The sequence below is a fragment of the Salmo trutta genome, chromosome 21, assembly GCF_901001165.1.
Source record: "Salmo trutta chromosome 21, fSalTru1.1, whole genome shotgun sequence".
Lineage (NCBI taxonomy): Eukaryota > Metazoa > Chordata > Actinopteri > Salmoniformes > Salmonidae > Salmo > Salmo trutta.
In genome coordinates, this window is record NC_042977.1 from 3,629,493 (window position 1) to 3,688,092 (window position 58,600).

The 58,600-nt window shown below is 44.2% G+C and overlaps 1 protein-coding gene across 2 annotated transcripts; it reads left to right on the forward strand.

Annotated features, from left to right (window-relative positions):
- Positions 1 to 6,690: 6,690 nt before the first annotated feature.
- Positions 6,691 to 49,025, forward strand: slc39a6 (solute carrier family 39 member 6). Of its 2 annotated transcripts, XM_029703981.1 has the most exons (12): positions 6,691 to 6,825; positions 21,750 to 21,957; positions 24,413 to 25,007; positions 25,353 to 25,509; positions 27,447 to 27,551; positions 27,841 to 28,010; positions 28,396 to 28,587; positions 41,158 to 41,242; positions 41,794 to 42,192; positions 43,486 to 43,566; positions 44,086 to 44,276; positions 47,419 to 49,025. In XM_029703981.1, the coding sequence occupies exons 2-12, from the start codon at positions 21,755 to 21,757 to the stop codon at positions 47,569 to 47,571; spliced, it is 2,331 nt and encodes a 776-aa protein (XP_029559841.1). In that variant the 5' UTR covers positions 6,691 to 6,825; positions 21,750 to 21,754; the 3' UTR covers positions 47,572 to 49,025. The 2 variants fall into 2 exon arrangements, with proteins under 2 accessions (XP_029559841.1, XP_029559842.1); XM_029703982.1 differs by lacking the exon at positions 21,750 to 21,957.
- Positions 49,026 to 58,600: the final 9,575 nt, after the last annotated feature.

A 58,600-nucleotide genomic window follows, 5' to 3' on the forward strand; every position in this document is an offset into this window, starting at 1 on the left:
ATTCATTGCATTCCATGTGTATATTCATTATCTCTCTGTTTTTGTGCCTGTACAGAACCATACCCATGTTCATCTTCTTCTGTCTGTGAATAAAGTTCCTGTGTGTGTTAACTCTTGGGCTGCTTTATTCCCCTCTAACCGGGGGCAGTGTCAGTGAGTCACAAACCAGCAAAATACGTAGAGCCGCGATGCTCTCTTTCAAACAGATTGGAATAGTTTAGAAAAATGTATGTTGCTTAAATTTGAGTAGCATACAATTAATCAATCAATGTACATGCAAAAACATAGATATTAAACAAACAATTCAAAGATATCGACCTGCAATATAGCATGCTGGGAAATATGATAATGATGGGTGTGGTTCTGATTCAACTCTGGTTATTAAAGAGCGACTGCCTGCCCGTAAAAAAGCTACTTTTCGTTTTGAAAATGGCCTATGGGGCATCGATATGAGTCAGAAAAATGTATTCTAGTGTCAAAATGTATTAAATAGTATAATTCTGGTAATAAAGTCGGTCTCGTCCAAAACGGAGATTTGTAAAGATAGGAGAAAATGGTATGTCACGGAATGAAGGGTACCGTAACAGCATTCCTTGGGTTGGGTTTATTTTATTCCTTCCCAGTCTCAAAGTCAACAGTGAAAAGGTAACTCCAGGATGCTGTCCTAGGCAGAGTTGCAAAGAAAAGCCATATCTCAGACTGGCCAATAAAAAGAAAAGATTAAGATGGGCAAAAGAACAGACACTGGACAGAGGAACTCTGCCTAGAAGGCCAGCATCCTGGAGTCGCCTCTTCACTGTTGATGTTGAGACTGGTGTTTTGCGGGTACTATTTAATGAAGCTGCCAGTTGAGGACTTGTGAGGCATCTGTTTCTCAAACTAGACACTCTAATGTACTTGTCCTCTTGCTCAGTTGTGCCCTGGGGCCTCCAACTCCTCTTTCCATTCTGGTTAGAGCCAGTTTGCGCTGTTCTGTGAAGGGAGTAGTACACAGCGTTGTACGAGATCTTCAGTTTCTTGGCAATTTGTTGCATTTTCTCGCCTTAATTTCTCAGAACAAGAATAGACTGACGAGTTTCAGAAGAAAGATCTTTATTTCTGGCCATTTTGAGCCTGTAATCGAACCCACAAATGCTGATGCTCCAGATACTCAACTAGTCTAAAGGCCAGTTTTCTTGCTTCTTTAATCAGAACAACAGTTTTCAGAAGTACTAACATAATTGCAAAAGGGTTATCTAATGATCAATTAGCCTTTTAAAACGATAAACTTGGATTAGCTAACACAACATGCCATTGGAACACAGGAGTGATGGTTGCTGATAACGGGCCTCAATAGTCATTTACAACATTAACAATGTCTACACTGTATTTCTGATCAATTTGATGTTATTTTAATGGACAAAAAATGTGCTTTGCTTTCAAAAACAAGGACATTTCTAAGTGACAAACTTTTGAACGGTAGTGTACATGTAGGTAGGGGTAAAAGTGACTAGTCAATCAGGATAGATAATAAACAGAATAGCAGCAGCGTATGTGAAGAGTGTGAAAGTGTGTCTGTGTGTTTTGTCTGTGTGAGCGTATGTAGTCTGTGTGTTGAAGTGTCAGTGTAGTATGTGTGAGTGTATGGGTAGACTCCAGTGAGTATGCATTGAGCCGGTGCAAGAGAGAGTGCAAATAAAAAGGGGGGCAATGCAAATAGTCAGGGTAGCCATTTGATTAAATTGTTCAGCAGCCTTATGCCTTGGGGATAGAAGCTGTTCAAGAACCTTTTGGTCCCAGACTTGGACCTCCGGTACCGCTTGCCATGCGGTAGGATAGAGAACAGTCTATGGCTTGGGTGGCTGGAGTCTTTGACAATTCTTAGGGCCTTCCTCTGACATGTTTGTATTTGTATTTATTATGGATCCCCATTAGCTGCTGCCAAAGAAACAGCTACTCTTCGAACAACAAAACAGTCTTGTCAGGCTCACACAGGCAAAACAAGAAACAATCTCCCACAAACACTACACCAAACAATTACCCATATATAGGACTCTCAATCAGAGGCAACGAGAAACACCTGCCTCCAATTGAGAGTCCAGCACCCAAACCTAAACATAGAAAACCTAAACTAGACAGAATGCAGAAATACAACCTAGAACATACACCCAAAACCCAGGAACACATAAATCAAACACCCCTCTACAACAAACCACCACCCCGAACAACATAAAACAAATACCCTCTGCCACGTCCTGACCAAACTACAATAACAAATAACCCTTATACTGGTCAGGACGTGACACCCCTACTCCACTACCACATATCTACAACACAAAATCCATGTGTACATATGTGTACAGTGCATATTTTATCGTGTGTGTCTATGCATGTGTATGTGCCTATGTTTGTGTTACTTCACAGTCTCCGCTGTTCCATAAGCTGTATTTTTATCTGTCTTTTTAAATAAAATTGTACTGCTTGCATGTTTTACTTGATGTGGAATAGAGTACCATGTATTCATGCCTCTATGTAGTACTGTGCACCTCCCATAGTCTGTTCTGGACTTGGGGACTGTGAAGAGACCTCTTTTGACATGTCTTGTGGGGTATGCAGGGGTGTTCGAGTGTTGTCAATTTGTTTACTGTAAAATAGCCACCGGTGTAGAAAAAGGTGAACATTCCACTTTGCGTTTTCCACAGTTTCTTACTTAGGCTGGCGACCTGCGTGATCAAGGAAGCCACCTCAATCCTATAATCCTCGGCAAGCAAACAATTGCCTCATTGGAACTCTGAGTGATCCGGTTTGTCCCGAAACAAAGTGTAGTAGATACAGCTCCTACAGCACTGGAACCGTTAATTTACTTCTCCAGACAAAGATGGCTCCATTGCAAAACTCATCTGGGACTAACTTTGCTAGCTTGATGGCTAGCAGCTTAGCTAGGTTAGCGGCTCTGTTAAGCAGGCTTCAACATGTCTGTTAAGCGTGATTCCGGGACAAGAAACAGCGGTCCTAGCTGTTAAAAGCTAACCACGTTGCGGAATCCATGCAAAAACAAGTTCGGTATTTATATTTAACGAAGATTGGTTATGTTTAAGTCAAAAATAACAAACTGAGTGTTTCCAGCATTTAGTTTTCAGCTGCACACTCTGATGACATGACCTGGTATAGAGGTACTGGATGGTAGTGATGTACTGGAAGGTAGTGATGTGGCCCCAGTGATGTATTGGGCCGTACACACTACCCTCTGTAGCGCCTTACGGTCAAATGCAAAGCAGTTGCTATACCAGGCGGTGATTTGATTTGATGTAATCTTTTTGATGATCTGAGACCCCATGCCAAATTGTTTCAGCCTCCTGAGGGGGAAGAGGCGTTGTCATGACATCTTCACATGTTTGGACCATAAATAGGTCCTTAGTGGTGTGGATTCCGAGGAACTTGAAGCTCTCGACCTGCTCTACAACAGCCTCGTCGATGTTAATGGGAGCGTGCCGGCCCTCCGTTTCCTGTTGTCCACGATCAGGTCCTTTGTCTTGCTGACGTTGAGGGAGAGGTTGTTGCTAGCCTCGAAGTGAGCACAGAAGGCATTTAACTCATCTGGTAGGCTTGCGTCACTGGGTAGCTCATTTGTAGCTCATCACTGGGTCCCCATTTGTAATCAGTGATAGTTTGCAAGCCCTGCCACATTGGACGAGTGTCAGAGCTGGTGTAGTAGGATTCGATCTTATATCCTGTATTGATGCATTGCCTGTTTGACGGTTCGTCGGAGGGCATAGCGTGATCTCTTATAAGCGTCAAGAATAGTATCCCGCTCCTTGAAAGCGGCAGCTCTCATGGCTTCTGGTTGGGATATGTACTGGTCACTGTGGGGATGATGTCGTCGATGCACTTATTGATGAAGCTGGTGTTTGATGTGGTAAACTCCTCAATGCCATCGGATGACTCCTGGAACATATTCCAGTCTGTGCTAGTGAAACAGTCCTGTAGCTAAGCAGCCGCTTCATCCAACCACTTCCGTATTGAGAGCGTCACTTGTAATTTCAGTTTGAGTGTTTGCTTGTTAGCAGGAATCAGGAGGATAGAGTTATGGTCAGATGTGCCAAAAGGAGGGCGAGGGAGAATTTTGTATGCATCTCTGTGTGTATAGTAAAGGTGATCTAGAGTTTTGTTTTACTCTAGATGCACAGGTGACATGCTGGTAGAAATTAGGTAAGAAGGCTTTCAGTTTTCCTGCATTAAACTCATCGGCCACTAGGAGTGCCACCTCTGGGTGAGCATTTTTTTGTTTGCTTATGGCCCTATACAGCTCGTTGAGTGCATTCTTAGTGCTAGCATTGGTTTGTGGTAGTAAGTAGACAGCTACGAAAAAATATAGATAAACTCTCTTGGTAAATACTATGGTCTACAGCTTATCATGAGGTATTCTAACTCAGGCTAGCAGAACTGTGAGACCTCCTTAATATTAGATTGCACACCAGCTGTTGTTAACAAAGAGACACACATCACCCCCCTGAGTTTAGCCGACGCTGCCATTCTGTCCTGCCGATGTATAGAAAACCAGTTCAATTTATATTTTCCATGTCCTTGTTCAGCCACGACTCTGAGAAATATTGGATATTACTGTCACGGATCCCTCCGGTACTGTCATTACACACACCTGGTCCCTATTCCCATTTGATTAGTAACTGTATAAGTGTGCCTTTTGTTCACAATTGTCCTGTCGATTATTGTTCCAATGTGTGAGTACCTATGCTGTGTTTTAGCTTTCATGCCGCGTATATTGCACAGATGATTACGGGTCTCGTCCCGTGTGGTGTCATTGTGCGATTGTGTTATTTATTCGAGGTACTCCTCTCTCTTTTTTTGGGGTTTCAAGCCTGTGTTTTGTATACGTGTTTGTTTGGTCTTTGTCCCCGTGCCTTTATACGGCACACTGTAATTTGGGAAATAAAAAACCCTATTACAAATTCCTGCACCTGTGTCCCGACCATTTACGCCAACGTGACAATTACACCATGCCCAAACCGAGCGCCCACGTGCGCCATCGTGCGCAAATTGATTTTGTCCCCCCACACTAAATGCGATCACGACATGCAGGTTTAAATATCAAAACAAACATCCATAATGTGAAGCATGGTGGTGGCAGCATCATGCTTTGGGGATGTTTTTCAGCGGCAGGGACTGGGAGACTAGTCAGGATCGAGGGAAAGATGAATGGAGCAAAGTACAGCGAGATCCTTGATGAAAACCTGCTCCAGAGCGCTCAGGACCTCAGACTGGGGTGAAGGTTCACCTTCCAACAGAACAACAACGCTAAGCACACAGCCAAGACAACACTGCAAAGCCCATCCAACCTGACAGAGCTTGAGAGGATCTGCAGAGAAGACTGGTTGAAACATCCCCAAATACAGGTGCGCCAAGCTTGTAGCGTCATACCCAAGAAGATTCAAGGCTGTAATTGGTGTCAAAGGTGCTTCAACAAAGTACTGAGAAAAGGGTCTGAATACTTAATTAAATCTGGTAAATTTGTTACAATTTCTAAACCTGTTTTTGCTCTGTCATTATGGGGTATTGTGTGTATATTGATGAGGGGGAAAACAATTTAATCCATTTTAGAATAAGGATTTAACATAACAAAATGTGGAAAAAGTCAAGGGGTCTGAATACTTTCCGAATGCAATGTATATAAGCTGTACAGGGTTCTGTAGCATCAAACAGATACTAGACATTCAGATATCCAAAGAATGTTTGTTTATTTGTCAAAATCTAAAATACAGGGGAGTGTACACTATCTAATGCTAACTCAAGATAACTGGGTATTCAAAGAATGTTATATGGTGGAAGTAACATGGTAGAAGTAACATAGTACAGTTCAGTGTGTCCGAGTGTGTCTCAGGTGTAGAGACACACAAGTGCAGAGAACTGTAGCTACAGATTGTTACACCAGATAATGTTATTTAACCAAAGTTTTTGCCAACATCTTGTCTATTTCAAGTCTTCTCTCATTGATCAAGACAGGGGGGTGTCCACCCCAAAGTGCTAGATGTCAGGATGACGCAGCGGTCTAAGGAGTTCCAAATTCCTTCACCCCCCGCCTGTCGGGCACTGTTTTCCTGTGTGTTTTGTTAATGACGGTGAGGACAGGCGGGATCGAAGGATACCATCTACCGCTAGCTAGCAAAGAGGACTCCAGTAGGTGGGGGGGGGGGGGGGTAGGAACCAATGGGATGCTTGAGTTGGGGTGTTCATGAAGGAACCAATGCTTGGGGGGGGGGGGGGGGGGGGGGGAGATGCCCACATGCAGGAACGCCCCAAATTGCGGGCTGCAGTTGCACACAGGTTCATGTCCTAACTGTCCAGGAGCAGAAACTACAGATCATCCTCCTTCACTGTCAAATGTATGAACAAGCATTTCGCTACACTCGCATTAACATCTGCTAACCATGTGTATGGGACCAATAAAATTTGATTTGACATCAAAGGCAAACGCTCAGAAGAATGATCACATCCCTGGGAATAAGCTTCACCCTCTCCAATTTGCTCAAAACCCGCCCAGAACACACTGTAATCCATTTATCAATAACTTCCTTCTTCCAGTCATGTAGACTAGAATGCAGAATCTAGAACACCACCAGTCTCACCACACTCCATCCCGGTAGGTGGCGGTAATGCACCTAATACTGGTATGCACACCGCCAAGAAGTTGCACGCCATTGCACATTTTGGCCACCAGACGTCTCTCCTCCCGAGATAAATACTTTAGTCAGCACTATTCTGTACCACACACACGTCATTCGAACGAAGGTTTGGAAGAAACGTTTATCCTACAAGCGCTACGGTTTACAGGTAGGAGATACCTTGTGCTATGTTTAGCTAGATTTTAACACATGTATCAAGCGGCGGAGTATGTCGCCCGCCTTACGTTTTGTTCAATGGGTTTGTTTAGTTTCCGGTCTATGCTGCTTGACGTGTTCTCTGCACACGGCACGGTAGATTTTGCTAGTGCAGAGTGCATAAATTCAGCTCATGGCGCTCTCTTTTGATAGTAAACTCGGTGTATTTCGTCTCCGAGATTCCTGTGGTCGTTACAAAACAATCGTATTGTTTTTCATTTGCGCATGATTGCCTATCATTTACACCCTGACTAGGCCCTGGTAAGGGCCGCAAGCAACCACCATATGTTCTTCCTTCGAAATGCCGCATCTGTTGATTTAAAGGAGAAAGAAAAATCTAGCTATAAGTCTGGGTACTTGCATGTTGCCCTTTTTGTGATAAGTGATTTGTCGTGGTTATGCCAACACGACTCATTGTCCCCCTCGAACTAGTAGTATGGATCTGTTGACGTTCGTATTTACGCAACTAGTTATTCTCAGACACCACTGGCCCGATTTGGACCAAACACGGGAAATGATGCGTTTTGTCATGGTTGGTGCAATCCGATTTATGTGTGACGTCCCTACCCTAAATCCCTACCGAAACGATTTTAAATGTCAACTTGGATTGTGTAGTGACGTACCAAGGGTCCCGGATAGCAATATTGACCATATTGCCATAAAGATACAATGGTGTGTGATTGTGGCCTGCAATTTGTGGCGTTCTTGCATGTTTTCATTCCTGCATCTGCAGGAACACCCCCTGTCCAGCATGCCAGGCATGGAAGAAGGACATTGTCTACCGGTGTCTCTCCCACCTGCTGTTTAACGGAGTCCCAGCACAGTGTCCTTTGCTTACACCTGCCAAACACTTGCCCTCGACGTTAACAGAACCCCTGGAAAGCGGTGCCCGACAGGCAGGGGCAAAGGACACTGTCTACCGGTGTCCTAACTAGCTATCCAGCCTGCTGTGTACCGGAATCCTAGCTAACCAGCACACAGTTTATTTCGCTCCAGCCTGCCGGACACCTGTCCTCGCAGTCATTGACAGACCCGCAATAAAGCGGTGGCTGACAGGCAGGGGCGAAGGACACCATTGCCGCCCACACCAGTTCTTTATATAGGGTTTTTTGTTGGTTGGCGTCCAACATTATGTTCATTACCGCCACCTAGTTCACTGGAGCGCCCCCGCCTTAACTTGACCAGTAGAAGTATAATCAGCGGTTGCATCATTTCTGGGGGAAAAACATGTTTACTGTTGCCTTGCTTTCCTGTTGTTTTGAAATGGCAATGCATCACTTCACGCTAGTTAGCCAGCTAGCTAATTGGCTAATAGCGCAGATGAAATAATAATCTTTGTTAATGGCTTGTTGTAGCTAGCTAAGTCTGAACTAACACACCTGATTCACCTTGGCACAAAAAAGAGGATTTCAACACCCACCATCTCAGATGATTCTGAAATCCTTTCTGTAGTTAGAAACAGATAGGGTTAGCATTCCTGCAACATTGTTTAGTTGAGATGCATTTCTCACAGATCAAATTATATCTAATTGATTGCATCAAATTGGCCATTTTTTTTAATTTCTAATATTCAATAAATATAGTACCTAAAATCCGATTTGGACAAAACGTCTTCCTAACAATGAGTAAGACATGAGAAATTCCCCCCAAAAGCCACCCATGGACTGGCCACACCCGCAAGGCCGGCTCCAGACATAAGCGGTCGCTTAGTGTCCCCAGTCCTTCAGTCAGTCTCAATTTACTGTTGAGTTAGAATAGTAGAATGGACGAGGTGTAATTTAGATGTGCATCAGCAGTTTTTCCTCTTGTTACGTCAGTCACTGACAGTCACTCAATTAACCATGTCCACTATCAATTTTTAGATTGGTAAGTTAGTTTAGCCCATCTATCTAAACTTGTAGTAAGTGTGGCCGAATACCAACAGGCCACGCAGGGCATGTGCTCAGCACTGTGACCTTCAGGGGCCCCCATTTTTAATTGTATTAGTCACACTCACTCAGATCTCATTAAACTGGCATAAATCTTGGCCAAATGTGTACAATTGCAGGAAATTAACTTTAAAATGTACAATGTTATCTCTGTTGTCAAGAAGGGGGAAACTAAAATGTTTTGCCTGCGAGGTGGGGGCCTCCCCAACCATATCTCGCCCACTCCAACGGCCAGTATACAGTATCAGTTCTCTGTTTGACAAGCAGTATAAAGCTTGGTGTATTGTTTATTTGTTCTATGTAATGTATTCTCAGTGAATTTGGTGACGTTTCTTTCCCCTGTTTCACACTTATCTGTCCCCATAAATAAGTGTGAAAGTACCAGGTTTTGCGCACTAGGTGCCGCTGTTCCTGTCACACCATTTTATCTATTTTGCTGGTGTTTATTTATGGCAATTGTCTTTGCAACTTTGGGTAGAAAACCAATAGCTTTTGCTCACGATGACACTAAATTGTGTGGTCATCCTCACAAGTCAAGTTGGTCCTCCATGAAAGTAATTCAGTTTGTCCTTCTCTTAGACTTAGAGTGCATATTTAGACCCCTTGACTTTTTCCACGTTTTGTTACGTTACAGACTTATTCATGTAATACCCTTGAGGTACGGATACCCTGAGGAAAAAGGTTCATGGATGATGAGACCATCGAGCCCAGCTAACGTTAGCTAGCGAGTAGCGACCATAGAATATTTGTAATCTTTAAGGTACCTAGCTCGCTAGTCAAGGCAACCTTTCATGCCTGGATTTTGCACACACGGACCTCCTCAACCCCGTTATTTGCGCACTGCTGCATGACCTCAGTTATTTTGAGGGTGCTGCGCAGATGGGCAGATCTTGACATAATGCCTTATTTCCTGTTCTAAGTAAACAATTGCACCAATGCATCCCATCCAAAAGTGAGAGTGTTCATCAACAGTGAAACCCTTGTAAGGTTACATGATGGAGTTTGTCTTATGACCATTTAAAGTGCATTTATAAACCCTTATTCAACCAAGCTTTATAGGCTTATAATTTGGCAAGCACGAATGACTCTCACAATTTTAACTGATTATTCATGTCTGTTTAATTGATGGTTAAAGTAGTTGACCCATTGTCAAATGCAGCATTAAATATTTAACAATTTCAAGTAATTTGATGTGAAGCCATTTTTGCCACTGGGCCCAGGCATCAGACTCCAGATCTTTATTGCAGAGTTGTCAGTGAGGTGGTCGGTTTTCAGTTGGATAACACTTATCACGTGGTTTGTGCAGGCTGAACAATGGTGCTTTAGGATGCTATCGGAAACTTTAACATTTGGAACAAGCAGGGTACCAAGCATTCGTTGTTACACCCCTGTAATTAGACTATTTAACACCAGTTACATGTTATTACAGTGTAACTATGAATTGTTACAATTACAATACTGTAATTACATATGTACAGTGTATTCAGAAAGTACTCAGACACCTTGACTTTTTCCACATTTTGTTATGTTACAGCCTTATTCTAACATGGATTAAATAACTTGACTCTTCAATCTACACACACAACCCCATAATGACAAAGTAAATGCTGGTTTGCAAAAAAAAAAAATGACATCACATTTACATAAGTATTCAGACCCTTTACTCAGTCCTTTGTTGAAGCACCTTTGGCAGAGATTAGTCTCGGGTCTTCTTGGGTATGTCGCTACAAGCTTGGCACACCTGTATTTGGGGGAGTTTCTCCCACTCTTCTCTGTAGATCCTCTCAATCTCTGTCAGGTTTGATGAGAAGGGTTGCAGCACAGCTATTTTCAGGTCTCTCCAGAGATCTTCTATCGAGTTCAAGTCCAGGCTCTGGTTGGGCTACTCATGGACATTAAGACTTGTCCTGAAGCCACTCCTGCATTGTCTTGTGCATACGGTCGTTGTCCTGTTGGAAGCTGAACCTTGGCCCCAGTCTGAAGTCATGAGCATTCTGGAGCAGGTTTTCATCAAGGATCTCTACTTTTCTCTGTTAATCTTTCCCTTGACCCTGACTAGTCTCCCAGTCCCTGCTGCTGAAAGCATCCCCATAGCATGATGCTGCCACCATCATGCTTCACAGTAGGGATGGTGCCAGGTTTCCTCCAGATGTGACGCTTGGCATTCAGGCCAAAGAGTTAAATCTTGGAGTCCTTAGGTGCCTTTTGGCAAACTCCAAGTTGGCTGTCAGGTGCCTTTTACTGAGGAGTGGCTTCCGTCTGGCCACTACCATAAAGCCTGATTGGTGGAATGCTGCAGCGATGGTTGTCCTTCTGGAACTCTAGAGCTCTGTCAGAGTGACCATCGGGTTCTTGGTCACCTCCCTGACCAAGGCCCTTCTCCCCTGATTGCTCAGTTTGGCTGGGCGGCCAGCTCTAGGAAGTCTTTGTGGTTCCAATCTTCTTCCATTTAAGAATGGAGACCACTGTGTTCTTGGGGACCTTGAATGCTGCAGAAATGTTTTGATTACCCTTCCCCAGATCTGTGCCTCGACACAATCTTGTCTCGGAGCTCTACGGACAATTCCTTGAACCTCATGGCTTGGTTTTTGCTCTGATATGCACTGTCAACTGTGGGACATTTTATATAGACAAGGTATTCTCAAACTGGGGTATGCGTACTCCCAGGGGTCTGCGCAATGCCCTCGGGTGTACTCCAAATAAAATGATTCACATTTAAAAAAATGTATTTTTCTTCACATTTTCAAACAGTACATTTATATTTTCCAATGGACTATACATTTGGGTGAGTTTTTTTGTTTTTTTTCTTTTTTTTTGCCTGAGTGGCCTCGTTTAACTTCCAAAAATTTAATTATCTAGTTTTCAGCGAAATAACAACACAATGTCAAATACAGGTAGCCTAGTCAAATAATTAACATCCAATCATATTAACCTTTACTCTCTCGTGGGAAACCTTCACTCTTGAGCAGACACTTAGAAACTAAACATGACAATTTGAAAAATAAGCCACAGGAGTTTTTTGAGTGAGAATAAAGACGACTTTTGAGTAGTAAGACATGTATAAAGGCAACAGATGCCATTAATAAGAAGGGTGCTAGAGGCGTCTTATATGGTGAGCTACCAAGTGGCTAGGACAGGCAAGCCCAATACTATTGTGGAGGACTTAATTCTTTCTGCTGCCGCAGATATGGCTGAGACAATGCTGGGGCAAAGGCCCAAAAAACTATACAGACAATGCCTCCATCAAACAACACTGTTTAACGAAGCATCAGGGACATGGCAGGAGATGTTTTGAAACAATTACTGCTTCGCATACAAGCTAGTGAATTCTATGTGTTACAGCTGGATGAGTCAACAGATGTGGCGGGCTTGGCACAGCTCCTGGTATGTCTGTTACGTTTATGGGGTGTCAATTAAGGAAGACATCCTCTTCTGCAAACCACTGGAAACCAGGACAACAGGAGAGGATATTTTTAAAGTACTGGACAGCTTTGTGGCATCAAATGGACTTTGGTGGTTAAGATGTGTTGGTATCTGTACTGATGGCACAAAAGCCATGACAGGGAGACATAGTGGAGTGGTAACGCTCTTGCAAGCAGTTGCTCCCGTCGCCACTTGGGCACACTGCAGCATCCGCCAGTTCCGTACACTGCAGCATCCACCGAGAGGCTCTTGCTGCCAAGGGAATCCCTGACAGCTTGGAAGACGTTTTGGACACAACAGAGAAAATGGTTAACTTTGTTAAAGCAAGGGCCCTGAAATCTTGTGTGTTTTCTGCACTATGCAATGATATGGGCAGCGACCATGTAACGCTTTTACAACACAGAAGTGCGCTGGTTATCAAGGAGCACAGTATTGACATGTTTTTTTGAATTGAGAGACGAGCTTAAAGATTTCTTTACTGACCATCATTTTCACTTGTCTGACCGCTTGCATGATGACAAGTTTCTCACACGACTGGCCTATCTGGGTGATGTTTTTTTCTCACCTGAATGATCTGAATATAGGATTACAGTGACACTCTGCAACTATATTCAATGTGTGGGACAAAATTGAGGCTATATTAAGAAGTTGGAGCTCTTCTCTGTCTGCATTAACCTCCCTGGGCAAGGTGGGACGTTTGCGTCAACAGCCAGTGGAATCGTGTGGCGCAAAATACAAATACCTCATAAATGCTATGACTTCAATTTCTCAAACATATGACTATTTTACACCATTTTAAAGACAAGACTCTCGTTAATCTAACCACACTGTCCGATTTCAAAAAGGCTTTACAACGAAAGCAAAACATTAGATTATGTCAGGAGAGTACCCTGCCAAAAATAATCACACAGCCATTTTCAAAGCATGCATATATGTCACAAAAACCAAAACTACAGCTAAATGCAGCACTAACCTTTGATCTTCATCAGATGACACTCCTAGGACATGATGTTATACAATACATGCATGTTTTGTTCAATCAAGTTCATATTTATATCAAAAAACAGCTTTTCACATTAGCATGTGATATTCAGAACTAGCATACCCACCAATAATTTACTAAATTACTCACGATAAACGTTGACAAAAAACATAATTATTTTAAGAATTAAAGATACAGAACTCCTTTATGCAATCGCGGTGTCAGATTTTAAAATAGCTTTTCGGTGAACGCACATTTTGCAATATTCTGAGTAGATAGCTTGCCGTGATGGCCGGGCTAATTTGACACCCACCAAGTTTGGCCCTCACCAAACTCAGATTTACTATTAGAAAAATTGGATTACCTTTGCTGTTCTTCGTCAGAATGCACTCCCAGGACTTCTACTTCAACAACAAATGTTGTTTTGGTTCGAAATAATCCATAGTTATATCCAAATACCTCTGTTTTGTTCGTGCGTTGAGGTCAGTATCCGAAGGGTGACGCGTGGTCGCATTTCGTGACACAAATTCAAAATATTCCATTACCGTACTTCGAAGCATGTCAAACGCTGTTTAAAATCTATTTTTCTGCGATGATTCTCGTAAAATAGCGATAATATTCCAACCGGGCGACGTTGTATTCGTTCAAAGAGAGAAAGAAAAAAATGGAGTCCTCTCGTGCACGCGCGCTCCAGTGTCAGTGTTCCCTGCCTGACCACTCACAAACACTCCTGCTGTTTTTCGCCCAGAGACTGCAGAGCTCTCATTTCACTTTCTGGCGCCTTCTTAGAGCCAATGGAAGCCTTAGAAAATGTCACGTTACAGCAGAGATGCTGTATTTTTGATAGAGATGCCCTAGAAGGACAACAAATTGTCAGACAGGGCACTTCCTGCATGGAATCTTCTCAGGTTTTGGCCTGCCATATGAGTTCTGTTATACTCACAGACACCATTCAAACAGTTTTAGAAACGTTAGAGTGTTTTCTATCCAAATCTACTAATTATATGCATATTCGTTTCTGGGTAAGAGTAGTAACCAGTTTAAATCGGGTACGTTTTTTTATCTGGCTGTGAAAATACTGCCCCCTAGCCCCAACAGGTTAACAAGGACAACACACAGGTTTTTCCATCATTGTATGATTTGTTTTGTGTGTGCAAATGAACTCAAGCTTACAGACAATGTCAAATGTGATATAGCGACGCACCTGAGTGAATTGGACGCGCAATTACGCAGGTACTTCCCCGAAACGTATTACACACAACTGGATTCGTTATCCCTTTCATGCCCTGCCTCCAGTCCACTTACTGATATCTGAACAAGAGAGGCTCATTGAAATTGCAACAAGCAGTTCTGTGAAAATGTTATTTAATCAGAAGCCACTGCCAGATTTCTGGATTGGGCTGCGCTCAGAGTATCCTGCTTTGGCAAATCGTGCTGTTAAGACGCTGATGATCTTTGCAACCACGTACCTATGTGAGAGTGGATCCTCGGCCCTCACTAGCATGACCTAAATACAGGCACAAACTGTGTGAAATGATTTAATAAGACAACTCTGCAATGTCGGGTTGTATTGGAGAGAGTCTATGTGCATCCTTTCAAGCACACCCTTCTCATTAATTTTTGATGAACAAATAAGGTTTCATATGTAGGATGGCTAAATAAAGAGCAGCAACATTTATTATTTGTGCCCTGGTCCTAAGAGCTCTTTGTCACTTCCCACGAGCCGGGTTGTGACAAACTCACACTCGTTCTTATGTTTGTGTGGTAGGCTTACAATGATGACAAAACAACATTTTGAGAGTGCGCTGACCCTGGTGCTAGAGGGGGTACGCAGCTGGAGGTTGAATGTTTGAAGGGGACCAATCAATTGAATTTACCACAGGTGGACTCCAATCAAGTTGTAGAAACATCTCAAGGATGATCAATGGAAACAGGATGCACCTGAGCTCAATTTCAAGTGTCATAATAAAGGGTCTGAATAATATGTAAAATTGTTTTTTAAATTTCTTTATACATTTGCAAACATTACTAAACCTGTTTTCGCTTTGTCATTCTAGGGTATTGTGTGTGGGGGAAGATTTTTTTTTTTTATTGTTGTATTTAATCCATTTTAGAGTAAGGCTGTAATGTAACAAAATGTCAAGGGGTCTGAATACTTTCCAAAGGCACTGTAATCTTTGTCCTGGAAATGGCCTCTGTGTGGTTTATTCCCTTCAATAGAGGTCTGGATTAGTTAGACCAATCCCAGTCAACAAGCAAACCATTAGGCAGCAGCAGTTGAAATGGTTTCAGTTAGAGGTCGAACGATTATGATTTTTCACCGCCGATACCGATTTATTGGAGGACCAAAAAAAGGCGATACCGATTAATCGGCCTATTTTATTTGTAATAATGACAATTACAACTACTGAATTAACACTTTTAACTTAATATAATACATCAATACTATCAATTTAGCCTCAAATAAATAATGAAACATGGTTTAAATAATGCAAAAACAAAGTGTTGGAGAAGAAAGTAAAAGTGCAATATGTGCCATGTAAAAAAGCTAACGTTTAAGTTCCTTGCTCAGAACATGAGAACATATGAAAGCTGGTGGTTCCTTTTAACATGAGTCTTCAATATTCCCAGGTAAGAAGTTTTAGGTTGTAGTTATTATAGGACTATTTCTCTCTATACGATTTGTATTTCATATACCTTTGACTATTAGATGTTCTTATAGGCACTTTAGTATTGCCAGTGTAGCTTCCGTCCATCTCCTCGCCCCTACCTGGGCTCGAACCAGGAACACATCGACAACAGCCACCCTCGAAGCAGCGTTACCCATGTAGAGCAAGGGGAACAACCACTCCCAAGTCTCAGAGCGAGTGACGTTTGAAACGCTATTGGCGTGCACCCCGCTAACTAGCTAGCCATTTCACATGGGTTACACCAGCCTAATGTTGGGAGTTGATAGGCTTGAAGTCATAAACAGCGCGAATGCTTGAAGCATTGCGAAGAGCTGCTGGCAAAACGCACGAAGGTGCTGTTTGAATGAATGCTTACGAGCCTGCTGTTGCCTACCACCGCTCAGTCAGACTGCTCTATCAAATCATAGACTTAATTATAATAAACACACAAATACAAGCCTTAGGTCATTAATATGGTCGAATCCGGAAACTATCATCTCGAAAACAAAACGTTTTTCCTTTCAGTGAAATACGGAACCGTTCCGTATTTTTTCTAACGGGTGACATCCCTAAGTCTAAATATTCCTGTTATGTCATAATTACGTACAATTCTGGCAAATTAGTTCGCAACGAGCCAGGCGGCCCAAAGTGTTGCATATACCCTGACTCTGCGTGCAATGAACGCAAGAGAAGTGACACAATTTCACCTGGTTAATATTGCCTGCTAACCTGGATTTCCTTTAGCTAAATATGCAGGTTTAAAAATATCTACTTCTGTGTATTGATTTTAAGAAAGGCATTGATGTTTATGGTTGGGTACAGTCGTGCAACGATTGTGCTTTTTTCGCAAATGCGCTTTTTGTTAAATCATCCCCCGTTTGGCGAAGTCGGCTGTCTTTGTTAGGAAGAAATAGTCTTCACATTTCGCAACGAGCCAGGCGGCCCAAACTGCTGCATATACCCTGACTCTGTTGCAAGAGAAGTGACACATTTTCCCTAGTTAAAAGAAATTCATGTTAGCAGGCAATATTAACTAAATAGGCAGGTTTAAAAATCTATACTTGTGTATTGATTTTAAGAAAGGCATTGATGTTTATGGTTGGAGCAACGTTTACCTAAGCGATTATATGCAACGTAGGACAGGCTAGATAAACTAGTAATATCATCAACCATGTGTAGTTAACTAGTGATTGATTGATTGTTTTTTTATAAGATAAGTTTAATGCTAGCTAGCAACTTACCTTGGCTTCTTACTGCATTCGCGTAACGGGCAGGCTCCTCGTGGAGTGCAATGTAAAGCAGGTGGTTAGAGCGTTAGACTAGTTAACCGTAAGGTTGCAAGATTGAATCCCCGAACTGACAAGGTAAAAATCTGTCGTTCTGCCCCTGAACAAGGCAGTTAACCCACCGTTCCTAGGCCGTCATTGAAAATAAGAATGTGTTCTTAACTGACTTGCCTAGTTAAATAAAGGTAAACCAATTTTTTTTTTTAAATTATTTTTATAATAATAATAATTTGTCCAAATCGGCTTCCAAAAATACAGATTTCCGATTATGAAAACTTGAAATCGGCCCTAATTAATCGGCCATTCCGATTAATCGGTCGACCTCTAGCTCAGACCATTCAAAAGAGCCCCCGACGCGAACCTAACTGAGACCATTCCCCTTTTTGGACAATGTGAATGCAAAGCTCCCCAGGTTCGCTTGTCATTATTGCCGCACCACGCACTAGACTACTGCAACACCGTTTCCCCTGCCATAAACCCCCACATTAGTGCCACAAAAGCGAGAAGATGCATGGGAAAAAATGTATGCTGTTTTTGGATCTTGATTAGCGATGTTTTTAGTTTTTGCAATATGTGATCTATAGGCTAAGAGAGCTTCACAGGCTGTATATTGACTGTGGGGTTCAAGTAGTGTGAGGACAATATATTTAGTGAAAATCACACCATAGGGTACAAAATCTATTCTAGCTCTTAAAGGGGCAGTAGCCTACCTTAGGTGTAGATTTGTTTTTAATTACAGCATTATTTATTGGGCATTTATTCTGTTACCAATCAAATGTACATGTTAATAGTATCTTCTGATTAACGTTTTGTATCATATTTTAACTAAATTAAATCTATTAGCTTCCAAAATGTAAATAGTTATCTAGCTGTCCGATTACACATTTTGAATAGCTTGTCCTGCACTTTGTAAAAACCCAGTGCGCATGTTGGGAAAAGATCTTGGTTCCTTTCTAAACATAGCATTGTGAATGCGAAGAGGACTCAGTCCACAAAATAGGCGAGGTGAACTGGCAAAACGGTTGAATCCTCATTCAAAGGCAAGGGCAGTGTGAATACAAAGATAACTGAGTTATTTAGCTTATTTTTACCTGAGTTATTTTTAAAGAGTACTGAGATCAGTTATTTTAAAGAGCACTATATGTGAAAACACCCTAAGACATTATTCTGGTGAGCACTACTTTATTTAGTCTTCTGGGGCAACAAGTTATGACAAAAGAGAAGCTGCATCTATCCAACTATACTTGACAAACAAATGGCCTACCAAATGTTGGAAATTATATGCAGAAACTTGGCTAAATTAGGGGTGAAAGTAGACAGGCTATACTGTCCAGTATGGAGTATCAGCAAAATAAATAATGGAATTATGCTGGATGGAACTACGGTAGCCTACCTTTTTTGAAGGGATTTGTTTGACAATCAGATGAAAACATCACACAACACCCATGATATGCAAAACTGAGCCTGCCGAGAATGACAATAACAACAGTAAACAGGATAAGATGTTTCCATGCCACGGTATCCCGTCTAATATAAGCATATCCCAGGTATCTTATCCGGGTTTCTCATAACCGGGACACAAGCTTTTTGGGGTTATTGTAAACAGGATATGTTTATATAAGTCAACTCAAACAGAATACTCCGAATAATAACGGGATATTGGCGCGAATGTAAATGTGGTCAGGAGTGTTCAACTCTTAACCTACGAGATCCAGAGCCTGCTGGTTTTCTGTGCTACCTGATGAATTAATTGCACACACCTGGTGTCCCAGGTCTTAATCAGTCCCTGATTAGAGGGGGGGAAACTGAAGGAAAAAAAAGGAAGCAGTGGAACTGGCTTTGAGGTCCAGAGTTTATTTTATTATTATAATATATTTTTTAATGGAGTCTGTAATTAACTAGGCCAGTCAGTTATGAACAAATTCTTATTTACAATGACGGCCTACCGGGGAACACTGGGTTAACTGCCTTGTTCAGGGGCAGAACAACAGATTTTTACCTTGTCATCTCCGGGATTGGATTCAGCAACATTTCGGTTACTGGCCCAATGCTCTAACCACTTTGCTGCCCCAACGGTCTGAGGGGTATAGTGTATAGAAGGACACAATGAATTGCTTTTGAGGAGGACTGGGTTGACTTGTGAGGATGACCATAGAATTTATTTTCATCATGAGCAAAAGCTATTGGTTTTCTACTATTCTACTAAAGCTATTGGTTTCTATTAGTTGTCAACCAATGTAATTTGCCAGGTCATTGTTTCCAAATTCGCTGTATAAAATAGATTTACTGGAGTGGTATAGCCTAGCGGAGTGGACACACAACACATCCAACTACTGGGTTTTCAATCCTATACATTTTATTTAGATTGTTCAGGTTCACCATAAGAAATAGTTTTGCTTTAAGCAGTCCTTTTTGTATTTGTCATTTTTAGGGTCATTTCTTAAAGGACAGCAATCATCTTTGTGAACTGCGTATTGTCGCATTGGTCGGGGAGCTACATACGTTTCCAAACGGTCTAAACCGTTTGCTTTGGAGATGGTGTGTAAAGTACAAAGCTGCATTATATTAATTGGCTAAGTAAATGCCATGCTAATTTCTAAAGATAAATATTAAAAGTATTAGCTTAACTTTTTTTAATCAGTGGGCGATAGGGATTTCAAATAAAAAGTCGGGACAAAAAGCATCAATTGCCCCCACCCCTAATCTGATAGTGGGGTGGTAAATGCTGTTTGCTCTATGGCTCAGCTCAGGTGCCAACACACACATTGATACTCACTCATTGAGTTAACACACACACTAAGATTTATTGTGTGGGCTTTTGAATACAAAGTCTCAATAGTCTTCTGTATCATATCCTTTTCACACTGCTAAGCCGAACTGAACACGGCCAAATCAAGCTGTTTTGAGATAGCCGGCAAGCCTGGTTATGCATCCTCCATAGTTTCTCTATTAACCCTGCTGAAAAGGAAATAAACTCAGCAAAAAAAGGAACTTCCCTTTTTCAGGGCCCTGTCTTTGAAATATAATTAGTATAAATCCAAATATCTTCACTGAAAAGAATTTAAACACTGTTTCCCATGCTTGTTCAATGAACTGTAAACAATTAATGAACATGCACCTGTGGAACGGTCATTAAGACACTAACAGTTTACAGACTGTAGGAAATTAAGGTCACAGTTATGAAAACAGGACACTAAAGAGGACTTTCTACTGACTCTGGGGGAAAAACACCAAAAGAAAGATACCCAGGGTCCCTGCTCATCTGTGGGAACGGGCCTTAGGCATGCTGCAAGGAAGCATGAGGACTGCAGATGTGGCCAGGGCAATAAATTGAAATGTCCGTACTGTGAGACGCCTAAGACGGCACTACAGGGAGACAGGACGGACAGCTGATCATCTTCACAGTGGCAGACAACGTGTAACAACACCTGCACAGGATCGTAACATCCGAACATCACACCTGCGGGACAGGTACAGGATGGCAACAACAACTGCCTGAGTTACACCAGGAACGCACAATCCCTCCATCAGTGCTCAGACTGTCTGCAATAGGCTGAGAGAGGCTGGCCTGAGGGCTTGTAGGCCTGTTGTAAGGCAGGTCCTCACCAGACATCACCGGCAACAACGTCGCCTATGGGCACAAACCCACCGTCGCTGTACTTGACAGGACTGGCAAAAAGTGCTCTTCACTAACAAGTCGCGGTTTTGTCTCACTGGGGGTGATGGTCAGATTCACGTTGATCGTCGAAGGAATGAGCGTTACACCGAGGCCTGTACTCTGGAGCGGGATCGATTTTGGAGGTGGAGGGTCCGTCATGGTCTGGGGCGGTGTGTCACAGCATCATCGGAGTGAGCTTGTTGTCATTGCAGGCAATCTCAACGCTGTGCCTTACAGGGAAGACATCCTCCTCCCTCATGTGGCACTCTTCCTGCAGGCTCATCCTGACATGACCCTCCAGCATGACAGTGCCACCAGCCATACTGCTCGTTCTGTGCGTGATTTCCTGCAAGACAGGAATGTCAGTGTTCTGCCATGGCCAGCGAAGAGCGCGGATCTCAATCTCATTGAGCACGTCTGGGAGCTGTTGGATTGGAGGGTGAGGGCTAGGGCCATTCCCCCAGAAATGTCCGGGAACTTGCAGGTGCCTTGGTGGAAGAGTGGGGTAACATCTCACAGCAAGAACTGGCAAATCTGGTGCAGTTCATGAGGAGGAGATGCACTGCAGTACTTATTGCAGCTGGTGACTACACCAGATACTGACTGTTACTTTTGACTTTGACCCCCCCCCTTTGTTCAGGGACACATTGTTCCATTTCTGTTAGTCACATGTCTGTGGAACCTGTTGTTGAATCTTATGTTCATACAAATATTTACACATGTTAAGTTTGCTGAAAATAAACACAGTTGACAGTGAGAGGACGTTTTCTTTTTTTGCTGAGTTTATTTGAGCCTGCATAATTTGGGTCTGCACGACAGTGCGAACATGGTATCGGTCATAGCTACCGAAACGGCTTGCATTTGCAAGACTATTTGAGCAATCAACTGACCTGTGACCATGTTGTTCCATTTGATTCACTTTTCCATGTAGAGGGAATGGCAATGAGGAGGTGGGCAGCAGCTGCCTTGGCAGTGCTGGGTCTTGCTATGTGTTGGCCCTGCTCTACTGGGGACACTGGTCCAGAGTGCACTCGTGTCAACGGGGAGACTGATAAAAGTGGCAGTGAGTTTCTGTCCACTATCGACACCCAGATGGCAGAACAGACCCAGCGGCAGCACCTGGAAGCTCTCTTCGACAGGTACATCCTTCAAGTGGAGCTCCAGTCTCCTTTTCACCTCATTTAACACCTGACTCAACTTAAGGCACATCTCAATAGGTAGTCCTGGTAAGTCATGACATCAAATACAATTTTTATTTGTCACATGTTTAGTCTACAGCGGTTGTTTACGAACAGTGAAATGCTTACTTACTGACCCTTCCCAACAATGCAGAGAGAGAAAATAATAATGAAAGTAATAAATACACAATCAGTAACGATTACTTGACTATATACACAGTGTACCTGCAGAGTTGCTGTGCAGTGGTACGAAGTAATTGAGGTAGATATGTACATATAACTAGTAATAAAGTGACTAGGCAACAAGATACACTACTGTTTATAATCTATGTGATGAGTCAAAAAAGTTAGTGCAAAACGGGTCAATGCAGGTAGTCCGGGTAGCTATTTGGATAACTATTTAACTTACTATTTAGCAGTCTTATCAAATCAAATTTATTTATATATCCCTTCGTATATCAGCTGAAATCTCAAAGTGCTGTACAGAAACCCAGCCTAAAACCCCAAACAGCAAGCAATGCATGTGAAAGAAGCACGGTGGCTAGGAAAAACTCCCTAGGAAAAACTCCCTACAAAGGCCAAAAACCTAGGAAGAAACCTAGAGAGGAACCAGGCTATGAGGGGTGGCCAGTCCTCTTCTGGCTGTGCCGGGTGGATATTATAACAGAACATGGTCAAGATGTTAAAATGTTCATAAATGACCAGCACGGTCAAATAATAATAATCATAGTAGTTGTCGAGGGTGCAACAAGCACGTCCGGTGAACAGGTCAGGGTTCCGTAGCCGCAGGCAGAACAGTGGGAACTGGAGCAGCAGCATGGCCAGGTGGACTGGGGACAGCAAGGAGTCATCATGCCAGGTAGTCCCGAGGCATGGTCCTAGGGCTCAGGTCCTCCGAGAGAGAGAAAGAAAGAAAGAGAGAATTAGAGAGAGCATATTTAAATTCACACAGGACACCGGATAAGACAAGAGAATACTCCAGATGTAACAGACTGACCCTAGCCCCCCGACACATAAACTACTGCAGCATAAATACTGGAGGCTGAGACAGGAGGGATCAGAAGACACTGTGGCCCCATCCGATGATACCCCCGGACAGGGCCAAACAGGCAGGATATAACCCCACCCACTTTGCCAAAGCACAGCCCCCACACCACTATGGCTTGTGGGTAGAAGCTGTTAAGGATCCTGTTAGTTCCACACTTGGTGCATCGGTACCGCTTGCCGTGCGGTAGCAGAGAGAACAGTCTGTGACTTGGGTGGCTGGAGTAAATTTTTAGAGCCTTCCTCTGACACTGCCTGGTATAGAGGTCCTGGATGGCAGGGAGCCCAACCCCAGTGATGTACTGGGCTGTACACACTACCTTCTGTAGCGCCTTGAGGTTGGATGCGAAGCAGTTGCCATACCAAGAGGTGATGCAGCCAGTCAAGATGCTCTCAATGGTGCAGCTGTAGAATTATTTAGAGGATTTGAGGGCCCATGCCAAAACTTGTCAGTGTCCTGAAGGGGAAGAGGCACGGTCGTGCCCTCTTCACGACTGTGTTTGTGTGTGGACTATGATAGATCCTTAGTGATGTGGATACAGAGGAACATGAAGCTCTTGACCCGTCGTGCTCGACCCTCCGTTTCCTGTAGTCCACAATCAGCTCCTTTGTCTTGCTGACGTTGCGGTAGAGGTTGTCGTCCTGGTACTACGCTGACAGGTCTCTGACGACCTCGCTAAACGCGGTCTCATCGTCTTCGGTGTCCAGGCCTACCACCGTCGGGTCATCAGCAAACTTAATGACGGTGTTGGAGTCGTGCCTGGCGACGCAATCGTGGGTGAACAAGGGAGTACAGGAGGGGACAAGGCACCCAACCCACCAACCATGTTGAGGGGTCAGCGTGGCAGATGTGTTGTTGCCTACCTTCACTGCCTTGGAGGTCGCCTGTCAGGAAGTCCAGGATCCAGTTGCAAAGGGAGGTGTTCAGTCTAGAGGTCTTCCAAAATGGGGCTTTCCCACCCGACCCCGGTATGCACAATTATATATAATTATGACTCGTTCCGAATGTGCCCGAGGACAACTATACCCGTTCTGTATAGACCTGGTCGGATCCAGACCCGTTCCAATCCAAGTTAGCTAGACATGGCACAAGTGGGGGGGGTTGGGCCTTTCCTCTACTGTTCCTTTAGGCAAGGGGGAGGTCGACGAGATCACGGATTTCCATCAGATCGATTCCTTGAATGCCGTACTCCTTGAAGTTTGCAGTTGTAAAAAAAACCTTTTTTCTGGTCTATATGCACACCTTGAGTGTATTCAGTAGCGTATAATATAGCTTTTTTTTTATTCACGTTCTGAATGTGTGAACCTGTGTACAAAGGTGATGAGAATCAGCTGCATAACACCTAAATCTACATTATTTGAAATTGTACAGGTACGGGGAGAATGGCACCATTTCGCTGGCAGGCCTGAAGCGGCTGTTGGAAAACGTGGGACTCGACCGAATACGAAAGGTCATGGTGCAACACCATGAACAACCCGAGGACGACGGAGCGGAGGGGCATCGGCAAGGACACCACAACCACCACCGTAACCACCAACACGAGGACGACCACAATGGCACACACCGTCAGAAGCACTCCCACCGCCCCCCCATTGAGCCCAAAAAGGTTCCCGAGACCCCCAAGGTGCCCAAAGTAGATGACCCTGTCCTGGGGAAGAAAGTGGAGAATTCAGATGCCCACCATAACCTCTATGTGAAGAAAACCACCGCAGCGCTGGAGATTAGCACCACCACTGAGACAGTGCGCAGTCGGCGGGAAGCCCCCACTGCTAGTCTGACCGCTGTCATACTGGTCAGCAACTCTCTGGGGGCTGAGAACCAAACGCAGCCACCCATGGTCAGGCAGGAGGGCTCAGATGACCACGATAATGACCATAATGATCACGAACACAGTCATGATGACCACAGCCATGGTCAGGACAGCCTCCACAACCAGAGCCAAGATCACATACAGGAGAAAGCAGAGGTATGATTTGGGCAGCAATATTGCATTCGGGGTGTTTGATATTCAAACCACACAAATATTCTCATACTCATAATTCCAATTGCACATACCACTCCAACATTTGTCATTCTATATGACAAATGTTTTTCCCATATTTAGGTGTCTGATGTGCTTGAACTCAATTCTGTCTCCCAGTTATTTCATTGTCCCATATTCAGAACTTTTTTTTCTAATTTGGTTCTCTCTCATATCTTTGTCAAAACAAATCTTCAAGCGGTCATACTGTGTGCTTGCTTCATATTTATTTGGTCTATTTGGTCACATGCAATTTTTTTGTGTCATTTGTATCGTCGTTGTATATTTTAGTGTTTGAATGCCTCCAGTATCCTGTCGTCCCATGGGATGGCCAAAGGGGCCCTGTCTCTCAGTGACTTCAGCTACCTCTGTCCTGCCCTTCTCAACCAGATCGATGCCAAGTCCTGCATACTGCACGGCAACCAACCACCCCAGCATGTCAACAAAGGTATGATTATGGCTCTTTCGCAATTGTCTGAAAAAATCGGACCTCTCCTCACCTCTTCTCTTCTTTGAACTGATCTTAAAGAACTGACCGGGACCCGGTTTCCCAAAAGCATCTTCAGGCTAAGTTCATGGTTAGAATCTTCACAGGAGCATCGTTAAATATCCAAGCTGTTTACCATAACCATCGTTATTAATGTTGCACTTAACCGCTCGTAATCTAACGCCTGGCTCAGACCGCTCGTAATCTAACGCCTGGCTCAGACCGCTCGTAGTCTAACGCCTGGCTCAGACCGCTCGTAGTCTAACGCCTGGCTCAGACCGCTCGTAGTCTAACGCCTGGCTCAGACCGCTCGTAGAAAAGTTAAGTGCGTCTTCAGATGCTTTTTTTTTTTTTTTTCCCGCCTCACTTAAGACATAGAAGAGCTCCGCTAAACAAAATCAAATAGTTGATCCGTCTCTGTGACCGCCGATAACTTTTGTTCTGAAGTTAAACTACAAATATGAAGTTGACAATGTCTTTGCAATTGATACAGATAAGTGATGTATAAAAAGATGCTTCAAATGGAAACCGAGAGGACTGCATTAACATATAAACAATAGGCCATAGGTGTTTTTCAATAGAGTTCTATTTTGCTACTGTCTGTAATTTGTTTCAATATATTTCATGATGTGTAGCCTAACGTGCGCAATGATGTGCCAAATCTGTGATTTAAAAAAAAATAAAAAATTGTGAATTTTTATTGGGTAAGCATTAGAATAAGCCGCCTCAATATTTGCAGCCGTAGGTGGTAATATCTCTGTTGGAGCTGATCCGTCGTCAGTATTGGGAAATAATTATATTCTTAAGGAAATATTTGAATGGAGAAAGCTGATATGAGAGCAGTGCTCCCTTTCGATCCCATCAGTATCGACACACAACGCACTTAGTGACCGTTCTCTCTGTGTGATGTTTTGGGGAAATGCATGTTACATCTTCATCTGTTGTAGGAAAGCTGCATTGTTAAAACACTTGGAAGCCTAAGTTCCATCGCTATTGGGGAAACCGGGTCCAGGTCAAAGCCAGCCTTACTATGCGCTGTGTTGATTTCACCTGTCGGGACTTTTCCAATCAGTGCTGTTGAAGGGGAGGAGACGAGCAGAGGATGGATTTCAAAACAATATCGACAGAGCCTGTATCTCCTCTTAGAGAAAGTGTAGTCATCTTACACTGTCTAGCCAGAAAGTCATTAAAAAAATGGGATACACTTGCTAATCTAGTCGGAGTCTCTGGTAGGTGCTTTGGAATATATAATATGATACCTGTGCTCGCATAATGCAATAATTGTTTGAAGTGCCAATGATTCAGTCAACCAATCTTTGTCAGAACAAAAGGGAAACTGTGTGAGCTAGCAGTGTGCAGGAATCTCTTCTTTTGAGCCTCTTTTTTTTTTTTTTTTTTACTTTTTTTTTTACAGTATCCTCGGTTTATTCAACTTGCAGACAACAATGAAATGTAATGTAATTATAGCTGCTTTGATTGAATTTCATGGCAAGTCAGTTGGACACTCAAGTACCAATCAAGTGGCCGAGGTCTCTTGACTTTGACCTTGAGTTTCACATGTGTTTTGGTACATTTAGATAAATATGAACTGCAAGATTGATAATAGTGCATACTGTAATCCGCACATGCTCCATTTTCTGGTCTGAAGAGTATGGTTCATCATACGACTCTTCTTTTGGCTTGCTTTAAAGGCGCAATCTGTTACTTTTATATCCAGTCAAAGTGCTTCTTCTGAACTTGTTAGTGAAGTCAGATTGTGCCTAGACAATAATGACATTTTGAAGAAGATGTCACTCACTACAGCATAGTGTTAAGAAAATTATTAAAACTATTAAGCATATTCATTTTAGCAATGCCTTATATGCATTAATCACATGTTTATTTTGTATCCCTTCCAGTTCACAAGCATAATAATCCCCATCACCATGGTCATCACAACCATGATCACACTCACGAGGACCATCAAATGAATGAAAACAAGAAAGTAGGCTCAATTCTAGCAGGTAAGAACCACCGTATTATTTTGCGGCAGGTTAATTTTCAGTGTTATGTCCTCCTTTGTATTCTGCCTCTCCAATTCTGCGGTAGATAAGATGAATCTATTAGTTATCATGAAATGTTTTTCACTGTGCTAATTTCATTCCATTACACCAGTTTGTCTATTATACTTTGGGGGACATTTTGCTTGAGCAATTAGCAGTGAGCTAAAATGTCACTGTTTCACTTGCATCAATGAATCTTTTAATCAAAAACGGCTCTGTGCATGTGTGTGTGCGTGTGTGTGTGACCTAGCGTGGGCCGGCGGCTTTGTCTCCATCACCATCATCAGCCTGCTGTCCTTGGCTGGCGTGGTGCTCATCCCGTTGATGAACCGCGTCTTCTTCAAGTTCCTGCTCAGCTTCCTGGTGGCGCTGGCTGTGGGCACGCTGAGCGGCGACGCCTTCCTGCACCTCATACCTCACGTGAGTCACACTAGATGACTGCTTTGGAGCACTACATATTAGGGCAGAACACAGAATGGGATACACTTGCTACTCTAGTCGGAGTCTCTGGTAGGTGCGGAGAGACTGTTGTTTCTGAAAGCTAAACATGACGCTTGGTCAATGTGACTGGCCAGTTAATCACGCTGAGCTGGACTTAAGTCAACATTGCCATGAATTACGAAAAAAAAGTCACAATGATTGGTTACATTAGTTTTAGCTTGCCTTCCCTTTAGGACCAATTTGATTGGTCTGTACAAAAACTGCCCGCCTGGTGCTCTGGCGAGTTAAAACAAATGCAGCTATTGCTTCCTCTACTTCAGTCACACTCACTCCTAAATTCCCATGTCCTCCTCTACCCCACCAGTCTCAGGGGGGCCACCACCACCATCAGCACTCTGTGAACAAGACATCAGGGCACGGTCTCCACGGGGAGGAGGAAGAGGACCATAACCTGGATGGGGTGTGGAAGGGGTTGACGGCCCTGGGCGGAGTCTACTTCATGTTCCTCATCGAGCACTTCCTCACACTGGGCAAAATGTACAAGGACAAACAGAAGGTCAGCTTTCTTCGAGGATTGGCTTCTATTGTGTCCAATGTAGTTTTAGTCTTCATGTTATATATTTGCTGAAATGTTTATTCATTTTTGATAATTCAGTATGGAAACATGGGTGTGAATTCATTTGTAATGCAAAAATGAAAGATAAAAAAATGATATTGTATAGTTACAGGGTATTTCCCCTATATTCATTTAGCAGCGGTGTCTCACTGCTGAGACTGACTGACTGAGACTGAGCGAGAGACACTGACTCTGACTGACTGAGACTGAGCGAGAGACACTGACTGAGACTGACTGACTGGGACTGAGCGAGAGACACTGACTGACTGAGACTGACTGACTGGGACTGAGCGAGGGACACTGACTGAGACTGACTGACTGAGACTGAGCGAGGGACACTGACTGAGACTGACTGACTGAGACTGAGCAAGAGACACTGACTGTGACTGACTGACTGAGACTGAGCGAGGGACACTGACTGAGACTGAGCGAGAGACAGTCTCAGTCAGTGTCTCTCGCTCAGTCTCAGTCAGTGTCTCTCGCTCAGTCTCAGTCAGTGTCTCTCGCTCAGTCCCAGTCAGTCTCAGTCAGTCAGTGTCTCTCGCTCAGTCTCAGTCAGTCAGTCTCAGTCAGTGTCTCTCGCTCAGTCCCAGTCAGTCAGTCTCAGTCAGTGTCTCTCGCTCAGTCTGTGTCTCTCGCTCACAGACTGAGCGAGAGACACTGACTGACTGAGACTGAGCGAGAGACACTGACTGAGACTGACTGACTGAGACTGAGCGAGAGACACTGACTGAGACTGAGCGAGAGACACTGAGAGAGACTGACTGACTGACTGAGAGAGACTGACTGACTGCTGGAGAGACTGACTGACTGCTGGAGAGACTGACTGACAGAGAGACTGCTTGACTGACTGAGGGAGAGACTTTGACTGACTGAGGAAGACTGAGAGAGACAGAGCGACTGACTGACTGACTGACTGCTTGAGAGACTGACTGAGGGAGACGGAGAGACTGACTGCCTGAGAGACTGAATCTGACTGACTGTTTGAGAGACTGAATGACTGCTTGAGACTGCTTGACTGACTGAGGGAGACGGAGAGACTGACTTACTGCTTGAGAGACTGACTGACTGAGGGAGATGGAGATACTGACTGAATTAGAGACTGACAGACTGAGGGAGACTGCTTGATTGACTGAATGACTTCTTGAGAGACTGAATGACTTCTTGAGAGACTGAATGACTTCTTGAGAGACTGAATGACTTCTTGAGAGACTGAATGACTTCTTGAGAGACTGAATTACTTATTGAGAGACTGCTTGAGAGACTGAATGACTTATTGAGAGACTGCTTGAGAGACTGCTTGAGAGACTGCTTGAGAGACTGAATGACTTCTTGAGAGACTGAATGACTTCTTGAGAGACTGCTTGACTGAGTGACTGACTGAGGGAGACTGAATGACTGGCTGACTGCTTGATAGACTGAGACGGAATAACTGCTTGATAGACTGAGACGGACTGACTGCTTGAGAGACTGACTGACAGAGAGACTTTGACTGACAGACAGAGAGACAGAGAGCGAGCGACTGATTGAGAGAGATGGATGACTGACTGACAGAGACTGAGAGGCTGACTGACTGAGAGGCTGACTGACTGACAGAGATGCGTACAAGTTTTTTTATTTTTTTACTTAATCTTTTCTACATGGTAAAATAAGTGACGACATCAAAAGTATGAAATAACACGTATGGAATCATGTAGCTTGACTGCGAGCCGTGCCTAAATAGGGCTTTATTACAGACAGAAATAAGGGTTGGTGTGGTTACATGTCGTCTGTGGTTGTGTGGCCGGTTGGACAAATTCTCTAAAATGACATTGGTGGCAGTGTATGGTAGAGAAATTAATGTAACATTTTCTTGCAACAGCTCTGGTGGACATTCCTGCAGTCATTATGACAAATGCACGCTCCCTCGACTTGGACATCTGTGCCATTGTGTTTTAGGGCACATTTTATAGTGGCCTTTTATTGTCCACAGCACAAGGTGCACCTGTGTAATGATCCTTCAAATGAATCAGCTTCTTGATATGCCACACCTATCAGGTGGATGGATTATTTTGACAAAGGATAAAGTGCTCACTAACAGAGGTATGTGTGTGTGTGTGTGTTGCGTTTTTTTATATTTTGCATTTGGAAAGTATTCAGACCCCTTGACTTTTTCCAAAATCTTGTTACGTTAGTCTTATTCAATAATGGAATATATTTTTTCCCCCCTCAATCTACACACAATACCCCATAATTAAAAAGCAAAAATGTTTTTTTTTTTTTTTTTTTGCAAATTTATAAATAAAACAACTCACATTTACATAAATATTCAGACCCCTTTACTCAGTACTTTGTTGAAGCACCTTTGGCAGCGATTACAGCCTCGAGTCTTCTTGGGTATGACACTACAAGCTTGGCACACCTGTATTTGGGGAGTTTCTCCCATTTTCTTCTCTGCAGATTCTCTCAAGCTCTGTCAGGTTGGATGGGGAGCGTCACTGCACATCTGTTTTCAGGTCTCTCCAGAGATATTCGATCAGGTTCAAGTCCGGGCAACTCAAGGACATTCAGAGACTTGTCCCGAAGCCACTCCTGCGTTGTATTGGCGGTGTGCTTAGGGTCGTTGTTCTGTTGGAAGGTGAACCTTCACCCCAGTCTGAGGTCCTGAGCGCTCTGGAGCAGGTTTTCATCAAGGATCACTCTGTACTTTTGCTCTGTTCATCTTTCCCTCGATCCTGACTAGTCTCCCAGTCCCTGCCGATGAAAATCATCCCCAAAGCATGACCACCATGCTTCATTATAGGGATGGTGCCAGGTTTCCTTTAGAAGTGACGCTTGGTATTCAGGCCAAAGTGTTCAATCTTGTTTTTTTCAGACCAGAGTCTTGTTTCTCATGGTCTGAGAGTCCTTTAGGTGCCTTTTGGCAAACTCCAAGTGGGCTGTCATGTGCCTTTTACTGAGGTGTGGCTTCCGTCTGGCCACACTACCATAAAGGCCTTATTGGTGGAGTGCTGCAGAGATAGTTGTCCATCTGGAAGGTTCCCCCATCTCCAAAGAAGGAACTCTGGAGATCTGTCAGTGACCATCGGATTCTTGGTCACTGACCAAGGCCCTTCTCCCCCGATTGCTCAGTTTGCATGTGCGGCCAGCTCCAGGAAGAGTCTTGGTGGTTCCAAACTTCTTCCATTTTAAGAATGATGGAGGCTGTGTTCTTGGGGACCTGTGTTCTTGGGGACCTTCAATGCTGCAGAAATCTTTTGGTACCCTTCCCCAGATCTGTGCCTTGACAAAATCCTATCTCAGAGATCTATGGGCAATTCCTTTGACCTCATGGCTTGGTTTTTGCTTTTTATTTAATCCATTTTAGAATAAGGTTGTAACGTAAAAACAAATTGTGAAAAAAGTCAAGGTGTCTGAATGCTTTCTGAATATGTGTGTGTACAAAGCATTAGGAACACCTTCCTAATATTGAGTTGCACCCCCGCTTTAGCACTCAGGACAACTTCAATTCATCAGGCAATGGACTCTACAAGGTGTCGGAAGTGTTCCACAGGGATGCTGACCCATGTTGATTGCAATGCTTCCCACAGTTGTGTGAAGTTGGCTGGATGTCCTTTGGGTGGTGGACCATTCTTGATACTCACTGGAAACTGTTGAGCGTGACAAACCCAGCACCTATGCAGTACTTGACACAAACCGGTGCACCTGGCACATACTACCATACCCCGCTCAAGGGCACTTACATTTTTTGTCTTGCCCATTCACCCTCTGAATGGCACGCATACATTTTTACATTTGAGTCATTTAGCAGATGCTCTTGTCCAGAGCGACGTACAGTAGTGAATGCATACATTTCATACATTTTTTTTTTTTTTCTTCCCGTACTGGTCCCCCGTGGGAAACGAACCCACAACCCTGGCGTTGCAAACACCATGCTCTACCAACTGAGCCACACGGGACCACAATCCATGTCTCAGTTGTCTCAAGGCTTAAATTATTCTTTAACCGGTCTCCTCCCCTTCATCTACACTGATTGAAGTGGATTTAACAAGTGACATCAATAAGGGATCATAGCGTTCACCTGGATTCACCTGGTCAGTCTGTCATGGTAACACGTTTTAGGGATGACCCAGATGCAGACAGTGTCGAATTAACGACAGTTTATTAATAGAACAGGGGGCAGGCAAAATAACAGGTCAAGGGCATGCAGAGGTCAGTAATACTGATCAGAGTCTAAAAGGTACAGAACTGCAGGCAGTCTCTGGGTCAGGGCAGACATAGGTTATTAATCCAGTGTGATGTGACAAGGTACAGAATGGCAGCCTGGCTCAGGGTCAGGGCAGGCAGAATGGTCAAAACTGGAAACAGACAGGAGCCAGGGGAAAAACGCTGGTAGGCTTGACGAACAAAACGAACTGGCAACAGACACAGAGAACACAGGTATAAATACACTGGGGATAATGGGGAAGATGGGCGATACCTGGAGGGGGTGGAGACAAGCACACAGACAGGTGAAACAGATCAGGGTATGACACATGGAAAGAGAAATGTTCTTAATGCTTTGTATCCTCAGTGTATATGTGTAACCGAAGTGAAGTGGCTAGTTAGTTAGCGGTGGTGCGCGCTAATAGCATTTCAATCAGTGACGTCACTCGCTCTGAGACTTGAAGTAGGGTTTCCCCTTGCGTTGCAAGGGCCGCGGCTTTTGTGGCGCGATGGGTAACGATGCTTCGTGGGGTGTCAGTTGTTGATGTTTGCAAGGGTCCCTGGTTCGAGCCCAGGTTGGGGCGAAGAGAGGGACGGAACCTACACTGTTACATATGGCTCCCACTTTAAACAAACTACAATCTATAAAAGCTTTATATAGCATACATAGTCTTGATAAGAACACCATAGATGCTTTACAAATCATCTATAAGCTGATATCATATTCCTACTGCATAAGGAAGAGTCTTTCTATAACCTAGGGTACCAGTGAGGATTTCCTACACTGGACAACTTGTTACAGCTGTTGATAATCCATTGATAATAATCTGCCAATTTTTTTTGATAGAATATTGCACAAAACCCAACTCTATTCCTATGAATTATTCTGGATATAATGATTAACAAATGACATAGTCTAGTGGGCTTATTCACAACATGATCTGGTAATGAAATAACATAAATACATTTTTGTCACGACTTCTGCCGAAGTTGTTCCCTCTCCTTGTTCGGGCAGTGTTCGGCTGTCGACGTCACCGACCTTCTAGCCATCGCTGATCCATTTTTTTATTTTCCATTGGTTTTGTCTTGTCTTCCATCACACCTGGTTCCAATCCCATCAATTACATGTTGTGTATTTAACCCTCTGTTTCCCTTCATGTCCTTGTCGGTGATTGTTTATTGTAAGTGTATGTGTACGTCTGTACTGGTGTGCGTCGGGTTATGTTACCCATTTGATTTTTATGATTATGTTTTCCGGTGGGTTTTTGTAAATAAACTGCGCCGTTGGAAACAGTTATTTCTCTCCTGCGTCTGACTTCTCTGCCGCCAGTTAAACACCCGAAATATGGAGTCAGCAGGAAACGGTACCCCGTTCATAGGAGTGGAGGAGCGCGTCCAGGAGCATGCAGCAATACTACACCATCTTGGCACCACCATGGACCGCGTTGTCCAGACAATGGACCGCTGGGAGAGACAGGGAGTTCTTCCAGCACCTCCACCAGCACAACCGGGGTCTCCCCTGAGCGCCCCTTTCCCGCCTGAACCCAGTGGGATTCGTCTCTCCTTACCCCAGGAGTACGACGGGAGGGCTGCGAACTGCCAGGGGTTCCTGTTGCAATTAGACCTCTACCTGGCCTCCGTCCACCCGGCTCCATCGGGTCGTGAGAGGGTGTCTGCCCTCGTCTCGTGCCTCACTGGGAAAGCCCTGGAGTGGGCCAACCCCATGTGGAGAGAGGGAGATGCGGCGTTGGACCAGTTTGAGGAGTTCACCCAGTCTTCAACCACCCGCCCGAGGGTAGAGTGGTGGGTGAACGCCTCTACCATCTGAGGCAGGAGACGAGGAGCGTCCAGGAGTTCGCCCTGGAGTTTAGGACCCTGGCTGCCGGCGCGGGATGGAACAACAGGGCTCTGATCGACCATTACCGTTGCAGTCTGCGCGAGGACGTCTGTCGGGAGCTGGCCTGCAGAGACACCACCCTCACGTTCGACCAGCTGGTGGACCTGTCCATCCGGCTGGAAAACCTGCTGGCTGCTCGCGGACGTCCAGATCGGGGTCTGGTAGTTCCATCCTCCTGCAGGGAGACCGGTGCGCAGGGAGACCGGAGGGGGTTCCCTCTTGTGCACCATCTGTGGCCGCAGAGGTCACACTGCCGGTCGGTGCCGGGTTGGTTCCTCTGGGAATCGAGGCAGCAGGCAGGGCGCTCTGGTGTCACCCCAGGTGAGATGGCATCATTCTCACCCAGAGCCCTCTGTTGTACATATGTTTTTGTCTGTCACTTTTCCTGAGTTTTTTTCCCGCATTCCCAGCATAAGGCGCTCGTAGATTCAGGCGCGGCTTGGAATTTCATTGATAGAGCGTTAGCTCATAGTATAGGGACCCTCATTGTTCCCGTGGATGTGCCCTTCCTCGTTCACGCCTTAGATAGTCGACCATTAGGGTCAGGGTTAATTAGGGAGGTCACCACTCCTTTGGGCATGGTGACACAGGGGGGTCACACGGAGAGAATAAGTATTTTCCATATTGACTCTCCTGCATTTCCCGTGGTGTGGGCCTACCCTGGTTAGCTTGTCATAACCCCACTGTTTCTTGTGTGCATTCCCCCTGAATATTCCGATTTGGCTCTCGCTTTCTCCAAAAAGAAGGCGACTCAATTATCACCTCATCGACGGGGCGATTGTGTGATAGATCTCCTGGTAGACGCTGCAGTTCCCAGGAGTCACGTGTATCCCCTCTCACAGGCGGAGACGGAGGCTATGGAAACATATGTCTCTGAATCCCTGCGTCAGGGGTACATTTGGTCCTCCACTTCACCAGCCTCCTCGAGTTTCTTTTTTGTGAAGAAAAAGGAGGAAGGTCTGCGCCCGTGTATTGACTATCGGGGTCTGAATCAGATCACTGTTAGGTATAGTTACCCGCTACCGCTCATAGGGACAGCGATAGAGTCAATGCACAGGGCGCGCTTCTTCACCAAACTAGATCTCAGGAGCGCTTACAACCTGGTGCGTATCCAAGAGGGGGACGAGTGGAAGACGGCTTTTTGTACAACCTCGGGGCACTATGAGTACCTCGTCATGCCGTACGGGTTGATGAATGCGCCATCAGTCTTCCAATCCTTTGTAGACGAGATTTTCAGGGACCTGCACGGGCAGGGTGTGATGGTGTATATCAAAATGTCATCAATATACTCCGCTACACGCGCCGAGCATTTGTCCCTGGTGCGCAAAGTGCTTGGTCGCCTGTTGGAGCATGACCTGTACGTCAAGGCTGAGAAATGCCTGTTCTTCCAACAGTCCGTCTCCTTCCTAGGGTTCCGCATTTCCACCTCAGGGGTGGAGATGGCGAGTGACCGCATTGCAGCCGTGCGTAATTGGCCGACTCCCACCATGGTAAAGGAGGTGCAGCGGTTCTTAGGGTTTGCCAACCACTACCGGAGGTTTATCCGGGGTTTTGGTCAGGTAGCGGCTTCCATTACCTCACTGCTGAAGGGGGCCCGGTGCGCTTGCAGTGGACAGCTGAGGCAGACGGGGCTTTTAGTCACCTGAGGGCTCTGTTTACCTCGGCTCCCATGCTGGTCCATCCGGATCCCTCTTTGGCGTTCATAGTGGAGGTGGATGCGTCCGAGGCTGGAATAGGACCTGTGCTCTCTCAGCACTCGGGTACGCCACCGAAGCTCCGCCCCTGTGCCGCCTTCTCTAAGAAGCTCAGCCCGGCGGAGCGAAACTATGATATGGGGGACCGTTAGCTGTCATCAAGGCCTTGAAGGCGTGGAGACATTGGCTTGAGGGGGCTAGACATCCTTTTCTCATCTGGACTGACCACCGCAATCTGGAGACTGAACCCTCGCCAGGCAAGGTGGGCCATGTTTTTCATCCATTTTGTGTTTACCCTTTCCTACAGACCAGGCTCCCAGTCCCTCCTGCAGCAAAGCACCCCCACAACATGATGCTGCCACCCCCGTGCTTCACGGTTGGGATGGTGTTCTTCGGCTTGCAAGCCTACCCCTTTTTCCTCCAAACATAACGATGGTAATTATGGCCAAACAGTTCTATTTTTGTTTCATCAGACCAGAGGACATTTTCTCCAAAAAGTACAATCTTTGTCCCCATGTGCAGTTGCAAACCGTATTCTGGCTTTTTTATGACGGTTTTGGAGCAGTGGCTTCTTTCTTGCTGAGTGGCCTTTCAGATTATGTTGATATAGGACTCGTTTTACTGTGGATATAGATACTTTTGTACCTGTTTCCTCCAGCATCTTCACAAGGTCCTTTGCTGTTGTTCTGGGATTGATTTGCACTTTTTCACACCAAAATACGGTCATATCTAGGAGACAGAACGCGTCTCCTTCCTGAGCGGTATGACGGCTGCGTGGTCCCATGGTGTTTATACTTGCGTACTATTGTTTGTACAGATGAACGTGGTACCTTCAGGCGTTTGGAAATTGCTCCCAAGGATGAACCAGACTTGTGGAGGTCTACAATAATATTTCTGAGGTCTTGGCTGATTCCTTTTGATTTTCCCATGATGTCAAGCAAAAAGGCACTAAGTTTGAATGTAGGCCACAGGTACACCTCCAATTGCCTCAAATGATGTCAATTAGCCTATCAGAAGCTTCCAAAGCCATGATGTTTTCTGGAATTTTTCCAAGCTGTTTAAAGGCACAGTCAACTAGGTGTATGTTAACTTCTGACCCACTGGAATTGTGATACAGTGAATTATAAATGAAAGAATCTGTTTGTAAACAACTGTTGGCAAAATTACTTGTGTTATGCACAAAGTAGATGTCCTAACTGACTTTCCAAAACTAGTTTGTTAGCAAGAAATTTGTGGAGTGGTTGAAAAACGAGTTTAATGACGCCAACCTAAGTGTATGTAAACTTCCGACTTCAACTGTAGGTGAAAGCTATGATCAATTACTGATGTCTTATTAAATGCACTTGAGTCAGTGTAGATCAGGTATTCCCAAACTGGGGTACGTGATGTCGTTGGGAGTACCCCAAATAAAAATGTGATTCTCGCGAATTCCACAAATGGTCCGTATGTAACCAAACGTAGCTGCTGCTCATGTTGGTATCTGTATTGATGGCGCAAAAGCCATGACAGGGAGATATAGTGGAGTGGTAACACGCGTGGAAGCATTTGCTCCCGACGCCACTTGGGTACACTGCAGTATCCACCGAGAGGCTCTTGCTGCCAAGGAATGCCTGACAGCTTGAAAGACGTTTTGGACACTACAGTGAAAATGGTTAACTTTGTTAAAGCAAGGCCACTGAACTCTCGTGTATTTTCTGCACTATACAATAATATGGGCAGCGACCATGTAACGCTTTTACAACATACAGAAGTGCGCTGGTTATCAAGGGGCAAAGTATTGACATGTTTTTTTAAATTGAGATACGAGCTTAAAGTTTTTTCTTTACTGACCATAATTTTCACTTGTCTGACCGCTTGCATGATCACGAGTTTCTCACATGACTGGCCTATCTGGGTGATGTTTTTTCTCGCCTGAATGATCTGAATCTGGGACTCCGCAACTATATTCAATGTGTGGGACAAAATTGAGGCTATGATTAAGAAGCTCTTCTCTGTCTGCATTAACAAGGACAACACACAGGTCTTTCTGTCATTGTATGATACTTTTGTGTGCAAATGAACTCAAGCTTACGGACAATGTTAAATGTGATATACAGTGGGGGGGGTGTATTTGATCCCCTGCTGATTTTGTACGTTTGCCCACTTAAAAAGAAATTATCAGTCTATAATTTTAATGGTAGGTTTATTTGAACAGTGAGAGACAGGATAACAACAAAAAAATCCAGAAAAACGCATGTCAAAAATGTTATGAAATGATTAGCATTTTAATGAGGGAAATAAGTATTTGACCCCTCTGCAAAACATGACTTAGTACTTGGTGGCAAAACCCTTGTTGGCAATCACAGAGGTCAGACGTTTCTTGTAGTTGGCCACCAGGTTTGCACACATCTCAGGAGGGATTTTGTCCCACTCCTCTTTGCAGATCTTCTCCAAGTCATTAATTTCGAGGCTGATGTTTGGCAACTCGAACCTTCAGCTCCCTCCACAGATTTTCTACGGGATTAAGGTCTGGAGACTGGCTAGGCCACTCCAGGACCTTAATGTGCTTCTTCTTGAGCCACTCCTTTGTTGCCTTGGCCGTGTGTTTTGGGTCATTGTCATGCTGGAATACCCATCCACGACCCATTTTCAATGCCCTGGCTGAGCGAAGGAGGTTCTCACCCAAGATTTGACGGTACATGGCCCCGTCCATCTTCCCTTTGATGCGGTGAAGTTGTCCTGTCCCCTTAGCAGAAAAACACTCCCAAAGCGTAATATTTCCACCTCCGTGTTTGACGGTGGAGATGGTGTTCTTGGGGTCATAGGCAGCATTCCTCCTCCTCCTCCAAACACGGCGAGTTGAGTTAATGTCAAAGAGATCCATTTTGGTCTCATCTGACCACAACACTTTCATCAGTTGTCCTCTGAGTCATTCAGATGTTCATTGGCAAACTTCAGACGGGCATGTATATGTATTCTTGAGCAGGGGGACCTTGCGGGCACTGCAGGATTTCAGTCCTTCACGGCATAGTGTGTTACCAATTTTTTTTCTTGGTGACTATGGTCCCAGCTGCCTTGAGATCATTGACAAGATCCTCCCGTGTAGTTCTGGGTTGATTCCTCACCATTCTCATGATCATTCCAACTCCACGAGGTGAGATCTTGCATGGAACCCCTGGCCAAGGGATATTGACAGCTCCATTAAAATTATAGACTGATCCTTTCTTTGTCAGTGGGCAAACGTACAAAATCAGCAGGGGATCAAATACTTTTTTACCCAACTGTATAGCGACGCACCTGAGTGAATTGGACGCGCAATTACGCAGGTACTTTCCTGAAACAGATGACACAAACAACTGGATTTGTTATCCCATTCATGCCCTGCCTCCAGTCCACTTACCGATATCTGAACAAGAGAGCCTCATTGAAATTGCAACAAGCGGTTCTGTGAAAATGTTATTTAATCAGAAGCCACTGCCAGATTTCTGGATTGGGCTGCGTTCAGAGTATCCTGCCTTGGCAAATCGTGCTGTTAAGACACTGATGATCTTTGCAACCACGTACCTATGTGAGAGTGGATTCTCGGCCTTCACTAGCATGAACTAAATACAGGCACAAACTGTGTGGAAAATGATTTAAGACTGAGACTCTCCAAAACTCTGCAATGTTGGGTTGTAATGTGCATCCTTTCAAGCACACCCTTCTCATTAACCTGTGGCGAGTTATTTTCGATTAACGAAAAAGGTTTTGTATGTAAGATGGTTAAATAAAGAGCAAAATGATTATTATTTGTGCCCTGGTCCTATAAGAGCTCTTTGTCACTTCCCATGAGCCGGGTTGTGACATGCTCATGTTTAAAAAAGGTATAGTGTGTGTGTGTGTGTGTGTGTGTGTGTGTGTGTGTGTGTGTGTGTGTGTGTGTGGCAGGCTTACAATGATGGCATAAAACAACATTTGCGAGTGCGCTGACCCTGGTGCTAGAGGGGGTACGCAGTTGGAGGTTGAATGTTTGAAGGGGTACGGAGCTATAAAAAGTTTGGGAACCACTGGTCTAGATGAAGGGGAGGAGACAGGTTAAAGAAGGATTGTTAAGCCTTTAGACAATTGAGACATGGATTGTCTGTGTGCCATTCAGAGGGTAAATGGGCAAGACAAAAGATTGAAGTGCCCTTCAACAGGCTATTGTAGAGGCTGTTCTAAGGGCAAAAGGGGGGTGGTGGTGCACTATACTTCTGGTACTATACTTGTTTTACAAACTGGGGAACTTTTTGTTAGTCTCCACACCGTGAAATGCTATTTCTAGGGGGTTTAGGGTTAAGGTTAGTTTTAGGGTTAGGAGCTAGGGTTGGGGTTAGGTAAAATAGGATTTTGAATGGGACTGAATTGTGTCCCCCCACAAGGTTAGTTATACAAGGTGTGTGTGTGTGTGTGTGTGTGTGTGTGTACAGTATTTCTGCCGAGACGCGCTTTTAAATGGATAGTCAATTCAATGAATGGGAGCAGCTAGCGTCTCATTGCACTTATGCTAGAAGCAATGCCCCCTCACCCTTTTCACCACTGCTGAAAACAATCCTAGGAGAAATACTGTTACAACTACATGGTTCCATCATTCAGCATCTTGTATTTGGATTTCTGCTTTGGATTTCATGTATGTTGGGATCTGCAGACTTGGTTTACGGGTAGCAATGATAATTTTACGTAAATGTGATGATTATCTTTGTTCTTACCACTATTAATCTCATATTAACCAAACAGGTGAAGAAATATGACCAGAATGATGACAAGGTGGATCCTGAGAAACTACCGGGACTGGAGGACAACGACCTAAAGCCAATTGAAGGTCAATCTGAAAGAGATCGTTGAGGGTTGTGGAGACATTTAACAAACAATATGACAACAGTCACTCTGTCTCAGTGCGTTAAAACACAGATGCAGAGACCAAACGTTTCACTTCCTAGTTTTAGAATCCTAACATTTATTGACAATGCATGCAACCAACTTTTACTTACTTTATTTTTATGACGTCTATTTGACAGGGATAATGCACTTTAATCAGCATTTATGTAACGCGTGTGCCAGATTTAGCTCAAAGGCTAATTTTCACCTGTAAGACATTGTCCTTGCGTCAGAACCCAGACAAAAAGACCAAAGGGTTAACATTTAAACGACCATGTGTTGTGGATTAGCAATTACCTTCGGAGCACATTTATGCTAGTGTTTGTGAGTTCGAATCCGACCCATGCAATTTCTAACACACTGTCCGCCTAACTTTGTTTCTCTCACTGTCTCTTTCCAATAAACATGAAAAAAACTGAAATTAGTGAATTCCCACTCTTTAAAAAAACACAAAACAATTAACCCTGCCTTCTGTCGTGTCCATATCCCCCAAAGATGTGAATACTAACGGAGGTGGCAACTTCGGCGAACACCACAGCGATGGGCTCCACCGGGGCAGCGAGGAGGAGGAGGTAATGCTGGCGCCCGCCACCTCACCCGAGGGCTACGCCTCCATGTCGGGCTCGGCGGCTGCTGCCACCTACACAGCAGGGGACTGTGAGAACAAGTGCCACTCCCACTTCCACGACACGGTGGGCGAGGCAGACAACCTGCACCACCACCACCACGAATACCATCACATCCTGCACCACCACCACTCTCAGAACCACCATCCACACAGCCACTCGCATTCGTACTCGGAACAACACTTCCAGCAGGCGGGTGTGGCCACGCTGGCCTGGATGGTTATCATGGGCGACGGGCTGCACAACTTCAGTGACGGCCTGGCCATCGGTGGGTTCAAGTTTTAACTTGCCCTCAATACAAGGGGAAAGCGTCAGTTTGATAATAGTGTGATAATGCTGTTTAATGTTTGTTTTTCTTTTCAGCTATTTCAGGATGATATAAATAAATTGACGAAGAGAGAAATGAGTTTGCGCTATCATAGAATCAATCAATCAATCAATCAAATGTATTTATATAGCCCTTACATCAGCTGATATCTCAAAGTGCTGTACAGAAACATTATTTCTTAACATTTTTGTAAAGGGAAAGGGGATACCTGGTCAGTTGCACAACTGAATGCATTCAACCTAAATGTCTTCCACATTTAACCCAACCCTCTCTGTGTCAGAGAGGTGCGGGGGGCTGCCTTAATCAACGCCCGCATCATCGGAGCCCGGGGAACAGTTGTTGTTTTTGGGTTCACTGTCTTGCTCAAGAGCAGAACGGCAGATTTCTTTTTCCCACCTTTGCCGGCTCATGGATTCGAACCAGCGACTTTTCGGTTACTGGCCAAATGCTCTTAACCGCTAGTAGTACTAGTCATGACTATACATGAGGATTTAGGAGAAATGAATTTGAACCTACATATTCTAAGGTTAACATACTCTTAGGTTTGAACACCTTTTAACCATGGCTTAAGTGTTTGTTCAACAATGAGAAACTTCACTCCTTTTGTATCTGCTGTTTTTGTCAAGATCTGATATTTAAAGTATTATGTCTAGTTTATCACTGTTGAACAGCCATCACTAGCCGTCTACCAGGTGACGCACTCCCACACGACACACACACAAGCTATCACACACACCACATACTCACAAGCACAAAGACGCACACACACTCGCGTACATACTCCCACAGCCAAAGCTGCTGTCCCATGCTACAGACATTTAACCATTGATCACTTCCCGTTTCACACGATTTAAATACTGTATCCCCGACAGCTCATCATAGTAGTTCTACCACTGTACATTGTATTTTAGTTACACTGTTTATACACACTGCTTATTTATACACTGGATTCTTTACATGGCTTACTCTCTTTTGAAGCTGCGTATAGATTGCATTTGATTACTGCTACAGTAATCACCCTGCCGTTCTGGATTGTCATTTTTTTTTTTTAAATCCTAATTTTAATTGTTAGGAGCTAGTAACATAAGCATTTCGCTGCACCTGATATAACAACTGCTAAACTATGTACGCAACCAATAAACATGGATTTTGTTTACATTATTCAACTCAATCTTTCTGACCCATAATGAAGGGTTCTACGGTCATTTCATGTTTCTTAATGACTTCTGACAGGGGCGGCGTTCACGGAAGGGCTGTCCAGTGGCCTCAGTACATCGGTAGCTGTGTTCTGCCATGAACTGCCTCACGAGCTGGGTAAGACGAAACAGCCTAGCCAATACTTACAGCTGTCATTTTAACTTGAGGTGGACACTTTTGATGTTGAATGAACACCCCCTCTTTTTTTTTAACAGTAGCTGTCAAAACTGCTTTCAAAGGTGTGGTTTTCCCCAATTGCATCAAAATGTTGTGCAATGACTGGGCTTTTGCATGTTTCTCTCCCTGTGGCAGTAGCACTTGCAATTTGAATGCACTTCGAGGAATGTTTTGTTCTCTCATAGAACGCACAACGACAAGCTGACCAATAGAAAAGTTTACTACTATGGGATTGTCTTCGTAAATGTGGACAGCTTTAGCATCTTGAAAGTGCGCCTATTCAGAAATATTTTTCCATGTTCCATATTTTGGGGGTTTGGCAACAATTTAACATTGGTGCAGTGCTGCTGCTAAAGGAATCTAGAAAAAACACTGCCTAGTGCACTGCTCTCATTGAATTGCTGCATCTTTTTCTCCGGTCCATGTGTCCTAAAGCCTTGCATCCTTCCTCCCCCTTAGGTGACTTCGCTGTGCTGTTGAAGGCTGGCATGACAGTGCGACAGGCCATTCTCTACAACATGCTGTCTGCCATGATGGCGTACCTGGGCATGATCACAGGCATCCTCATTGGGCACTACGCTGACAACATCTGCATGTGGATCTTCGCCCTCACCGCCGGGCTCTTCATGTATGTTGCCCTGGTGGACATGGTAAGTCCCATGATTTGAACATTATTAACATACATGTCTGTGTACTCGCATGTTCTTGAAAGGACATTGTAATGAAGATGGTGTAGCTTTGTAGATGATAGCATTATTGGCCATACTTTTAAAATGTTTTGCACAGGCCGTAGTCATAGTCAGTAGGGGTGTAACGGTACACATATTCGTACCGAACTGTTCATATAGGGACCTCTGTACATAAATATATCTTAAGGCCTATAGGCTCTGCCTACGTTGCGTTGTGTGCCTCTTGAGTAAATCGGAGCTGAAAAAACAAACATTTCGGGCTATTCCGTTAAAACAACTAGAGCCTATGCTCACGTTGTAATCAACATTTGGATCTTAATTGCTGCGTTTCAAACTTTCTTTTTTGTGAGGCGCAGTCTGGAAGTAGTTACAGTGGTGGAAAAAGTACCTAACTGTCAATGACTCCAGTGAAATACTACTTGAGTAAAAGTATTTGGTTTTAAATATAAAAAACACCAACAGAAAGGTAAATGTAATTGCAGAAATATACTTAAATATCAAGATGATAAAAAGTAAGAATCATTTAAAATTCCTTAAATTAAGCAGACTAGACTGCACAATTGTCTTTGTTTTATTTATTTACGGATAGCCAGGGGTACACTCAGACAAACTAAGCATTTGTGTTTGAGTCCGCCAGATCAGAGGCAGTAGGCATGACCAGGGATGTTAACTTGTGTGTGAATTGGACCATTTTCTGTCCTGCTAAGCATTAAAAATGTAACGAGTACTTTTGGGTGTCAGAGAAAATGTTTGGAGTAAAAAGTACATTATTTTCTCTCGGATTGTAGGGAAGTAAAAGCAAAAGTTGTCAAAAATATAAATAATAAAGTACAGATATATTGGGGTGGTAGGTAGACTGGTGGTTAGAGCGTTAGGTCAGTAACCGAAAGCCGTAAAAATGTGTCGTTCTGCCCCTGAACAAGGCAGTTAACCCACTGTTCCCCAGTTGGCCGTCATTATAAATACGAATTTGTTCTTAACTGACTTGCCTAGTTAAGTAAATAAAGTTGTACTTTAAAGTGTTTTTACTTAAGTACTTTACCCCACTGACTAGTTATGTACAATGGTGAATGGTGGGGTTGATAAACCTGGAGGATTCTCCATCCTCGTTGAAAACTCCAGTTTCGGAACATTTTGGCTTCCCAGTAGATTACAATGGCGATGGACAGAGAGTATGTTGCCAACGCTCAACGAGAATAGCCTATTCAGCAGCCAACATCTCACGTTTACACATTCCTACCACCGGAGAAAAACAGCACAACTTCGTCTCCCCAGACAGAAGCCACTCCTCAGTAAAGGCACATGACAGCTTGCTTGGAGTTTACCAAAAGGCACCTAAAGGCTCGCAGACGATGTGAAACAAGATTCTCTCGTCTAACCAAGATTGAACTCACCAAGCATCACGTCTGGCGGAAACCTTGCACCATCCCTACGGTGAAGCACAGTGGTGGCAGCATCATGCTGTGGGGATGTTTTTCTGCGGCAGGGACTGGGAGATTAGTCAGGATCGAGGGGGAAAATGAATGGAGCAAAAGTACAGAGTGATCCTTGATGAAAACCTGCTACAGAGCACTCAGGACCTCAGACTGGGGTGAATGTTCACCTTCCAACAGGACAACAACCCTAAGCACACAGCCAAGACAATGCAGGAGTGGCTTCGGGACAAGTCTCTGAATGTCCTTGAGTGGTCCAGCCAGAGACCGGACTTGAACCCAATCTAACATCTCTGGAGAGACCTGAAAATAGCTGTGCAGCGACACTCCCCATCAAACCTGAGAGAGCTTGAGAGGATCTGCAGAGAAAAATGGGAGAAACTCCCCAAATGCAGGTGTGCCAAGGTTGTAGCGTCAAACCCAAGAAGACTTTCCGAAGGCACTGTAACATCACATTATACCGGAGTGGGAAATGAGAAGTACTGTGCTACACACCGTTAATGAAAGTCACACAAGTGCGCATATTCTTTCTGTTTGTAAGAAAACATTATAGCATAGACCTATACAATGTCTGAGCCATGTTTACATATTGATTTCACATGCATATTGCACTTTTATTTTAGTGTTGTGTTTTTAATTTAAGAAAATACAAAGTGTTGGTGTTCCTGATTTGTTCTCTCATCAGTCATGTCTCGTGATAATGTATGGAATCAGGAATACCAACACTTTGCATTTTCTTACTGTACAAAAATTTTGTTTATTTAACTGTTGACATTTCATTTTCCTGCTAAACGGAAACCATGACCCCAAAACGGCAATACGTACCGAACCGTGGGTTTGGTGAACTGTTACACCTCTAATTTTCAGGCCTTACAAGTGTTTTTAGCAGTGGTCAGTTGTCCTCCCACCAACAGAGCAACATTGAGTTTTTTTTTTTTACCAACAGTCATTACCATCTGTTATGCTGGTTCAGCAGGACTTGTCAAAAAGACCCATCCCACCAAGGCAAACAGAATTGTACTGTTGCTTAGCTTTTTGCTTAGCTTGCTGATAAGTGGCCCTCTGAACCATATGGCCTCTTCACACACACCGGGATGCGCGCGCACACACACACACACACACACTCCGTGAGAGATGCAGGTAGGGACTCACTGGGCTGTCACAGGCAGCTGACTGTTGTACAGCCCAGTTAAGTCCCCTCAAGTCTGACCTCTTGTGGCCATGTTGAATGCATGCGATGTCTTCCAAAGCTGCATAAGAGCAATTTCTCGACCAGGAATACAATTAAGGTGCGTCTGTGATTGGAGGCTTCTGTTACCACAAATTTACATTACAAGCGGCTTAGTGGCATTTCAAAATATAGTAAAAATATGGATCTCTTGTGATATGGATATTGCACATGTGAATATAGCAATTTCAATATAAATTTGATAAATCGTGCAGCCCTACCATCATGCATTTAAAAGCAAAGGGTTGGTGTAATTATTGGTTGGAGAGCGTTTCCACCATTGTTAAATTCTTTCAAGAAAGTGTAAAATTGTGTACTTAGCGGAAGGGTGGAGAATGGGGATGCAGGCTTGGCCTGTTTACTTGATTCTATGCCTTGAATTAGAAGCTGCTTTCCCAGATAAGTTCCATTCAGTACAACCCAATGTTTTGACGTTTCACAGGTCCCGGAGATGCTCCACAACGATGCTGGGGACCACGGCTTCAGCCACTGCGGCTTCTTCCTGCTCCAGAACGCAGGCATCCTGTTGGGCTTCTGCATCATGCTGCTCATCGCAATCTTTGAACATAAAATCCAGCTGGAAATAGACCTCTAAACTGATGGATCTCAATCCTGGTCTCCAAGGACCCCTGTGTTTGCAGGTTTGATTCCAAACCGAACTTGGTACTGGGAGAAGGAGTAGATTAATCGAACATGGTTAGTTGATTAGAACAGAATGTAGCCTTCAGTTTGATTGTAAGCCCACATGCACAGGCATCCTTGGAAAACCAGCAGTGTTGAGAAACACTCCTCAAACTGACAGGACCAAGCGCCGTGTGTCTCACCTGCCAAGTGGCCACATCACGAGTCAGCCATTCCTGTGTCTTTCCCTCTCCTCCAAGAAGTGAAAAAGAAATGATTAGTATGAACATTTCTTTTTGGTCAAGGTTCACCTGCTGCAAAAATGTCAATTGGCATGTATTCTGTATGTGTTTTTTTTATGTCTGTCAAACCTTTTGGTGTTGCATAGCTGTCTGTCTTCCCTCAGTGTGCTTCATGTTTTATTTCTGGTCAAGATTTACAGTAAAAAAAACAAAATGGAGGAACGTGTTTTGTTGACGGGATGTTTGGAAAGGACAAGCTTTGTTTGTGGGCGTCAGAAAAAGGGCCAATCCTTTTAATGTTGTGTTTATTTCAAATCCACAAGGGTCAAGTGAAAGCTCATTGATTGGGCAAGGAGGCTTCATGCCCAATTTCGGGGCACTATACCACAGGTTGTGACTTTAAACATTGTATGTGCCAGTCGGCTTGAGCCTGTTTTAATCTCAACCTAACCCACCTCCTTGGTAACAGTGCACCAAGTCTTTAAATGCCCAATCAAAATGAATCAAGCCAATTTAAGGGCAGTTAATATCACTATGCCTCTGGAATTGTGTGCATAGTGTTATACTCGGTGGGGGGGGGACTTAGATCAGTCTTTTAAGTCTGTTACATTGTCCTCACAGAGGAAACTTGGTTGTAAATGTGTTGTAAATTAGCCTTGGTTTGCAGAGCTATTTCAGAGGTACAGTATCTCATAAGTAACACTGTTGAGCATTTTCTCCCCATGAAAGTAGTCTATTAGAGAAGAAAGGCTCCATCTCTATCCCTAAGTTTGTTCATTTAGCCAGTGTCCGTAGGATATCCAGTCAATGGACTAGATAGATATCGATCGATCTGATACATGAATTAATTTTCTCTTCACTAAGTGATTATAGTGGTAACTTCTTTCAAAGGTCCTATGATGAATGTGTGATCTATGTCTGTTCAGATTGAAGCCACAAAGTGGTATTATGTTTTTAAGTTATCGTGCCAATATCTCATCTCGCTGTGTTTTGAAAAGAAAACATTAATTTTTCCTGACCAAAGGTTTGGTTTTCATCTCTTTCACACACTGTTTAGGAAGAGGTACATCATGAAGAGAACCATTTTGTGTGCCATTATTTTACTGTTGTGTACGTCAGGCAGCTTTGGATGTAATATGTGTTACTTTACATTCCAGAAGAAAATAAAAGTTATTGCCTACCACCACCTCTTTGGCCTCACTGGATAAGTTGAGTTTGACTGCACCCACAAGAATGTAACGTGTACATTGAAAAGACTTTCGATCTGGAACTTGAAAGTAGTTATGCTGCTCGGGCAGGTCCTCTGACATTGAACTCAATTGACAAGAGTACCACTGAATAGGGTTGGGCAGTATTCAGATGTTCATACTGTGGGGGGCACAAAACAATTTGAATGTCTGCTGTAACCAAGAAGCTTGATCTTGACACTAAGCTAAACTCGTAACATTTCTTTTGGAAGCAATTTTTTAAGTTAGCAAAACAAATGCATTAGCTGGAGCCCTGAGCTGGATATAATTTATTAGATGTCTTTTATTATACTTTTAATCATACCGTCGGTATACGGTATATCGCCTAAGCCTACCACTGAAAATTGCTTCCAGAGAAAATGTGAGTTTAGTCGTTTGAGCTCTTGGTGACCACTGGATGACAGTCTAAATCCATTTGCCGGTAGCAGGTTCTGTGTGTTTATGTATTTGTGTGTAGGTAATGTAATCACTACCTTTATCAAGTCATTTGGTCATTGTACCATGTTGAAATAACATGGGCTACTTGAATTGTAGGTGCTACTTCATACAACTGTGATAAAATGTTAAAATGCTTGTTCAACTTATCTAACTTATTTTATATAATTGTATAACTTTTTTAGTTTAACATATCACATCTAATTTCCTCATAGGTAGGGTTATGTATTTTGTTTGTTACCTTTTTCTTATTCATCATTCATGTTCAGCCTTCAAGCAAAGGCTCTACAGACGGGGGAAAAAAACATTGGACCTCCTTGACATAGAATAACTCTTCATCAACTGGGCTGACGTGAAGATTCACGGATACAAACTAATGCATCCAAGCGGAGTACTGTATGTGGTGACCCCAAAAACAGGCAGGTGTTTACTTCATATTGTAGACCCCCGTGGAGTGCATGTTTGGACGGAAGTCTCTGGGACCGAGATCAGCTAGCTAGCGATACATTACCTTCACAACCAAGAAGAGGACATGGAGGAACATTAAGAATAATTTTTGTCTTGTAATTTCACATGTGGAAGGTGCATTGAAACAATTAGCTAACGTGATTATATCATTTCTAGCATAGCCAACTAGCTAGCTTGCAAGCTATATGAACGATACAATAAAACTAGCTACTCGAGGGGATCGCTATGTCTATTTTGAAGAACAAGTAACGTTAAAACGACGACATTGCAAAAGGAGGCAAATAATTAGTATAAACTTTTGTCGTCATTTTGATGATGCCATATTGATTTTAGCAGTATAACATTATCTAGGCTAGTTAAGATTGAGGGGAGACCACAGGATTTTAACAGTTAACGTTAGTATTGCTAGCTAGCTATTTTTGATGCAATATGTTCTACCATCCATTTGACGACATGACAGTAATGACTAAGTTGTTTCCTACTAAACATTTGCCATTTTAGCAATGGCATCATATTTCCAGGCCACTATAGTGTTATTTAGATGAAACAGTCGTTAGCCTCTATCTATCACGACTTGTTGGCACCACTATGGCGCTGCCGGCAGAGTGCGGCTTGGAGGACGCATGACGCGACCCAGTGACGCATGTGCAACTCATGAATAACAACATTTCTTTTACATTTGTCTATTTTGCCTAGTTCGCTGACCGTGTGTATGCGTCTGTCTGTATGCCTGCCAGCCTGTCTGTCTTGGCGTTTCCGATGTGGCTGGAGGAGTGGTGGTGGCCATAGGAGGGTAAATTGAATACTGGAGCCCATGTATAAGCTCTTTGTCATGAAGGTAATGTATAACAGCTGATACAAGTATGCTGTTTTTGCTACTACTACAGCGCTAGGTAGCCAGTACATGTTCATATGGATTTAGAGTGCTATTTAATTTATGTACAGGGTCCACTTTGACCTAAGACAACAATCCAGACTAAGCATTTGCAAAATATAAGAATGAATACTAGTCTTACATGGAGCGTGGCCTGATCCTAGATCAGCACTCCTACTCTGGTGGAGAATTCGCTCTCCCTCATCCTGTCTATAACTTCAGACTGACCCCCTGGTTTATAGATTAGTGGATGTGAGTGAGTGGACATACAGATATGGGACTAGTTTAGCAACATCAGCTCTTCTCAACTAGTGGCAAGGATTTATTTTGCATTCAATCACCATTCTGCATTCAACACTTTTATTGCAGGGGAGGTGAGCAATTATCAGATCCTCCCTGCTGTCGTTCACCCCTTGGTGCAGTGTGCTGACCATCGCTGCAGCCAATTCTCCATTCTGGCCAATGATTATACCACGATTCTCATCCGACCATAAATTCATACATTGAGCCCCTGGCCTGAGAGGATGGAAGTCCAGCGTCGAAGATCTTTGTGCCTTCCAGGACATCCAGGCATACTTCAATCTTAGGAAGAGAATTGAAGAGTGAAATCGTTGATCCCTCAATAGTCAACACATCAACGTACACCTCCATCCTTCTTCCTGACGAGGATGACTGGTGAGGCCCACTCAGAGCTGGATGGCCCCACAACTCCTGTTATCAGTATTGTCTGCAGGTGTTATTTTTCGTAACTTTGTAAACCCAAGGGTGTGCGTCTTACAGGTTGGCAAATAGGTCTTGCTGCTCCTGTATCGATGTGGTGGGTGACAGCTGAGAATTTTCCAAAGTCTACATTGCTGGGCAGAGAACACAGACTTGTGCACTATCAGCAGCCTGATCAGCTTATTTTGTTGGTCCACCGTTAAAGCGTCAGTGGACTTGGCATACAAGGACTGTAGATGCTCTGAAAGATCCAGCGAGCTAACGGCGCCGACTCTTCTTATCTCTGGAGCCGGTAGTGTTGTGTCTTCTTGTGACTGACTAAACTAGAGGGGTCCTCTGGTGACGTCCCCTTCTCAGTTGGCGCAGGGATGGGATAGCCTCCACCAAGAAGCTGAGGCAGAAGCCGTTTGCGAGAGACTTGTTTGTAGGAGACTGATTGCACACTCTGACTGGGACCCTCAGCTGCATTTCAGTCAGTGAGAGCTTCCTTTCGACACTCCATCAGCAAGGATTGTAGGTTTCTTGAACAGCATGCAGGTCAGGTTTAGGATCGTGGACTTCACCCCAGACCAGGTACTCGCTCCCCAGAGGTATAGTGGTGTCTTTCTCCAAGTTCACTCTGGAGATCGAGTAGTCGAAACGGCTCTGTTCGCTGACGAATGTAGGAACAGCTTCTGTCCTGACAGACTTTTCCTGGATTGTTATGTTTGCATCAGATCCAGGCCAAGCAGAAGGGGGTCCTGGATTGGCGCCACTCAGATTTTCCATGTCAGGGAGATGGAACCCATCGAAGTTGGCCTTGATTCTTCCCTTTGCATTTATTTCCTTGCCAGACTCTGCATTCTTGATATGCACTGTTCTCTCGTTAGGTTGTTCTCTTTGTGACCAGCAGCTTGAACATCTCAGACATTATAGCAGCTTTGGCGCCTGTTTCCACCACCGCATGGATGAGCATGTCTTCGACAGAGGGAGCAACGCGTAGGCTTGGACCATGGCTTAGTGCTGTCCTGGACCTGTATGATCTCTGACCTGTCTTTATCCTGTCCACTCCAGTTGTAATCTTGCTTACGGTTGGTTTGTTAGATTGTTGCTCTGTGAGAGGGGGGCTTGGTGAGCACGAGCAATTCCTCTTGTAGTGCCCCTCCTCCCCAAAGAAAAAGTATGCACCTATAGGGGTGTTGAGTCTGGGGACCTGAAGCGAACACGACCCTGGCTTTCTGATATTGTTGATCCCCGTCTTCCTGGGGAGGATGAGATGTGTGTTCTTGGCTCAGTGAGGCATGTGTTGGCGGACCCGGCCTGGCCGCCTCAGAAATAATTAAAATGTGTATGTGTAGCTTATCCACCTTTTCTACAAGCGTTTGGCTGGATTCCAGCTGTAGGCATGTGGAGCTGGCCTCCTCCAGGTCTGAGGGGTCATCCTGTTGGCCTGTCCAGGCCACGTGTCTTTCTCTTGATTTGTCGGAATCCCTGCCAATGGTGGCTTTGAAGTTCTGCTCGTAGGTGGAGATGAACTACAGCAGAGTAGGGGGTTCAGGGTGCATGATGTCGTAAGCCAGCTGTTTGATCACCTAGGCCCTTTAGGAAGGCATCAGATGTTCCAGCAGCCACTGTTCCATCCCCGGGTAGGCTATGGCAGCGAGGTGCCGTACTTCCTCCACAAACTCCACCGAGGTTGCTTGGTCTTTCTGTCCAAACCTGGCAGCCATTTTACTAGTTAGGCTCTGGTAGGACTCCCGGATATGTTCTGGTAGCGATCACACAAACTTGCTAGTGCCGCTGAGACAAGTGCAGCCTGTGTACTTTGTCTGCCTCTGCCTTGATCCATTAGGGTGGCAAGTAGCTGAGAGGCCATCAGTCTGACCATGTCCATTGTTCACATGGTCTGTGAGGTAACAGGGCGCATAGTGTTTAGCCGTTGCATTAGGCAGAGAGTAGCCATTCTCAGCTATGATGAATGGTGGGCATTGAGGCTTTGTAACTGATGTGTGGCTTTGTTGTTGATCATGTTCTTACGTGGAAACAGGCCAGCCAGAGTAGACATCAGCCTGGTAACCCTGGTGTCATGTATAGCCTGGGTCCAGATGGTTGACCGGCTGGGCATATGGGTCCAGAGCCACTGCATAGTGCCTTGGACGAGCCCCAGCGAGAAGGTAGTGTCGTGTCGTGGGGCTGAGGCCATGTTGACGGTCACTGTTACCGCTGCGGGCACCTGAGTGGAGGTGGCCACCACATCAACTGTCTGCGAGTTGTACATATCGATGACATTGTTGACATTGTCAAATCCTGGTGATATTCCAGGGCGGTTGGTTCTCAGGTTGCTCTCCAAGGCTTGGGGCTGGCTGAAGGTGTCTGCTGGATATGTGGGATGACGGGCCTGGCTGGCTGCGGCAGTGGCATGTTGAATGGCTGTGGCATCTTGAATGGCTGTGGCATCAGTGATTGTCTCATTCCACCCATGTAGAAAGGCGGGTATGGGCCGGCCCCCCTCACCCTCCCGGATCTCTCTACCGTCATCAACCTCACCAAGATGTTTGTTCTGCTGCTCATCCCATTCATCTAGGTGCTTCTTCACAGTCTGAAGTCGCTGCTTTATATCCTGGATGTGATTTAGAAGGAGCTGGGTCTCTTCAGACAGCTTCAGTGTTTGAGCCTCCTCCTTGCCAGGCATCTACAGTGCTTTACAGTGCTTCAACCGTCCTCAGTCCTCAACAGTCCTCAGTTGAGTAGATCAGCCTATTTTCCTTAGTTATAATGAGTTACGTTCTTTAGTCTCTTGAAATGTGCATTTTATTTATTTATAATAAAAAAATACAGCAGGTTGGCGCAATCCACCTAGCTTCACTTGAGAGAAGAAAGAAAAAAATGGGGGGAAAAACAAAACACCACAAGCAACAGAGGTACAGAGAAAGGCTGCAGGCACGCTAGTTACAATGTTGCACTCCACCGATACAATGTACTGTAGCTGATTCTGTCTAGGTCAGTTTGATTGGCAATTATGTATCTATTTTCGCTGCGCCCAGCGTGGATGGCGATAACAGGAAGTAAACGCTTTTCACCACGAGGGTTCTGTGACAGTCTGTGATTCTGTGCAAACGAGGGATGGAGGAGAGATGGCTTCGGCTGTGTCGGCTATGGTGGTGTATTGCTGCCACTCTTTTTTTTTCACGTTATGAAATAATTCAATAACTTGTTATAACGAAGTAATACATTATCTAGTTATTACGAAAAAGATAATAATGAGAAAGATATTGTCATTACGAAATAATCCGTAAAAATAACCTGTGCCTTTATTATGCTGAAATGTTAGCATAGGCTACTCAGCAAGCTTGGCTTCCTCTCATGCACAGGTTGATATTATGGCCGGTTTGTTTGAGTTAATAAACTTTTATTTTCTCTTTGGTTTGAGGAATTGGGAGATATGTGTGTCGTTGAGCAATATTGGTTGTCTGAGAATTTATAGTGCAAATTTTGATAATCCTTGGTTGGGATCTGAGCAGATTATTTGTTTGCTATTGCAAATGTAATAAAATGGTGGTTCGATAGTCCAGGATTATGAGAAAAAAAACATTTTGATCCACAATATTTATTCCATGGGACAGAACTAGATCCAGGGAATGACTGTGGCAATGCGTAGGTCCGGAGACATGTTGGACTAAACCCACTGAGTCGATGATGGCTCCAAAAGCCCTTTGGAGCGGGTCTGTGAACATTTTCCATGTCAATATGTGAATATTATCTTCCATGACTACAAGGTTTCGATAGGAATTCAGGGAACTCATTGAGGAATGCTGTATACGACCCAGGAGGCCTGTAAACAGAAGCTATAAAAAGTGCTGGTTAGGCTGCACAGATTTCATGACTAGATGCTCGAAAGACATAAAATATCTTTTTTTTCTTCATAAATTGAAATTTGCTGTCAAAAATGTTTGCAACACCTCTGCCTTTGCTGGACGCGCAAGGGATATGGTCACTAGTGTAACCAGGAGGAGAGGCCTCATTTCACTCAGTAAATTCATCAGGCTTAAGCCATGTTTAAGTCATGCCAATCACATCAAGGTTATGATCAGTGATTAGTTAATTGACTATGACTGCCTTGAAAGTGAGAGCGCTAACATTAAGTAGCCCTATTTTGAGTTAAGAGGTATTATCACAGTCTTTCAAAAATGACAGGGATGGAGGAGGTCTTTATACTAGTGAGATTACTAAAGCGAACACCGCCATTTTTAATTTTGCCCAACCTAGATCGAGGCACAGGCACGGTCTCAATGGGGAAAGCTGAGCTGACTACGCTGACTGTGCTAATGGTAGACTCCACTAAGCTGGCAGGCTGGCTAACAGCCTGCTGCCTGGCCTGCACCCTATTTCATTGTGGAGCTAGAGGAGTTAGAGCCCTGTCTATGTTCGTAGATAAGATGAGAGCACCCCTCCAGCTAGGATGGAGTCCGTCACTCCTCAGCAGGCCAGGCTTGGTCCTGTTTGTGGGTGAGTCCCAGAAAGAGGGCCAGTTATCTACAAATTCTATCTTTTGGGAGGGGCAGAACACAGTTTTCATCCAGCGATTGAGTTGTGAGACTCTGCTGTAGAGCTCATCACTCCCCCTAACTGGGAAGGGGCCATAGACAATTACTCGATGCCGACACATCTTTCTAGCTGATTTACACGCTGAAGCTATGTTGCGCTTGGTGACCTCTGACTGTTTCATCCTAACATCGTTGGTGCCGACGTGGATAACAATATCTCTATACTCTCTACACTCGCCAGTTTTAGCTTTAGCCAGCACCGTCTTTAGATTAGCCTTAACGTCGGTAGCCCTGCCCCCTGGTAAACAGTGTATGATCGCTGGATGATTCTCTTTAAGTCTAATATTGCGGGTAATGGAGTCACCAATGACTAGGGTTTTCAATTTGTCAGAGCTAATGGTGGGAGGCTTCGGTGTCTCAGACCCCGTAACGGGAGAAGTAGAGACCGGAGAAGGCTCAGACCCCGTAACGGGAGGAGTAGAGACCTGAGAAGGCTCAGACCCCGTCAGGGGCGAAAATCTGACATCAACTTTGGAGGGGACAATTACATTAAATTTTCTCAAGAGCAATTCTTGAGGGGGACACCAAAAGTAGTGCTGTAACACATAGCCTACGTTGTAATATGTTAAATGTATATTGAGGAACCATAATTACTACTTCTGGATAATTGATAGGTACAGTAGTTAACAGAAGGGTTGTCCCAACTTGTTCAAATGTTTAAATCATCATAATACTACTACTAATGATAGTTATAGCAGTGTTCCTTATCAGTCCAGTTTGTCTGCAGGTATTTGTATTTACAACCAGCAATACCAAGAAAGGCCAGTAGGTGGCAATGGTACTGTACACTGTATGGGTGCAGTTTTCGTAAATACAATGAACATGGTGTGATCTCGTCTAAAATAATCTCCATTGAGTAACATGACAAAGTTGTTCTCCGTATTGAATTTACCTTTAATTTGACTTTTTCTGATACATTTATAAAGTCATTAAATATGTGCCACTGGCCTGAGTCTACTACAATAGCTTTACAAGAACAAAAAGCTAAAAATAAGTACAGTTCTAAAAGCAAAATAACTACTTCAATGAATAACCCAAATAAATCAACCAAAATATCCTTCAGTCTGTGTCTCAACTCTTCAAACAGCAGCTATGGACAATTATGTCACACAAAGTATGCAATTTTAAATAAAATAACATGAAATAAATAATTAGTAAGTGTACTGTCATGTACTAAAGCCTCCTGAGGACCTCTGCTGCCTCTCCACTGCTGCTACAGGGGTATTTGTTGTGAAAGAGAGGGATCTGCACTGAAAGAGAATCTATGTTCAGCTCTGGGTACTGATCTAGAGACTCATCCAACTCCCCCGTGAGAAGCGCTCTTTACAACTTTTGCAGGACGTTTAGACTGTCCTGGTCAGCACGGTCGCCAAACTGAACCTCCACACCATCCAACACTTAAAAAAATTCTGCCCTATAGTGATCCACTGCTTTGCCAGCAAATCGTCTTGAGTGTGTCTCAATGGATTCAATGGATTCAATAGAGTCAATCAATGTTGTTGCTTTCTCATACAGTGCAAGGTAGCTTTCGTCATTTCTCTTGCCCCTAAGAGATGACCGCACACACTCGACTGCAGCCTGCATACCAGAGACAGTCTGAGTTTTCTTCTGCAGTGAAATGTTTAGACATTCAAGCTCTCCAAGAACAGCAGAGGCAAGTGTGAGGCCCAACACAGTCTTGCCTTTGCTGAAGTGCTCGAATAAGCCACTGGCAGTTGAAGCTGTCTTGGATGCAGTTTTTGCCATCTCCTCTAGGCTGCTTAGTACCCGCTCATACTGCCCTAGCACAGCTCTAATAGCTGTATTCCGCACAGTCCACCTCGTTGGACATAGGGGTTTCAGGGTGGTCAGATTTGTATCTTTGGACGTGGCAATTGATTCAAACATGCTCTTAAACTTTCCTGACTGGCCATAGAGGACACCTAAATGATGGACCCAAGAAAGGGAATCCCGGATCAGTGGGGAGGCTGTGTAACCAGCCTGTGTAATCAGATTACACAGTGTGCTCCACAATGCACATAGAGTGCTAATGGCTGCTGCCTCCTCACAATTGCCTGTGCACCTGTGTATTTTCCTGCCATGTTTAGAGTCACCATCGTAACTCTGCCTACGTAAGCCAGACATGGACAAATCAACAACACATCAGTTGCCACTTTCGCAATGCCCTCGCCTGTTGTCTCCGACACCCTGTATAGCCCAATAAAATCCTCGTGAGGGACAAGGTCATGGTCAACATAACGCAGGCAGACACTCTCCTGTTCAGCACCAGAGACATCTTGAGTACCATCAACAATTACTGAAAATTGTACAATCGGAAGAGACCTAATCTCAGCTGCAATGCCTTGAATGACTGTATTGGCCATGATGTTCAGAATTTCATTCTGTACTCCTAACTACCGGTACCCAAAACTACACAATTAATCAAAACAGCAAT

Coding starts and splice junctions, on each gene's coding strand:
- slc39a6 (XM_029703981.1), top strand. CDS start 21,755: ATGGCAATGAGGAGGTGGGCAGCAGCTGCCTTGGCAGTGCTGGGTCTT. Junction 27,552..27,840: donor AGTAGGCTCAATTCTAGCAG/GTAAGAACCACC, acceptor TGTGTGACCTAG/CGTGGGCCGGCGGCTTTGTC. Junction 28,588..41,157: donor TGTACAAGGACAAACAGAAG/GTCAGCTTTCTT, acceptor TTAACCAAACAG/GTGAAGAAATATGACCAGAA.